The sequence below is a fragment of the Pan troglodytes genome, chromosome 1 (assembly GCF_028858775.2).
Source record: "Pan troglodytes isolate AG18354 chromosome 1, NHGRI_mPanTro3-v2.0_pri, whole genome shotgun sequence".
Classification (NCBI taxonomy): domain Eukaryota; kingdom Metazoa; phylum Chordata; class Mammalia; order Primates; family Hominidae; genus Pan; species Pan troglodytes.
In genome coordinates, this window is record NC_072398.2 from 14453034 (window position 1) to 14513981 (window position 60948).

At 43.6% G+C, this 60948-nt stretch overlaps 1 long non-coding RNA gene across 1 annotated transcript; it reads right to left on the reverse strand.

The window, feature by feature from the left end:
* Positions 1-41850: 41850 nt before the first annotated feature.
* On the reverse strand, positions 41851-48507 carry LOC134807679 (uncharacterized). Its single transcript, XR_010148746.1, has 3 exons — positions 48410-48507; positions 44108-44222; positions 41851-42341 (listed from the first exon to the last, which is right to left on the reverse strand). It is a non-coding gene; the product is annotated as an uncharacterized LOC134807679 (long non-coding RNA).
* Positions 48508-60948: the final 12441 nt, after the last annotated feature.

The window sequence follows — 60948 nt, forward strand, 5'->3', positions numbered from 1 at the left end:
CCAAGGGGGAAAAGGGAACATCCCCGTCCCTCAGGTCCCAGGGCTCCGTGGGACCCAGGACCCCCGAACAGCCTGCAACCCTAGGACGACGGCCTGGCCATGCTCCAGCAGCAGGCAGAGGCTTGGGCCACAGCCACGTACTGGCTCCTGCTCGCTGGGTTCACCTTGGTGACCAGAGGGCACTGTGACCGCCCATTCTCCTCCCTCCCTTCCTCCTCCCCTCAGTGCTTTATGGACCTGAGTTTCTGGAGCTTTCTCAAAACCGTGGACACATTCCCAGTGGAAATCATGACATTTTCCGTTTCACATTACGCACTCCACAATGCCCCAGGAAGGGAGAGAGAGAGGGAAGGAAAATAAGGCCTGGGAGCCAGCCCCTCTCTGTCTGCAGCCAGGGCTGCTCGCTGCTCTGTTTATCCTGGAGTCACCTCCCTCCCGAACTTGACAGCCAGTGCCCCGGTGTTTTCTTCTGCAGTCAAAGGCCCCGATGAATAGGTGAACTGCCTTTTCTATCTGCTCATGTGGCACATCTGGATAAAGGCGTGCCTCTCTACTTTGTTGTGTTTTTTTAAAACTTTACTTTCCACTGCCATGGTAACTGCTGCATGTTTGGCAGAGGGAAAGAGGAAAAAAAAAAAAAAAAGCTCGGAGAGAAGAAAAGGAGCTCTCAGCGCGGGGCTGGCGGCCGTCCAGGGTAATCATGCCGCAGAGCTGAAATGAGGCCTCTGGCGGGCAGCCAAGTTACAAAGAACAAAGCTGTCAGTTCCTAATGTTGGCGGCAATGCTTGTTTGGCACCCTTATATGGTTTCCCAGAACTCCCTGCCTTGGCCGCCTTCCATTCCCTTCAGGGCAGCAAACAGGATTAGCACAGCTCCGAGTTGTTTTTCTCCTCTCTCCTCCAACTGTTCCAATGACATCATCCCTGCTGCATTCATTTGCCAGCAGGGTGGTTTTTTTCTCTCTCTCTCCACCTCCCTCCTCCCTTCCTCCCTCCCTCTCCCTCCATTTCTCTCTCTCTCTCTCTCTCACACATCTCTACTCCCACTCACTTCCTGTAGCCTCCCCCTCGCCTCTGACTTTCTTTAAATGCAATGTTTTAGGTCATTCTTCTTGTCCAGCTTCTCTGTTAAATTAAAAACACCCTAGTGCTTGCACATTTAGCTGAATCAAGCCAGACGCTGTATTTTATTTTTATAACTGAATTCCTGTGAGATAAAAATCTCATTTTCCTTAGTAGGCTGTAATCAGCACTCACAGGGATGTGGTTTCCAACTGCCCCAGCTCGTGCTTCCTTATGAAGCTCCGCTGAGAAATGAACTTGGCTCCTGTTCAGGTTTAAAGGGCCCGAGGCCGGTCACACATTGCTCACTCATCACACACACACACACACACACACACAGGATGTGCACACAAAGACCATTATACATGTATGCACACACACATGGACACACGTTCTTGTCCAGGGAAGCACCTACGGATCCACACACGAAGAGCAAAAAAATATTCCCTGAGACAGACACACAATCAGTACCCAGTGTCATTCTTCCCCTTTCCAGGAGGAAAATAGGTGAATAAGTCAAGCTGAAAGCTGCTTCCGAAAAGACTGTTTTAAACTAGCAGGCAGGCCAGCGTTATGCAACTCATGGCTGGGTTCATTAAAGGAATCGAGGTTTGCCGACTGCACAAATGTTCCCCTGCCTGCCTCCGCCCCAGCCCCCCCACCCCACCCTGCTCTGATTCATGAACTAGTTTTCAGATTCATGAATCACTCGGGAGCCAGCAAGAGAAAAATGAGTAGTATTGATCTCATTTCAATTGAAATGGGCTCATTAAGGCCATGCTGGCTGTGGACGGCTTTGCACGACAAGACACTGGCCAGCGTCCGAGGTCTGCAGGCGGGCGCCCGAGCCTGCGGGTGGGACAGGACTCCTTGGGTGAAGCCTCCGCGGAGGGTGCCCCTTCTTCTTATTATTAAATGGACACAATATGATCTACTGGTACAAGGGACTCTGGCTGCACTCCGCAGCCCTCGTTGGGCAGGCCGGTTTTCTTCTTTTTGTGTTGCCCGTTTATTTTGTTATTTTTTTTCACAGTTAATAGAATCTCAGTGCAGTTTCGCTCCTGGATTTCTGGTGACTCTTAAGGACTACCTGAAGTAGGAATTCACCTTCTGAAACAACTGGCATATCTTGGGGTTTGTTTGTTTTAACGCAAACAAGGAGCTTTTTACTCTTCTCCCTCCAGACCTCTGCCTTGCCACCCACCTTGTACCGTCTTCAGCGAGAAGGACTAGGGGCTAGGAACCATCTAGACTTGGAGTAATCTAATTTATGTGGGGAAAATTTCTCCACCAACTGGATGGCTGCCTTCACGTGGACACCGGTTTTATAAAACCACTCTTTCCCTTCCCAAATGAGAATAATGGTTGAGGAAGCAGCAACAGAGCCTGGGTGCAGAGACATCACAGAGGGAGGCGTTAGGCCCCTGGGGCAGATGTCGCAGAGGCTGCCCACGAAGGAGCTCTCTTCTCTCCCACTGCCTTTCCTCTCCCCACTTGAGTTCCAGCTCCCTCTTGACACGAGCTCCCCTCCCCTTTCCAGCCCTTCGCCTTACACTTGTCCTCATGTCTGGGGAATCTTTTCCTCTTCCTCTCTACAACACCGGTTGGGCACCGTGTGTGAGCAGATCAGGAGAGGCTATTAGCTTTGATTTGCAGCTTCCAAATGGATTTTTGCATGGTTTCTTCCTCCAGCTCCTTCCACCCCCACCCCAGCCCTGGGAGATTAAAAACAATGGACTGGACACATGCTTTTCAGAAAACCCAAAAAGCTGTCAACCAACACCACAGAAGGATTCCATCCTAAGAGGCATACTTTTGGATCCAAGAGTTTAGAAATGAGATTCTTATCCATTGACTTCAGAGACACCGTCATGCATTAGACGCATTTCCCTTGGCAGGGATTCGACGAAGTGACCTTACTCCCCTTTGTTCCTGCGGTGCCCGGAGAAACTGGGAATGACCCAAAGAAGGAAAAGGAAGATGTGTTTGTGTGAATTTCAATCAGCAATTGGTTCAGAGTCAAGAAGAGCTGTTTTGCCTTCCATGAGGTCTGTCTGAAGGTGCCTTTCAGCTCTGAGCTGCCCGAGCATTCTTGGGCTGAATCTGCAGTCAACCGGAGCCCTGGGCCTGCCGCTCCCCCGTGGGTTAAAATCACTCCCACAGATTTGCTGGCTGGCCTTAGAGCAAATGGGGATAGTGGGTTGGCTCAGGTTTTGCATTAACTCGTCTGATTTTTTCCACTGCAGCCTCCCATTCTGTGATAAAGCTAAGTTGCTAGGAAAGCTTTATGTAACACCCACCCAGCCTCAGCTTCTCAGAGAAGCAAGTGTTGTTTCCAGAGTTCCCCATAAACCTGGCAGCACATCAAAACCTCTGTTTCATAACAGACTAGAAATAGGATTTTCTAATAACATTCCAAGGACTGGACTTATCGTGCAGGGATCTGCACTTTTATGAATTGTTAATGGTTAACTAAACAAAGACCCCCAGCATACCCAACCTGCTATCTCTGGGGTCAGGATGGGAAGGGAAGTTGGAAGAATGTGGTTTCTACATCCACAATCTGTTGGTTAGTGACCCAGGGCCCTTTTCAAAGAATTTGCTCAATAATCTCAAACATATTGGAGGATCTTATTCATGTTTTTAAAAAAGAAAAAACTACCTCCTTCCTGCTTCTCCCTTCATTCATGGAGAATGTGGTTTCCTTTTATTTTGTTGCCAGACACACTGACAGTTATGGATTTAACCCCCAGCTTTCCTTTGGGAGAGGGCAGCTTTCTTCCAGACACACCTAGATTTGGGGGATCCAAATATCTTCATGCAATAGACAAACCACACATTTCATACTCCCCTCCCAGAATCGTGGGTTGACAGAGTGATTACAGAGAGAAGGGAGCATGAGGTTGCCACGTCCCTCCTCCCTCACACCCATGTGCTCCTCCCGAGATGCGGTCCACCCCATCTCATCCGATTCTGGTTTAGATTATCACAGGGATGGGAGTTCCCTCGAAAAGGCCATTTGCAGCCTATTTAGATGTCACTTAAGAAACTTCTTCCTAGGATTCCAACGGCATGTCCCTTTGTTCCGTGTCGTCACGTTGTCCCCGCTGGCGTGGCGGTTCCTCCCTTCCTGGCTCTTCCCTGCCCTCCTTGTGCAGTAAGCACGTGGGCATCACTTCAAAGCAAAAGGAGCCCTTGTCCATCACTGTTGAGGTGAGGAGGACCATCATCAAAGCCCCAGGACAGGGTAACTATGGAAGGCAGGGGCTCAGCATTAGCAAGGCTGACCTTAGGGAGAGCCTGATGGCAGGTAGCTGCCTCTGGGCGAGCATGAGCTGCCTTAAGAGGATATTGTTGTGTGGGCTCTCCCTCACTCCTTCCTATGACCCTCCACGCCCTCAACATTCTTCCCTGGGTGCGCTCTCTGGGCTCACCTGGACAATCCATGGGAGCACCTCATTTCCCTGACCAAGACCTAAGCTTTCGTCCAGCTAGAACTGCTCTGCCCCTTCCCTGCACAGCCCTCAGCTCTGCGCACCCTGTAATGTCCCTTTTTTTCAGCTTAATTATCATCTCTCCCTCGCCCCAATCTCCTCAAATAATTCTGCTTGGTAAATCTCTTCTAGCTTCTTGCTTTGGAATATTGGCTCCCAGAGGTTCCAATTGTGGCCTTTCCAGGGCAGGTCTTGCATGGTCATTTCTTCCGTGGCTGTCCACATAATTTCCTCCATCCAACTGGCGTTTGCAACATCTTCCCATTTAGTTTCATTTGAATTTGATTTACCAGTTTCTTACCCTTTCTTCTGGATTATTAGTAAACATGAAAAAGGAAAGGCTCCCCTCTCACCAGGGCTGTCCCTTGTGTCCAGCTGGGCCCTCAGGAAGAAGCCCCATTCCCCATGACCTGCACACCAGCCCTCGATGTGAAACGACTCCAAGGAAACTGCAGTCAGAGTGGGCTTCCCTCACCAGGCTGAGATTTCATATCCTTGAGATCAATTTAGTGCCTGGACACCTGGTTGCTATGGGGATGGTTGTCATGAAAAACACACCAATCTGTAGAGAGATATAAAACGGATCCCGGTGGTACACACTCGGGCATTAGCTCTGAGAAATGGCTTGCTGCTTATCACTTTCTTTTGTGGACACAGTGCCTCTGCTTTTCAAATTCAACCTGGGTGACCTTCTTAGAACCAGGCCAACACAAATCCATTTTCAGTTATTTCCTAAGGGACAATCAAGGGCTTCCCCAAATGCCAGATGCCCCCTGTCTTCCTGTCCCGAGCTGAGTCAGCTGAGAAGAAGACGACATTCTTTTCTGGCACGGTTTGTTCTTTACTGACTGCCATTGATCCATTAGCAAAACAGAGCAGGCAGAACAAAAATACTGACCCTGACAACGCTTCAGATCAGGTGGCTCCGATGAGTGACAGATGTTAGCAGGAGACCTTGGATGCACTGCCCAGTTTGCAGGGGCAGAAGCTGAAAGGGACACCAGAGACCAATTCAGGACACAGCATAAACCTGCATCAGGACTGGGTGATTCAGCAAGGTGTTAGCTCAGGGCTGGGTAATTCAGCAAGAGACACTGAAAAGATGTATAGGGGTGTTCATTAACCTTACCTCCTCTCCCTCCACATTCTCAAAACTTGCATTTGGTTGCTACTTGCTGAAGGTCTGTTTCTCCCTTGGTCTGGCTTATTTGCAGAAACCAGTAAAACATTTCATGCATCTCTCTTGGGCATAGACCTAGACTCCACGGCTCTGGAAGGGTAAAGGGGCAGACACTGGTTCATTTTGCAATTCACAAAGAATAGCTGGAGGCCTTCTGACATTTGCTTGGGGTAAGGGTTGAAAGAGTGGTTTGGTGTTCCGATTTTAAGCTGTGCCATTGGCTAAGTGGAACTTGGAGTAGGCAAATGGGGAAAATTAACTACAGCAATAGTTACGTTAGGAATGCAGGCAAGGTCTACCTCTCAAATGGTTCCTAGCGCTAGTGGGACTCCCTATCCGAAAACCTGCATTAAATACATTCTTTCTTTTTGGGGGAATATGTCTGAATTCTTAAAAATGGGTCAGAACTTAGTCACTGACTTGGTGTTTCATCTTCAGCAATTCCTTTGACTACTCAATGCCTCAATGTCCTTCTTTATTACTGAGAGAAGTGATTTTGCTTCTGTTTCATACCAAAAAGAGTTTTAAACATCTTTCGCTTTGGTCAGTCCTATCACATTGCTGCTGATAGTGGAGGTAAAGACCAGACTCAGATGAATGTAAGAATGTGAGAACAATGAATGCATTTATCATGCACAATGTTAGTATAAGGTGCTGTACAATGTTAGAATGTGTTCTTAGTACTCCCTATAGACTGAGTGGTTATGAAGTCCCGCCGTGGTGTTCCAAATTCTTCAGCTAGTTCCACTAACTACACTGGGCTACTGTTATTTTGACCTCTCATTTGCATATCTTCAATTTCTCTAAATACTCCTTTAACCCTTCCTTATCAATAGTTTATTGACTGTATCCTCCCAATCATTCTTACCTCTTATCTTTATTTTTCTCATTTAAGCTAATTTTTTAAAAGCAGTTTAAAAGCTCAGCTAATTTAGTCATTTCCCTTGCAACACCCTACTCCTTCATTAATGGACCTAGTTTCTCTTTTTCCACACTTTTCCCCCGGCACACACACACACACACACACACACACACAAAAGCAAACATGTTTATAAAAACACACCTTCTTCCCCTTAGTTACTTTGGCTGGCATTAAATCATTCCGCCTTTTCTTTTTCTCTCCTGCCCCCATATTTTTCCTAAACACGTTAACTTGGCCTTGGTGTTCTTTCTCATTCACCTCCCCCTGTGTCTCCATTTCTTGAACAACTTCAGGAGAGTGTTGCTCTTTTGATTTTTTTCCCCACCCTAGCCCAGCTGAAAGCTCAGGGAACACTTCTTGCTTGCTATTTTTTATCCTGTTTTCATGGGACCTGGAGTCTCAGCCCTGCAATTATGGCCTCTTTCATGTTATCTTTCTCCCAAGGCAGCAGCTCACATCCTGGCAAGCGACACAATGGCAGTGTGGGTCTTGACTTAGCTTTCATACCTTTTGTTTCAGAATGCAGGATTTCCTTATGGTTTGTTTGGGCTTTTAAAAAAGCTTATTTACTGATCCTGAGAGGTGCCAGATTTACAACCTGGAAGAATAAAGGCCAAGTTTCTATGTGCCTGGAAATACTCCATCATGTCCAGGCCACTGTGACGTTTTGGGCCAACCTAGAGGCTGATTTGATGGCTGTGGGTTCCACCCTGTTGTCGCCAAAGAGGGGCTGCAAAAACAGTCCAGACCACAGCTCACTGTGCCTCGTGTTGCAAAGAGAGGACAGGGCGAGGAATTCAGACCAGGATAATGTCTGAAAATGGGGAGAACGTTGATTACATTTTAAAACTACAGTCTTGTTTATACTCTGGTAGTCAACACTAATCATTTATTTGTTTAAATTAAGCTCCCTCGCCTTAATTAAAAGTTGCGATGTGATTTTAAAAAATTTATCCAACTGTGTTTAAACCTCACATTCCTAGATTTTGTACCAAGGCCCTATCTTTATACAATAATTTCAATACAATACAGCATTTTCCCAAACAAATACTTAAATGGAGACATGAGGTCTTTTTAGGAGAGAGGATATGTGACCTTCATGGTGGAACCACAGACGGGGCCTTAAGCATGAGGACATTGTAGGTTTACTCAGTAATCTCCAACCAACGGTGTCTGTTTTTTTTCCTTGAGGCCAAGGGTAACGTCGTTGCCTAAGAAGCACTGGAGGAGAGGCAGGAACCCAGATTTGTCGAGAGCACTTACATGTGTGCACACACCGTAACAAAGGGCAGGCTTGTTGTACGGCCACATCACGGAGCCAGGGGACGTGCCTCGGGAAGACGAAATGTCAGTACTGTCTCCATAGCACAGAGCCCAGCTCTATACCAGAGCAGTTACGGAGCTCGGGTCTGGGTGATTTCAGAGGCCCTGATCCAAGTAACTTTCCTAATAAGTCTGACGCTGTGTTCCAGATTTGTACTTTATGTTTACTCCTTGCATCAAGACAGTGTCTCTGGAAGTTTCTTTTTAAAACTTTTTCTTCCCCTCAGAACGCTACATCCTCTGCCTGAAGTGAGGGTCTCAGCCAGCCCATGAGCCTTGACAGCGCATTGTTGGAGTTTGGAATCAACTGCCGCCTTTTCATGGAGAACTTCCTGAATCTGCAGTTAAAATTTCATTTTTTTCTGGGTGTCCCGAGTAAAACACCCTCTGTTAAAGATTTATCACTTCCGCTGTATTTCAGCTGCCTGTGGACATCCCTCAATGGTGAGCTCTGTGACAGCAAGGACTGTGTCTTTGTCCTCCAGATCACGATTCATGCTAAACACTGCTCTGTCCAGAATTTATTGTTTTGTATTTTGACGTCTCTGTCCAGATGTCTCTCTGGGATCACAGACGGAGAGCTCTTTGAGCACGTGGACTTTGTCTTGTTTATCTTTATAGCCCCAGTGCTGAACAGACTGTCACACCCAAGGTGCTCACGGGCCTGCCGGACGATTGAAGTTGTACAACCTGCAGACAGAGGAGCTAAGTGTCCACACGGCCCTCCCTGCTCTTTCCATTCTATGTAGCTATCTTGCTGGCGCCATTTATTCCTTTCTTTCCTTCTTTTTTTTTCTTTTTTTGAGACAGAGTCTCTAGCTGTCGCCAGGCTGGAGTGCAATAATGGCATGATCTCGGCTTACTGCAACCTCTGCCTCCCGGGTTCAAGTGATTCTCCTGCCTCAGCCTCCCGAGTAGCTGGGATTACAGGCATGCGCTACCACGCCCAGCTAGTTTTTCTATTTTTAGTAGAAACAGGGTTTCACTATGTTGACCCGGATGGTCTCGATCTGTTGACCTCGTGACCCGCCTGCCTCAGCCTTCCAAAGTGCTGGGATTACAGACGTGAGCCATGGTGCCCAGCCACTCCTTTCTTACTCCTTTTTAGTCCAGTGAAATCTAGCTAGCTTCTCCCTTACCCGTAATTGTTTCATTGTAACTTATTCTTGCTGAGATTACTAGAGCTATATTTAGACCTCCTAAATAGTATCATCCACTGCCTACAGTCCTTTGGACTATATTCAGTTCGTGTGACCCCTCCCTCGCATGGAAACTCTCTCTTGCCTTAGTTTTTATGGCATGACAGCCTTATGCTTGCCTTCCTGTCGCAGAGCTCGTGTATCCAGCAATTATCGGTGCTCCCAAGATTCCTTGTTCTTCCCCCTTCAGAGGTCTGTGCTCCTCAACAACTCTGACCCAGCCGTGGTTCCAACAACCATGCCAATGTGAAGGACCCTAGATTTCCATCTCCAGCAAGGACCTCTTTCCAGAGTGTTGGATGGGTATTCCCATTAACCTACTAGACAGCTGCATGTGGATCTCTCAGAGCCCCTTTAAACTCAGATCATCTTCCCACCAAAATCTGTCCTCCCCTCAACTCAGGACAAAGACCTCACTGTAGGAGAACAAAGGAAGTGGAAATCTAACAGGTGGCAGGTCACCTACAAAACCTTAGTGTCATGCAAGAGGGCTGTCCTGTGCGGTCATGCTCAGTATTGAGCCAATGTAATGAAGAAGCGTGTAGTGTGTGGTGGGCATTTTCCATTATGTTTTGGTGGCCCCACATGGCTGGACTTCCCAGGAGCTTCCCAGAGCTCCTGCTTTGGTTAATGGTGAGCATTTAGGCCAGACGGCCTTGCAAATATCTTTCCTACATGGGACACACTGTTGCAGCCTTGCTGTAAGGCATAGCCTGCCTTTTTTTTTTTTTTTTTGGTATGATAAAAGAAATATAGAATATTACTATATTCTCCCTGGCTTTCAAAGATTCCCAGTGCATTTTTCTAATACAGCAGCTATTTACATTATATTTTCTTCTTGATTCATCATTTTTGAATGAGGCCTTGTGGGTTTGAGGGCTGGTGAGAAAGAAATAGTGCCGGGGAGAGGGTGAGGAAGATTGCTTTAGATGAGAGGCACGACTGTAAATCTTGAAGTAAAATTATCTTTGTGAACTAAATGGTACCTGAATTTTATTCAAATGAAAAGCTGGGCAATTGAGTGTGATTTAAAATGATCACTGTTCTATACTTCAAATGCACTGAAACAGGTTTATTTTGCAATAACCTGGAGAACATATGCAAATTGAAGTTATATTGTTTAATCTGAAGAAGTGAAGGCTGACTGAATAATCGGACTGCAAGGATATGAAGTATTATGTTGAGGATATATACCACGATTTACCATTAAATAGTACACAAAATTAAAATGGACTTAAAATGCTCAGGAAATATGTAGGTTAGATAATAGAAAAGTTAAAATTTCTAAAAATAGCTAATGCTTCATGGATTTTTAAAGTTTTTTTTTGTTTTGTTTTGTTTTGTTTTTGAGGTAGGGAGAAGATACTAGGGGAAAAAAGCAGATGGAAAACTTCCTTGTGGTTTTTCTGTAGTAGCTTAGAGTCTGTTCTAAGGAGCAGAGATTTCAGAGTATGGTCTTGGAAACCTTTCTGTTCTTTGTTTCTTGTAGACGCCACACGCCTCTGTCCCCTGGCCACAGAGGCTGATTTTGCTGTATCTGACATGGGTTTCTTGACCTGCTGGGAAGGCCCAATGTCTAATTTCCTGGTCTGCACCCTGCAGAAACCAGTGGAAATTAAGCAGCGATCGATTATCCTACCCCATCACACCTTTCCTAGATCAGATGATGCTGGCTGAGGCTTTGAAGTATTGACAACACACTCTTTTTTCTTTTTACACCTTTTCTTCAGAGGACCTGACTCATTCCCTGTAAAGGGAGGAATCACTGCAGAGACACCCCCTGTAGCCACACTGCACCCTTGCAGGGGCTGGGGGACGAGAAGCAGGATGTTGGTAGTGGTGTTGTTACCCCTCATGACACGAATCAGGCCCTTCCGCCATACACTTCATTGAGGGGATTCTGAAATGGGGTCCTAAGGTTGCTCTGCTCTGAGATGGAGCGTGGAGCACCGCCTCGCACTGTTGCTCTGGGGTTTGTCTTTTGCCTGGGTCTAGCTTAGCAAGGGCAATGGCAAGAAGGGGTTTGGGAGTCAGGAGACTATTAATTCCAAGGGCCAAGGATTGGCACATCTTGGAATATTCCAGAAGTGTCTGCTCAGATGGCAAATATGGGGACAACGTTACCGGCCCTCCTTCCAGCAAGGAGGCTAATACAGACCCACTCACTGCTACCAACCACCAACTCTTGACCCTTGGAATGAAACAGTCTGTTAACTCCCAAACCCCTTCTTGCCATTGCCCTTGCTAAGCTAGACCCAGGCAAACGACAGGCCCCAGAGCGACGCTGCAAGGCAGTGCTTCGCGCCACTTTCATCAGGGAGGTGCCTGTGAGATTCTGCCTTGTCCCCATGACCTAGTTCATGCCCTCGATATGCCGGTGAGATGTGCAGGAGCTTCCTGAAGGGCCGCATCATCCAGCCTTTATTTTTGTACCTCCGTATGAGTTTTTCTCAACTCCTGCTGTCCAGTAGCCTCACTTAGGGAACCTGTAAATAATACCTATGCTTGGGCCCCACCCAAGACCCATTAAACTGGATTATCTGGGGAGGAAACCTGGCAGTGGTGCTTTTTAAAAAGCTCCCCAGATGACTTTAGTGTGCAGCCTGGATTGAGAATTGCTGGATCAATTGCTGGGGGAAGAGAGAGTTCTGTGCCAGCATATGAGTGGGTTTTCATAACACTAAGGAGCCTTACTGTGTGTAGGTGATACCTACACTTCAACCAGGAGTTCTGACAGATCAAGGACTATTGCCCTACCAGCTGGGGAGTGACACGAGAGAGGCATGGGCAAGGAACCAGTACAGGGAGCCCACTTACCTGGGAGAGCTGTACAAAGTTCACTGCAAAGGGTGAAACCTGAATTGTTTGCATTACGCGTGGGTCTTTGGCAGATAGAGATGGGGAGACAGGACATTTCCGCAGAAAAGACAATGTGCAGGCGTGATGCAGCATGATTTTTCAGGGGGACTAGAAGGTAAGTGTCAAAAAAGCAGACTCTGGGGCTTCCTTGTCCCTTTCCAGGAGCTGAGACCTGAGCTAGACACCATCGGGATGTGTCTGGAAGGAATGAATTGGTGGACACGGAAGCATTGTCTTCTCAAGGGTGCAGGGTGTGCCTGGAGATGAGGCTGGAGACAGCAGGAGCCCTGTCATGGATGGAATTCTGCACCACATTAATTGGACTTTACCCAGTAAGCTAGAAGTTCTCACCTGGTTCAAGGATGAGGACCTATATTTAATAAGAAAAAACAAAATTATTTCAGACCGTCTTATAGTAGTAGTAGTAGTTGTCATGGTACTTTAAGAACCATTGAATCAGAAAATGCATATAGACTAACAAATGACTCAAAATTTAATGATTTTTTAGTGGAATTTTTTTTTTTTTTTTTTGGGACGGAGTCTCACTCAGCTGCCCAGGCTGGAGTGCAGTGGTGTGATCTCGGCTCACTGTAACCTCTGTCCCTCCGGGTTCAAGCAATTCTCCTGCCTCAGCCTCCCAAGTAGCTGGGAGTACAGGCACGTACCACCACACCCAGCTGATTTTTGTATTTTTAGTAGAGACGGGGTTTCACCATGTTGGCCAGGCTGGTCTCGATCTCTTGACCTCGTGATCCACCTGCCTCAGCCTCCCAAAGTGCTGGGATTACAGGCATGAGCCACCACGCCCAGTCTAGTGGATTTTAATTTTGATCACAACAGCAAGGTATAGGTACTGTATCTGTTTACAACATCAAAGGTTAAGAAATGTTTACCTTTTCTTATCTTTCTAACATAAATCATGACTGTTTTGAGCTCCTAATAGTAGATTAGAGTCTTTCTTAGGCCAGATGTGGTGGCTCACATCTATAATCCCAGCACTTTGGGATCAGGCCTAGGCAGGAGGACCGCTTAAGGCCAAGAGTTTGTGACCAGCCTGGGCAACATAGTGCGATACCACCTCTAAAGAAATAAAAAATTAGCCAGGTGTGGTAGTTCATGTCTATAGTCCTAGCTACTTGGGAGGCTGAGATGGGAGAAGCCCTGTAGCCCAGGAGTTTGAGGCTGTAGTGAGCTATGATTGCACCACTGCACTCCAGCCTGGGAGACAGAGTGAGACTTCATCTCAAAAAAAAAAAAAAAAAAAAGGAATATTCACTAACATTTATTGGTGGTGCTGTTCACTGTGCTTGACACTTTATTGCCTTAGCATTTCACTCTCACCACCACCTTATGAAGTAGGTACTGCCATTTCCTCAGTATTACAGAGAGGAGGAGAGAGATTAGGTAAATACGTGGGAAAATCAGTAGAATTTGATGAACAACTAGATTGGGGGATGAAGGAGGAGGAGGATGGTCCAGGATGACTCACAGATTCCAATTTAATAACTGAGTGGAGGGAGATGCCATTAACTGAAGTGGAGTCCAAGGAAAGATTCTTCAGCCTTATCAGGAAGTTTATTGTCTTTAACCTTCCAGAGCCACTCTTTCCATTTCTATTTCTCTCATACATTTCTTACAAAAACATATAAATTACTCATTAGCAGTTAACCAAATTCTTAACTATTGATTAAACCAGACCCAGCCAAAGGGATAAAACTTTGATATTGACTGCTAAAAATGGATTATCTTGACTTCATTCTTTCCCTAGTCTTTCACCATGACCCTGATTCATTAGAGTCAGTCTTTAAATCAGCTTTGGAAATTGAAAGAGAAAAATCTGTGAAGCTGGGCCTGTGCTTTGTGTGTGCCCAGTGTATTGGCTGTGCTATGGCCTGGCTTCGGGGACCTACTCCAAAGACTGGCTCTGTGTGGACTGGATTTCAAGCTATGCGACGGCATCTCACCCTTTGTCAAACACAGCTCTCTCGCTCACTCTACAGCTGAGCTGAGGCTGCTAGGTGACTATGAACCAAATGCAATGTGCCAAGTTGCTTTTAAAAAACAAACCTTCCATCATTCATCTGAAAGGTATTTCTATGATTCCATTAGTCAATCACTTAGCAGATATGTATTCAATGTCTTTTCTGTGCAAGACATTGTGCTATATAAGTGAGCGAAATTAATAAATAAAATAGAAGGAGGTATCGTAAACAATTTTTAATCCAATGAATGAAAAATGGTGTCTAACAAATGAACATACATATAGGAACACTCATGCCTGTGATATTGGAATTGGAGCTATTCTGGGGCATCTTAGAGGTGACATTGCCGTCGGTACAAGGTGAGGGGTCCCTGAACTCTAGAGGAGCACATTTTACTTAGCTCATCCGAGGTCTCGCAGTGATGGTAATAGCTGTAGCACCCTTGCTCCCGTTGACTACCCAGGACCTATGGCATCCCGCTGAGTCCTCCCCTCCCCCACTGCCCCGCCCATATGATTCTGGGAGCTTCCAGCAGGTGGTTCGTATGTGTTCACACACCTCTCTCCTGCAGCCCCTTGTTGACGCCGCTTGTTCATGAAATCTCCACCACTGTTCCTGTATCTGGTACCCTGCAAATGAATGCTATTGTATGTGAAGAGTGGGGACCCCCACCCAGGGCTCCTCAAAACTGCCTCTTGGAGGGGCCCAATGGCCATCCTTCCTTGAGGCACTGGCCTGGAGCAGTGCTGGGTCTGGCTTAGATATGAGAGGCTGTTCCTCATCCCAGCTTTATGGGTCATACTGAGCTGAGCGCTTACGCCTTCTAGAAAGCAGTTGCTTCTACCTCTGCCCAGACCCTCAGCACAGGCCTGTCCTGGAGCAGAACCTGTGGTGCCCTGCATTTCCCCTGGCCCTGGACAAGACTCCCTGGGACTGACTGTCACCATCACACAAATCATCTGAGGCCAACAGATGGCTGGGGTGGGGCTGGGCAGGGCAGGCTCCACGTCCCAGTGTAGGCCCAGCCTGAGCCCAGTATCTGAGGACAGTGGTGACTAGCAAGATCTGCATGCCGGGTGGCTGGTAATAAGAGCAGAACTGAATTCTCTCTGAGCAACAGTTGCTCAGAGAAGGCCCTGGAGGCCTGAGGCTGGCAAAGAGGCTTTGCAGAGAAGGAAGTACTGGAGCCTGAGGGAGGCCTGAGCCTGGTGCCTCCTGTACCCCCTCCTGAGCCCCTGCTTGCATGGATGTCTCCTAGCAACTGCGCAGGGCACTGGGACACTTCAGGGCTCAAGTGGCGAAAGGCGCTCACTTCAGCCCCGTCTGTTTTGCCTGTTGCCTGAGGTGACCTTCACTCTAAAGTGCTTTTGCATCCCGACCAGCAGCCCCGGGCACAGCGGTCACCGTCACCCCGGTGGAGTCAGCGGCACCATGAGAGGCGCTACCCAGAAACAGCTCTGTGCACCTTGACTGCTCACCGGCCAAGCCCAAGTCCCTGAGCCTGCTCCTGACACCCAGCCGGCTTGCTTCCCTGCCTCATCTTTGACTGCTCTTCCTTTCAGTCACCCCTCATCTTCCTTCTACTTCTATGCAGGTCCAAGCATCCTTACTGTGGCTTATTTTGTTCCCTCTGCCTGAAAGAGGTCTCTTCACCTGTCAAACTCCCGGGTATCCTTCAGACTGAGATGATTGTCCCCTTGAACGTGAATTTCCCTGAGGCAAAACTCACCGGTTCTGCTGCTGCGTCTGTGTTCCTTCAACCCATTCTCCAAACAGGGCCAGAGCCATCTTAGCTCCAGGCACGTCACCAGTTCCCGTCCCAACGAGTTTAGAATGAGTCCACATTCTTTGGTGGCCACATGCCTGCCCTACTGGCCCATCTCTGACCTCACTCTCACCATGCTCCTCTTCCTTCTAGCACCATCGGCCTCCTGGCACTTCCTGGAACTGCCTCAGGTCTTTCCTCTTGCCTCAGGTCCTTTGCACAAATGATTCCCTCCTCTCTTTCCCTGGAATTCTCACTGTGTATCTTCCAGATCTCTGCTTAAATGTCGTCTCCTCAGACAGGCCTTCCACACCTTCCTCTCCAAAAGAGGTTCTCACCATTGTCTCATTATAACAAGCTAGTCTAAGTCCATATATGCTGCTATAACAAAACACATAGAGGGGGCAGCTTGTAAACAACAGAGATGTATTTCTCACTGTTCTGCAGGCTGGGAAGTCCAAGGTAAAGGTACTGGCTAATCTAACGTCTGGTGAAGACCCACTTCCTGGTTCATAGGTGGTGCCTTCTCACTTCATTGTCACATGATAGAAGGGGTGAGGGAGTTCTCTGGGTCCCTTTTATAAGGGTGCTAATCCCATTCAAGAAGGCTCCACATTCATGACCTAATCACCTCCTAAAGCCCCACCTTCTAATACCATGACCATATGGTTTTTGCTGTGTCCCCACCCAAATCTCTTCCTGAATTATAGCCCCCACGATTCCCATGTGTCATGGGAGGGACCAGGTAGGAGGTAATTGAATCATGGGGGTGGGTCTTTCTAGTGCTGTTCTTGTGATAGTGAATAAGTCTCACGAGATCTGATGGTTTTATAAAGGGGAGTTTCCCGCACAAGTTCTCTTCTCTTGTCCACTGCCATGTGAGAAGTGTCTTTCACCTTCCACCATGATTATGAGGCCTCCCCAGCCATGTGGAACTGTGAGTCCATTAAACCTCTTTCTTTTGTAAGTTGCCCAGTCTCAAGTATGTCTTTATCAGCAGTGTGAAAACGGACTAATACACATCACCTCGCAGGTGAGAATTTCAACATATGAATTTTGGGGGGACACAAAAATTCAGACCACAGCATTTAGTCATTGTTCTCTGTCTTTCTTTGTTGACTTCAGTTATGACCACCTCCTAGCTAGAGTGTGAGCTTTGTGAGACAGAGACCACCTGTGTTGCAGCAGAATATTTGTTGAATAAATTAATGAAGTATTAATTATTAGGTATTGCCATTTTAATGAGCATGTTTCCTTCATTGCACTGCAAGTCCATTGAAACTATTAGCCTTTGTGATTTTGATATATATATTTTGGCCTGGCCCCAAATCCAAATATTTGCAGGATTGAAGAGAACTTGACTCATGATTGGAATGAACTGCAAAGAGGAAGCTTTCAATACTTGAGCACTTCAAACTGAACCTCTGAAGTGGGACCGAACCCAATGCAAGCCCTAGGCCAAGATTCAAGGGCAGTTCCTTAATGTTGCAAGTGACTTAAGGAAATGATCACTGGCCATAGGCAGAGCAGGAGAGAGCAGACTGAGCTGAAGGGAAAGTTACTGGTTTACCTCTGGGGTTTCCCTCTGTCCCTGAGTCTTTTCCTTTCCTAGGGCAAGAGCCACCCTGTGGGATTGGAACAGGGTTTTGAGCCTCCTGCAAACCTGCATCCTGGGCCCCGGTAAGGAGCTCATGGCCTCATGGTTTTTGCCCTTCCTTCCTATGCTGTTACTGGGGAATGATTGCCAGCAAGGGGAGATTGCGAGGAATGAAAAGGGCACTTCAAATGGACTATTAAAACACACACACCCCAGGAAGAAATGCTCCCAAGAACCCAGATTGTAGAGCGGGGGTCTGAGGTAGTGGGCTTAGCTCAGGGGCCTGAGGAGGTCTCATGATGCTAACAACTGAGTCCCTGGCACCACTGTTCACACTACCAGTGTTGACAAGTATTGAGGTTTGAGCTCTGCAAAACCTAGAAAGTGGCCTCATGCATTCCTATTTTAAATCTCTCAGGTTTGGGAAAAATGAAACTAGTGCTTCCTGATAATGAAGAGAAAAAGGCCCCAAGAGAAGATCCTCCTGCTAATAAAGAAGTCTCTTGCCCTCTCATAGGCTCTCTTGGGGCTTCCTCTTGGGGTTACCCCAGTTGAATCTCCCTTTTAAAGCTCCAGAAGGGGTTTGGATGTGATTAAACTGACATGGAAGTGAACACTCACTCAGATTCCCAGGGCCGGGAAGCCATGGGGCACATAATCACCCTACCCTAAAATGCTTTCCTTGGGGCTTACTCAAGTCCACTCTTGGGAAGCATATGTAGGAAGGAGGGGATAGAAGCCTTTGACTCTGCTGGTGGAGGGAAATGGACTCCCTTACCCCTTCTATATCCATATGCTCATTTCATTGACCTGTGGCACAGAAAGTGCTTACACATCTTGGTCTGGCACGGTAGCTGACGCCTGTAACCGCAGCACTTTGGGAGGCTGAGGTGGGCAGATCATGAGGTCAGAAGATTGAGACCATCCTGGCTAACACGGTGAAACCCCGTCTCTACTAAAAATACACACACACACAAAAATTAGCTGGGCATGGTGGCAAGTGCCTGTAGTCCCAGCTACTTGGGAGGCTGAGGCAGGAGAATGGTGTGAACCTGGGAGGCGGAGCTTGCAGTGAGCTGAGATCGCGCCACTGCACTCCAGTCTGGGCAACAGAGCGAGATTCTGTCTCAAAAAAAAAAAGTGCTTACACATCTTACATGGACAAGACACTAGCCCGCTTCATTGCTCCACATTGCAAATCAGTACTCCTCATTCTCTTTCCAGCCTTGTCCATGAGGCTTCTCCTTAGCAGAGCCAGGCAGAAGTTTGCCCTCAGTAGTACCCTCTCACTCTCCTTTTCTCCCCCATGCCTGGCCCTTTTTGTGTCCCCACAAGGGCCCAGTATTTTCTTGCAATTCAGGCTATTCACGACCTCCAAGACACCCAACTGCATTCCCCGACTCTCTCCAGGTCAACCCTTTTCCATTCCCCCAACAAAACACAACAGTCCTATTTCTACTCACTGTTGAGGAAGAAATTAGATCTCTGATTCCTCCCTCTTCTTTTCCCTCAATACCAATTAGCTAAATTGTATTAGATACCATTTAAAATGATGTTCTTTCCAGGGTGTTTTGAGTGATAACAGAGGCTTCCTGAAGGTTTACCACCCAAACTTATACATCTGGCATCAGTTTTCTTCTTGTGCTCTCATCTCTAGGGTCTATCACACAATTCAGACTTCAGTATACATAACTTGTCATATTTTGGGCTATTTTCATGTGAGTTATTCCTGTCTCCCCATCTAGATTTTAAATTTTAAATGCGTATATCCTAGCAGAGGGCTAAAGACATTGCTTCACACTTACGAATGAGCCTCTAGTGTACGTGAAGTCAGCACAGGAAGGAGAATCATAAAATACTCGCAAGTTTCAGTGAGGAGGACCTTGTAGAATCTAGTTCAGCTTCCTCATCTGATAGATAAGAAAGCTGTGGTTCAAGGAAGTCTAATAACACATGAAACAGTGAATCATTAATAATTCAAGAACAAATATTTATTCAGTGTCTAATCTGTTCAGTATAATGGGAATATAAAGATGAACCAGTCATGGACCTCACTCTCCACGAACTTAGGGTTTGATTTGAGAAGGAGATAAGATATGTGTGAGCATCAATAACTGTACTATGCCATAGGAAGCACCATGAAAGTGCTAAATGAACTATAATCAAGTGCTTAACATGGTGAGGGTGAACTTAAAATGCTGTGAGTGTCCAGGAAGAGCAGAGCTGAGGACAAGGGGTGACACAGAGGAAATGTCCTACCAGGTCCATGTCAAACATCTAACTGGGATTATAGGCAAAAGCCTACTGAACCTGGTAATGAAGCCCACACCATGCTGCCCTTTGCTTGGTTAGTGATGACTCTCAAGCTTGCTTTATCCCATGTTTATGGGGAGTGTATTGGGTGCCCTGTTGTGTCTGATAAAGAGACCTAGAAGGAAGCTAAAACAGCAAATGTATCAAATTACTATCTTGGGACCTTCCAGCTCAATCTGACTCTAAAGAAGATAGCAACTTAGAGGAAAGAAAACTGTCTTTGCTCTTTTTAAATATCCTCTCTTTCCACCAAGTGACTATTGTTAGGTTTCAACTCTATGTTGGGTTTCTCTCCCCAACTTCTTCCTATTAAATTAATGCTTGCAAGATGTGCCAGGATGATACAAATAACTTTCAAAGGCAGAGCCCAGCTCTCAAAAGATGATGAGTCCTGATACTCCATGCTTCTTAAAGACTTACCTAGGTCATCTGAGAGACAGAAGGCAATCAATGATGATCAGGGTCAGGTGCATCCACGACTCACTCAATTCTTGCACTTTGTGCTATTGGGACGACAAAAGAAGCTGAAGCCACAGTTCTTGTCTTCAATGAGATTGCTGTCTAAGGGAGAGGAAATGGCCATGGTCGAAACACGTAGAGAGACTGACCCCTAAGTGCAAGATAGCATGGTTTGCATTACATACACGCATATGTGCGCGTACACACACACACACACACACACTCCCAAGAGCAGGGTTGTGTTTTGTTGCCTGTAGCTCCACCACTTCACCCAGCTTCTATCCATCTTTCACCTTAGAGACAGAAGGGTGGAAGCTCTTTAGAGGCTACTTTGCCACCTGACTCCTCCCTGCCCCTCCTTTGAGACCTCCAGCCCTCTGTGAGTGCAGCTCTATTTTCAGCCCTCAATCCTGTCTCCTCCTCTGGCGCCCCTTTTCCATGTCCTACAAACATGACGAGACCCTGATTCTCAAAAATGTGTCAGCAACTCTGCCTTCCTCTCAAACTACTGCTCCACTTCACCCCTTCCCTTTGGCACCAATCTTCATTTTATAAAAAGGCTGCATTCACTGTCCCTACTTTCCCATCCTCCACATTGCTACAATTCAGTGTTCCGCCATTGTTCCGGCTCAGCGTCTGCCAGCACCGGGATGGCTCCTGTGCTCATGCCTGCTCTTGGGATGTGATGATCTCTGAGTTTCAGTCTTGGGACCAGCTCTTCACTTTCTCTGAGCAAACATCCTTTGCTTCCCCTGGCTGACAACTCCCAGAGGCAGATTTCCAGTCTTGACTTAAACCTTAGGGGTGCAGAAACTGTATTTCCAACTACCTACCAAGCAGTGAGTCTACCTGGATGTCCCTTGAAAACCTTTAATAAACATGACCCAAATGGACTCATCCCCTTCCCCCTCAAGCTTGCTTCTGTAACAGTTTATGTGATCATCATGATCTCCCGGGCAGCCTTCAGCTAGAACCTCAGGATTATCTTGAGTGCCTCCTTCTCTTTCATGCCTGCTATCCAATTGCTTCGTAAGCATCCCTTAAATCTCTTTCCTCTTGTCACTCTATCCCTGATCCCTTGTCACTCTATCCCTGATCCCTCAAGTCCAGCTGACCCACATACTTTTTCCTGGTGGCCCCCAAAAGCTGTGAACACCAGCTCTTTTAGGCAGGAGCTCCAGCCCCCTCTTCACTGTTCCCAGCTCCAGGTCTCCTATCCTTTGTTCCCCACCCCTTTATTTCCAATTTCTGGCCACTTTAGCTTCATTGGTTTTAGATTTCTATATGATTTTCCACAGTAATGCCTCATCTGTCTTATACTTCCGGCTTTTGGTATAAAATCACACCCATGGTCTCTGGTGAAAAACATCCTAGTCCAGTTCCTACGCCTGTGAACCCCACTGGCCAATCTAGCCCCCAAGGCTCCGTCTCTGCTCTTCCTTAGTGATGCTATTATTTATGCACCCATTTCTTTCACTGGACTATAAACTCCTTTATGACAAGAACTATTATTTACTTCTCTTCAAATTCCATTACAGGCACATAGCAAGAGAGATAATAGGATTATTAAAATAAAAAGAGGCCAGGCACGGTGAGCTTATGCCTGTAATCCCAACACTTTGGGAGGCTAAGGCACATGAATTTCTAGAAGCCAAGAGTCCGAGACCAGCCTGGGCAACATAGGGAGACCCCACCTCTACTAAAAATAAGAAAAAAAATTAACCAGGTGTAGTGATGTGCACCTGTAGTTCTAGCTACTCAAGAGGCTGAGATGGGAGGATCATGAGAGTCCAGGAGTTTGAGGCTGCTGTGAGCTATGATCATGCCACTGCACTAAATCCTGGGTGGCAGAGCAAGACTCTGTCAATAAAATAAAATACAATAAAATGGAAAGAGTGTGGTATGTACAGGAAATATTCAGGAACGATTCAAGGCAATGCATGTACTATAGAAATGCAGCCAGAGGGAAGGGCTATTATGGATTGAGTCAGTACAGGTAGCTGGATCTTTAACTGAATACAGACATTGTAATTACATATCCTAAAAACAGGAAAGCGCTGGTGACTCTGATGAAGCCTATCTTTTAATTCCTCCCAGTGCTCTGAATTCTTCCCTGACTCTGTTACCCTCTCATAACCCAGCTGCGATGACTATTGCCTGTAACACCAAGACGAGCTCTCCAGACTGTCATGAGAAGCTTGGTGCAGCCAACTTGAAGTCATGAGCTGACAACAACCTCCCTGCACATGAGGGCCAGGAGGTTGGGAGGACCCCTGTTCTGCTTACTTAGACCAAAGGGATCTTGGATCTCTGCTTGGCCCCAGAGTAGCTCCAGAATCAGAAATGTTCATCATTCCTATGAGCACATATCCAGGGAGTGTTTGATCATAAGTTCTCCCCAGAGTCAAGTCTTCAGCCAAGTGCGAACGGGCCTTGTATAATCCTGGCTGAGGCTCAAGGGCCTTGTTAGGTTTTTCCAAAGAAGTATCCTAGGCCTTCTCATTGGCTTCTCCATTTACTGTTTCCTGTAATGCTATCATGTGATTGGAATACTGCTGTCCTTAAGGCTGTGTCCCTTTGGTACGATGAGCTCAAGTTTTGTTCCCTCTTCTCCTGGCCTTGCCTCTATCCAACCCCCTTGGCTGAGAAACCACTGGACTGCATCAGCCCAGATTATGTTTTCTTCCGAGATCTTCCAGATCTAACCCGTTTATCACAAGCACAGCTGTGCATGCAGTTCATGCCCCAAATAGATAGGTAGGTTCTGCAAAGGGTACGATTTGGGTTTGGCTCATAATGAAGGAAAACTCAGTTCATAAGAAGAAGCTGGGCCATGCTTATGATCGTCTCAGATTGGTTTTGGCAGCCTGGACACCCTCTGGCCCCTTCTCCCTTCTAGCCACTCACCCTTACCTCATCACTTTTCCAGCTGCTACAGGCCCCAGATGGTGCAGAGTAGCTGCTAGCAGTGACTATTTATCATGAGGCTGTGCAGGTGTAAAGAAACATGGCCAACCACACTACAAGTGGTCTAACAACATGGTGCCCAAGGGAAAGCACGTCCTGAGCCCCACCCCACTTCAGCATGGGTTTGTTCCTCTCAAGATACTTATGCCCATCTCAGAATATCATTGACTTCTGGAGCTTGCCACAGAGATACTTACAGCTCAAGCAACTCCCCAGTGGCTCAGTGACCTTCTCCAGGGTCAGCTTGTAAGCGATAACAAAACCCATCTTCTGGTTCCCTTGGTTCCTGGAGAAGCTTGATGAACTTTGCACAGAAATAATTTGGGCATATGATAGCATATTAGTAGGCAAGTTCAGACTCAGGGAACTAAAAATCCAAGTCATAATGTGATCACTCACCCCTTTGGGTTTCTAAATCCAAAAGAAGGACCTGTGCCTCAAAAGTAAGCAGAAAGAGGCCAGACGTGGTAGGTCACACCTGTAATCCCAGCACGTTGGGAGGCCGAGGTAGGTGGATCACCTGAGGTCAGGAGTTCGAGACCAGCCTGACCAACATGGCAAACCCCCGTCTCTACTAAAAAATATTAAAATTAGCTGGGCATGGTGGCAGGCGCCTGTAATTTCAGCTATTCAGGAGGCTGAGGCAGGAGAATCCCTTGAACCTGGAAGGCGGAGGTTGCAGTCAGCCAAGATCGCACCACTGCACTCCAGCCTGGGCGACAGAGGGAGATTCTGTCTCACACACACACACACACACACAAAAGCAGAAAGAAAGAAACAACAGAACATGCAAATACATGAATAAAGGGAAAGATTCTGAGGTTCTAGAAAGCTTCTGTTATTATCTATTGATGCACATCCAGGCAAATGCCTTTTCTTCTTGCCGAATCCAACCCTGTCTCCAGCAATAGATAGATGATAAATAAATAGATAGGTAGGTAAATAGATAGATCCAAAGAAAAAACTGCTGCAGTATCACTCTCGTTAGAGCGTTCATTTTAGTAAGAGAAAGATCCTAGTTCTACCACACATGTTAAACTTTCTGTGCAAAGGCCTGGAATTTCTACCATCTTTGCTGATATAGATCACCCTGAATAAATCATGGGATTGATCAGTCCTTTGGCAAATGTTTCCAAGTGTAATTTATATGTACTGCCATTAATAGGGCACCTGACTTGCTGATATTTTTAAACAAATCCAGGTTTGGTCACCTTGAAGAATGCTTGCTCCTTTGCGGCAGATGGGTACAGGACCCATCCTGACCCATCCTCTCCAGTCCCTTGGGCTTTAGGCTGCCTGATTGCTGTGGTGGGGGCCAGAGTATCATTTGCCATTTTGATTTGGTGCTGCTCAGTCAACGCTTTGTGCTTCCCTGCTGCCTGCTAGCTCACAGCCCTGAGTCAGAGAGGGGCTCCCCTGAGAATCTGCCTTATGTCATTTGTACATGGCTGGGTCTGGAAATCTTGACAAAGCGCTTTCTATAAACCACTGTGAGGGAGGGCAAAAATAACAGTAATAAATAATGCCTCTGAGTCATCCATTAACCTCTGTTGATGCCACCTCCGTGTCAGCTGTCACATGTTGATAGTGTCACCTAGAATCCCTGACGGGGACATGCAAGCCTGTGCATGTTCCCTCCCCCATAGCAGTGCTGATGAACATCCCTCCTGTACAGCCCATCTGTTCTGGTTCCATGTGGCTGGGCCTGTTTCTCTCCGAACTGCTCTGAGCAGAGCAGATTTTATTTTCATTACTCTTGCCATGAAGGTCTCCAAATCCTAAGCTTCCCTTTGGTCTTTGCTGTAAACCACAAGGTCTGCTGTTTGGCGATGCACTGCTTTGCCAGCTTGCCTTCAGGTCAGGCCTCTGGATTTCCAAAGTCCCTTCGTGGAATTTGTCTTGGGAAACCTCCACCCACTAGGGCCACAGGGCTCAGCCCACCAGGGGAATGTCTGCAAAGCTGAATGGGCTATTTCTCTGTCCTATGCCTCCCTCTTCCAACCTGTCCTAGTTCTTGCTTAGCTAGACTCTCAAGGCTTATTTTGACATGCTTATCTCCGTATCGCCCTGCCCTAAACAGACATGGCAATAAGTGCACACTTGTGGCTCACCTCTATGTGGGGCAAAGTCTTCCTCTCCATGAAGCCTGTCAATTCAGTGAGCTGAGAAGCACTAGCTGAACCAAACTTAGACCTTCTTTGCAGCCTCTGGACTTTCTCTAGCCCTCATGTCTATACTGAAGTATCAGTGTGGGGATAGGCATGGGGCCTCCTCTGGGTTCAGTGGTTCTCAAAGCATTTCTTCCCTCTTTTTTTTTTGAGATGGAGTCTCGCTCTGTCACTCAGGCTGGAGTGCAGTGCACTGGCACAATCTTGGCTCACTGCAACCTCCGCTTCTCTGGTTCAAGCAATTCTCCTGCCTCAGCCTCCCAAGTAGCTGGGAATACAGGTGCATGCCACCATGCCTGGCTAATCTTTTTTTTTTTTTTTTTTTTTGCATTTTAGTAGAGACGGGGTTTCACTGTGTTGACCAGGCTGGCCTCAAACTCCTGAGCCCAGGCAATTTGCCCGCCTTGTCCTCCCAAAGTGCTAGGATTACAGGAGTGAGCCACCATGCCTGGCCCATTTCTTTCTTTCTTTCTTTTTTTTTTTTTGAGACAGAGTCTCACTCACTCTGTCACGTAGGCTGGAGTGTAGAGGAGCGATCCCGGCTCACTGCAACCTCTGCCTCCTGGGTTCAAGCGATTTTTCTGTCTCAGCCTCCCGAGTAGCTGGGATCACAAGCGTGCACCACCACACCTGGCTAATTTTTAAAATATTTTTAGTAAAGACAGGGTTTCACCATTTTGGACAGGCTGGTCTTGAACTCCTGGCCTCAAGTGATTCACCCACCTCAGCCTCCAAAAGTGCTAGGATTACAGGCTTGAGCCACTGCGTCCGGCCTCTTCCTTCATTTTATTAATTGCACAGCATGTGGTATTTGGTCACCTGTTATGAGCCTGACTCCATGCCAAGTGCTGAGGCCGTCACCCTGGTTAAGATCCCCACCATCTGCAGCCTACTGCAGTGGGGGAGGCTACATTCCCGAAGGTAAGTCACAGTGTCAGCAAAGTGCTGTGGGCCCCTGAGCAGGTGGTTGGGAAAGCCTTTGCCAAGGCAACGATACTTGATTTGGGTCTTATGGGAGGACAGGGAGTGTAATCCAAAGTGAAAGGGCAAGGGAGGTCTAGCTAGAGGGAGGGTGGCAGGGGAGCGGGGCCTGGTGTGGAAGTCATGCGTTGCACTCATGTGTGCATGGACCCCAGCAGGGTAAGTGTGAGGCCACAGGCGGGACCCCATGTGCCATGCTTAGGGGTTCAGACATTGTCCTGGAGATGATGAAGAACCCCTGAGAGTTTTAAGCAGAGTTGGGTGGGAAGATGGATCTGAGAGGCCAAGACCGAGCAGGGAGACAAGTCATGATGGTCCTGATCCGAGACGGTGTGGGAGGCGGGAACTGACTTTAAGATGGTGGAAATGCAAAGCCAGGTGACGTTTCTGGGACAGGATTGACCAAATCTAGTGACCTACTAGATATAGGGAGAGAAAATAAGGAAAGCATAGGGGACCACACTGAGGGTTTGCATTTGAGAGACTAGAGTCAGGAGGCAAGGCAGGATGGGGGTGGAGAAGGGGAATGATGGGGCTGAAATTAGACCACAGTGGTGGTGGGAATGTGGACACTGAGGAAGAGGAGGCAGTGAGCACACGAGTCTTTCATGATGTTTGGTGATGAAGAGAAGGAGGGATGTTCTCTAGCTTTAAAGGATTTTTCAAAAGTAGGAGAAAGAACCTGTTTGTAAGTAGAGGGAAGATACGGTAGAGAGGGAGAGATCATAGGGTGTAGAGAACTGCCATTTGCTGAGTGGGTGCCGCTTGCAGGCCCGGAGCCATGCCCTTAACATGCATATCTCATTTCAGCAGCATGCCAACCCCATGAGGTAGCTCTACTTATACCCATTTTCTGAATGAAGAAACTGAGGCCGACCGATGGATTCACCCAGGGATGGGACTTGCTGAGCAGTTGAAGCAAAAGAATAGAGTGACTGGGAAGGGAAGAAAATGAAGTCAAACGAAAGCTAATAGAATGGGGTGGCAGAGTGCGGGGCTTAACGGGCTGAGGGGTGTCTATATTTCAGCCGTGGGATTTGGAGTTGTTCTGGCTAATGTCAAAGACCACACACAAGGACATGGACGTCAATGGTTCATTCACATGAGATGACAGTTACCCAAGATGAACCAACTGCAAAAAGCTGTCTGTGGATGGTAACTGCAGGTGACCTGAATGCATGTGCCTCCTCCTTCTTTTTCCGCTTTTTGTCTTTTCCTTAAGCCTCTCTGAACAGTATCTTCAGAAGTGTCTGTTTCCCACAGAGCATGGTGTGTCCAAGAAATACCCCACATTCCCATTGCCTTTGCTATTTAATGGTGTAGTTGGGAGAGGCAGTCTTGCTTTCTGCTTGCCTGTCTTTTTGGAGCACATATGAACTACAAATAGATACAGCCCACATTTTGCCTCAAAGATATATTCTTTGTTTTCTCCAAGTTGCCAAGTTGAACTCTAAGCTGATGTTTAATTTATCTGTGGTAATGAGGAACGGGGATAGCCTTGCATAATTGGAATCTGAAGATAAGCCAAAAGCTTCTTTTAGCCAAAATTCCTACATCCTTTCCCACCAACTCTTTATGCCTGTGTTGCTAACAAATGGCAAATTGACTAATCTGAGTTTCACCAGTTCTTTGTGTGGTGTATCTGACCTTTCATAATGAGTTCATACCAGAGTCCACTTCCATGGTCCTTCAAGATGTGGGTGTCTGGTTCTCAGGTAACCAACCAAAACCTTTGTACCTACCACTCATGTATATTTCAGTTGAAGTTAGAAAAGCACCCCCTCAGTCTATAGCTAACCTCTGGTGAAATTGAGGAATGAATGAATTGCTAAGCCATCTATAAATAGAATTCCGGGAGAAGTGAGAGACAACCCTTTGATAGGTTTCTGAGAAGATGTGTGAAGCCACTACTCTCAATTGTTCTTTCATTTACTTTTTGCTAATCAAAGCCCCAAACATATTCCAAAATGTGAGATGTTTTGGAAGATTAACCAAAACACAAGCTGAAATTTACCAGGGGCTCTGTATAAAGTTATACCCTTAGGCTTTTATTCTCAAAGCCCTCCCAAGTACAGAAGTGTAGCATGGGATGATGTGACACAGAATCGCAGAGTGGGAGGAGCCCACCGTACTTCAATTCAATGTATCCAGAAGGAAAACTAAGGTTCACAGACTTGCTTAGGGGCTTAGTCAAGGGACTATTTGTTCAGAACCAACATTCATACAAAGAGTCTTAAATTTAAAAGGGGATTTATTTCAGAGAAACCTCATGGAAACCAGTTGAAAGAGGGTTAGTGGGGACTTTTGGGAAGTGAAAAGTCACTGGTTAATTTCTCTGTTTCTATCTCTGTGGGGCCTTGCAGATTCTTTTCTTTGCTTCCGGGAGCCTTCTTCATATCTGCAGTGGATATGAGGTGATATGGTTTGGCTCTGTTTCCCCACCCAAATCTCATCTGGAATTGTAATCCTACGATCGCCACATGTCAAGGGCGGAAACTGGTAGGAGGTGATTGGATCGTGGGGGCAGTGTGCTGTTCTCGTGATAGTGAGTGAGTTCTCACGAGATCTGATGATTTTATAAAGGGCTCTTCCCCTTTCGCCATTCACTCTGTCCTGCTGCCTTGTGAAGAAGGTGTCTGCTTCCTCTTCACCTTCTGCCATGATTGTCAGTTTCCTGAGGCCTTCCCAGCCATGCTGAACTGTGAGTCAATGAAACCTCTTTCCTTTATAAATTACCCAGTCTCGGGTATTTCTTTAGAGCAGTGTGAGAACGGACTAACACGAGGCTTCGCTGGTCTCTCATGACCATCCCAAAAGGCAAGGTCAGCTTCCATGTCTCAATGGCCTTCCAGTGAGGCCCCTCACAGCTAACTGACCAGGGCAGGGGTCTCCTTGGTCCAGCTGAGATCAGGGCCCGGCTCTGGCCCATGCCTGTGGTAAGAGTGGGACTATCCCTTGTGGAGCTGACAAGGGCTGACTCTCTCTAAGGGTGGCTAAGGCACTACTGGCCACTCTGGTGCCCCAGGATGGCACAGGCAGGTCAGAACCTGGCTGTCACTCCAGGCCAGCCTTCTGCCACTGACTGGAAAGGTGGGCTCAAACACAACTGCAGTTAAAAGAGAGGAATTGCCCCGGAGGTGAATGCAGTCATAGGGGAAAAGGAGGTGAGAGGCCTGCTCTACTCCCCCTGATCAGATGCCATCTGAGGGCACATGGCTGACATGTTTGAAGAAAAACCCAGAGTCAACTCAGAGCCCAGCCTGATAAAAAGTGACTATGATGATGAAGAGATTCAAAATTATGCTGCAGAAGGAATGGCTGGAGGGTCTAGGCGTATTTCACCTGGAAAGAGGAAGCTTTAAAGGAGATGTGAGTCTTTTGTCCAAATGTGTAGACTGACTAAATTCTTTAAAGAGTTTTATGTTTGTGTATATCTGAAGGGTCCAGAACTAGCATCAAAGGGTAGAATTTAGAGGGAGGAATACTTTGGATTAAAATTAGGGGCCACATACTTTCTGTGAGGGTATCTTGATATTGGCTGCCCTGTCGCATTTAAGAAAGGATGGGATGATCATTTGTAAGAGAAGCTGTAGAGCTGATCCACAAACTAAGGGAGTTCTGAAGTCTATTCTAGTTTGGAATCCTATGGCCCTGCTGCAGGTGCATCTGGTTGGCTGGACTGATTGCTATCACAGGGGCAGAGGCCACTGTGTGTGATCACTTAGGTCAGTGAAATCAGTAGAGGCCAAGCGGCTGCACCACTGGAGGACAGCAGGTTGCCCTGATCCTGAATCCCTTCAACGCTGAATCCCTTCTCACGTCTGTTTGAGACAAGCCACTTTCAGCTGAGATGCACTAGATCCTTCAAGCCTCTCTACCACCCACAGGGTCACCATCTGCTGGAGTGGCCAGTGGGGCTGCAGGTTACCCATCAAAGCCCAAGCTATGAAATTGTCATTGAGAGGAGTGCCTTAGACATAGAGCTCATTTGGTGGCAAAGATCAGAAGCTTGTTCAAAGCAGCCTGGAATTTTTAAAAGAATAAGGGAAACATGTAAAGGTATGCATTTTTAAGGTTTAAAGTGGTTTTGCAGAAACTCAAGAAAAGCTGAACATCAGGAGTGAGGGGGGACAGGAGTTAAAGCCACAAGAGTTCACCAGTCTTTCTACTAGCGTGCTACTATCCATGTGACTCAGCTCTTATCCTCAGGGCTGCTTATTCCCTCTCCTTGTGTCTCTTCACTCGAAACCCAGGAGAGGACTGTGATTGCTAGCTAGTTGATAGATTGGCTGGTTGGATCTCTTTTTTTTTGAGACAGAGTCTCACTCTGTCACCAGGTTGGAGTGCAGTGGCGCGATCTCGGCTCACTGCAACCTCTGCCTCCCAGGTTCAAGTGATTCTCCTGTCTCAGCCTCCCAAGTAGCCGGGATTACAGGCACACGCCACCACGCCCAGCTAACTTTTGTATTTTTAGTAGAGATGGGGTTTCACCATGTGGCCAGGATGGTCTCGATCTCTTGACCTCATGATCTGCCTGCCTCGGCCTCCCAAACTGCTGGGATTACAGGCGTGAGCCACCGTGCCTGGCCAGCTGGTTGGATCTCTTACCCATCCCCAGACTAATAAACCCTAGCCTTCAGGGCCTGATTATCGAGGGCTGTACCTAGAGCAAGTGAAGCTAGAAAGAGAAATTGGGCTTGGCAGAAACATTGACCAAATCCTTCAATACTGAGGACAACCAAGAGTCCTGAGTAACCCAGCAGGATGTGCACCCAACCAGTCCATACTAATTTGGGGTCATTCATACCTTTGCAGTTTTAACTCCTTTTCTCTTCCTCCACTTGCTTTTCTCTTTATATCAACAAAATCTTATTGCTCCTTATTGGTTCAATCATCCCAAAATACATCAGTATAATATATATAATTACTAATATACAGTTGTTAGTGAGTGAATTAATTAGAATGAATAATCAAGGCTTGATGTTCAATGAGTTTGTAATACCTAAACCAGAGTTTAGGTAGGTATTATATACATTATTTACCTAAACTCTGGTATTATATACAGGCGCTTGGGCTAGCAGGCATACTGATGTATTCTGGGATCATTGAACATCAAGCCTTGATTATTCATTCTAATTAATGCACTCATTAGTAATTGTAACAAATAATTATTAAGTGCTGAATTATGAGCATAGCTCTCTTCTAGAAAAACGGAGGAATAATCTGTGGTTTTTGTCCTCAGGCAGCTTGCAGTCTATCTGAGAAAACAAGACATACCCTCAAGCAGATAAATGCCATTTACAGTCATTCCTATGATCTCAGCACTATGCGGGTTTAATCAGCCTTCTGCTAAAAGGAACCAGGTCCAAGACATTCAGCATGGCATGGCAGCTAAGCAAGATCCAGTGTCTTCATTCAGCACTGACAGAGTCACTGTCTCTGAGCAGTACTTAGCTACAGAAACTTTGAAGCCTTCTGCAATTTATTATGCTGAGTGCATCTAATCAACATGTAGAATAAAGATGGAGCTCCAGAGAAGTTAGCACGCAATCTGGGTGACAGGTGCTGAGCAAGGACAGCCTCTTCCCAATACTCTCCAAGCGGCCTGCTGTTTCCAGGGAATGATATTATCATTCTTGGCATCTAGAACAGGACTCAATGTAAGATTGTCTACGGCAGTCACTGGCTACAGTTCATGGAAGCTTCAGGACTGCACTTGGCATGAGCTCTCAGAGCTATGGAAAAAAGAAGCTCTTAGGTGGAATATTTCTAGCTAAAAAATGTATAGTTTTTTTTGTTGTTGTTTCTGTTCCTTTCATTTTTATTTTTAGAAATAGGATTTCAAAGGGCCTTTGTCCTGGTCCCTCAGGAAAGAACATTGTCTAAAGTGTTCCCATCAACAATGCCTCAGGTGTTACAGGTCCCTACTCTTGGCCATCCAGCTCTGCCACCGTGCCTGGATTCTGCATTTTCAAAGGGACCAGCTTACCAGCAGCATCCTCTTCCTGCCGCCTCTTGACTCACACAGATCCCATCAATAAGCATTCACTGAGGCCTGCTCTAAGTGAGGCTCTGGGGAGAGTGCTGTGGGAGCTTCAAGAGCAATAGCAGCCCTGAGCTCCAGGAGCTTCCCCTCTGAGGTGGGGAATTGCAACGCATGGAACGTCTCCAACACACAAAGCAGACTCTTGCTGGGCTTCGAACTGGAATTGCATTGATCGTATTAACTTGGGGGAGACCTGATATATTTAAAAGAAAAAAATAAGCTGGGCATGGCGGCTCACGTCTGTAATCCCAGCACTTGGGGAGACTGAGGTAGGTGGATCATTTGAGGTCAGGAGTTTGAGACCAGCCTGGCCAACATGGTGAGACCCCGTCTCTACTAAAAATACAAAAATTAGCCGGGCGTGGTGGGTGCCTGTAAGCCCAGCTACGTGGGAGGCTGAGGCAGGAGAATCGCTTGAACTTGAGAGATGGAGGCTGCAGTGAGCTGAGATCACGCCACTGCACTTCAGCCTGGGTGACAGAGTGAGACTCTGTCTCAAAAAATAAAAAAAGAAAAAAGAAAAAAATATAGGCGATGGAACAGAAAAGTGGGCAGTGGCTATGAAGATGCAATCCAAATATAAGGTAATACTTATCACCAAAGAAATAGCAATTAAGACGACCGTGAGACAGCATCTTGTGTCTGTCAGATTGGAGGAAAAATACTAAATTGAATAATGTGAATTGTTGTTGAGGATTGTGGAAATAGCCTTCCATGAAACGTTTCTAGAAGTCTAAATGAGTGTAGACACTCCAGAGAGCAATCTGGCAGTATTTAGCAATCCCACACCTGGGCATATAACTTGGACAAACTCTGATTATAACAGACTAGGCCCAAGGATATGTTTATTACAGTATTATTGGTGGTAGTGAAGAGTTGGAGGCAATATAAGTTTCTACCACAAGGAGGGTTGATATGAGCGTTTGATGAATAGTATGCAGTAGTCAGAATAATAAAACAGATGTACACTCAGCATGGAGAAATCTGAATGAGATACTGTTGGCTGATGACAGTAAGACATGGATTGAGATATATAGTAGAGTGTCATTTATATAAATTCAAAACACATGCACAAGATGATCATGTCTCTAGTAGCTACAAAAGTGCTTGATACAGAGTAGGCCTTCAGTAAATTGTTTTACTCGTTGTCAATAAAAATATATATACTAAATAAATATCTAACATTTATGTAAGTTAAGAATACATAGACATATACATATTTTAAGGGTATATACAAATGCGAAACATAATTTAAGGGTACGGCTCTTCTGGATAGTCCAACGTTCAAATGGAGTTCTCTGGAGTGAAGTAAAATTAATTCAAAAACCTCTGTTGCATCCAAGGTCAAATGCTCTCACAAACACCCACTCTCTGTTCCCTGGTTTAATACTCACTGAGTAACATTCTGAAGCCTGAGACTTTTATACATACCCAGTTGCCAGAAAAGGCACAAAGAAGCTTTCCCCAAAAGAAAATACATGAATATTCCATTTATTTAAAAACATCCGAGCAGGTCTAAGCAATATAAATTAATATGGCAGCATCAGTGTCTTGTGAGTTAAGATGAGTGTCCTAAGATTTAGTTGCTTAACTGATTCCTCTATGTCCCTAAATCAAATGATGAAATACAGATTTAGGTTCCATTTTTTTGAAAGAATACTTCATAGGTCATTCTGTCTACTTCCTACTGCACCACATTTAGGAGGGAGGCACATCATGTGTGGTTGTCTCTTTAGTAATTCTGAGATTGGTCAAGGGGTCCAGGTGGTGTCTGACCTTATTCCATCATTACAAAAGAAGTCACCATCTACTTTTTACCTAGTGGTTTCAGTATCTTTGGATAATCACTGCCTGGATTTATCAAGGTTTCCAAAATGATTTTCTAATTCTGTGGTTCCTTCTATATACATTAGCTGGGATTCTTCAAAATGTAACTTACAAAACAAACAAAATCACTATCAAGACTTGACATTCCTTCTTCCTTATCAATTTTCAGAATAGTGATAAAAGTTACCAATAATTATTTCTAGTGGAGACCAATATGTTTTTCTCATCATTATATACTTTTTTTTTTTTGAGACAGAGTCTTGCTCTGTCACCAGGCTAGAGTGCAGTGGTGTGATCTCTGCTCACTGCAACCTCCGCCTCCTGGGTTCAAGCAATTCTCCTGCCTCAGCCTCCCAAGTAGCTGGGACTACAGGTGCACACCACCATGCCCAGCTAATTTTTGTAGTTTCAGTAGAGACAGGGTTTCACCATATTGGCCAGGATGGTCTCGATCTCTTGACCTCGTGACCTGCCCACCTCAGCCTCCCAAAGTGCTGGGATTACAGGCATGAGCCACTGCACCCAGCCCATAAATTTTTATATATTTGATGAGGTTGAATTAATTGCCATCATTATTCTCTTTTCTCTCTCTCTTTAGGATCTCTTAAACAGCTTATATTCAATAAACTGCATATGTTTAAATGGCACACTTTGTAAAGTTTGGTCATACTATACAGTCACAAAAGCATAATCGATGTAGCAAACATATCTATTGTAATCTAAAATGTCCTTGTGCCTTTTTTAACCTCCTGCTCCTCCTCCATACTATATCCCCAGGCGACCTCTGATTTACTTTATGTTGGAATTTTTGAGAAATTCATACAAATGGCATTATTTAGTATGTACTCTTTGTGTCTGACTGCTTTTACTCAGCATAATTATTTTGAGATTCAACATGTTGTCTGTATCAATACTTTTAATTGTCAAGTGGTATGCTATTGTATGACTATGTCACAATTGTTTAGCCATTGATGAACATTTGGGTCGTTTCCAGTTTGGGGTTACTACAAATAAAGCTGCTAAGAACATTTTTATATAAATCTTTGTGCTGACATAGATTTTATTTCTATGGGATAAATACCTACTAGTGGAAAGGCTACATCAGATAGTAGGGTATATACTTAACTTTTCAAAAAAAACGGCAAATGTGCTTTCCATAGAAGTGCTATTGCACATTTCTCCTGAGCATGAGAATTTCAATTCTTCCCCATTCTCTCCAATATTTAGTATGGTCAGACCTTATAATTTTATCCATTTTAATAGGAGTATATTATGGTTTGAATGTGTCCCCTCCAAAATTCAGGTGTTGACATTTAATGGCCAATGTGATAGTATCAAGAGATAGGACCTTTAAGAGGTGGTTAGGTCCTGAGGACTCCTCACTCATGAATGGGATTAAGAGATTTCGTGCAGCTTTTGACTCCCTTGCTCTTTCACCTTTCACCATGTGAGGACACAGTGTTCCTCCCCTCCAGAGGACGCCACAACTGGGCACAATCTGGGAAGCAGAGGGCAGTCCTCAATAGACAAAGGAACCTGCCAGCATCTTGATCTTGGACCTTGCAGCCTCCAGAAACTATGAGAAATACATTTTTGTTCTTTGATAAATGACCCAGTCTTCTGTATTTTGTTATGGCAGCACAAAAAGAACTGTGACACTGTGTACATGTACTTAATCGTGGTTTTACAGTAGTCTCCCTTTCTCTGCTGTTTCACTTTTTTGTTGTTTGTTTGTTTGTTTGTTTGTTTTGAGACGGAGTCTCGTTCTTGTCGCCCAGTCTGGAGTGCAATGACGTGATCCCAGCTCACCGCAACCTGTCCTCCTGGGTTCAAGCAATTCTTCTGCCTCAGCCTCCGAAGTAGCTAGGCTTACAGACACGTGCCACCACACCCTGCCAATTTTTGTATTTTTAGTAGACAGGCTGTTAGGCAGGCTGGTCTTGAACTCCTAACCTCAGGTGATCCGCCCACCTTGGCCTCCCAAAGTGCTGGGATTACAGGCATGAGCCACCGCGCCCAGCATGCTGATTCACTTTCTGCAGTTTCAGTTACCCACAGTCAACCATGGGCCAAAACATAGGTAAGTACGGTACAAAAAGATATTTTGAGAAAGACCACATGCACATAACTTTTATTATAGTATATTGTTATAATTATTTTTATTATAATAATATTTTATTATATAATATTTTATTATTAGTTGTTGGTAATCTCTTACTGTGCCTAATTTATAAATTAAACTTTATCATAGGTGTGTATGTATAGGGAAATCACAGTATACATAGGGTTTGGTAGTATCTGCTGTTTCAGGCATCCATTGGAGGTCTCAGAGCATATTCCCCGCTAGATAAAGGAGGGCCATTGTAATTTGCATTTCCCTAATAACCAATGTTACTAGACATTTTTTCATGTGCATATTTCCCATCTGTATGTCTTCTTTGGAAAAGTGTCCCAATCTTTTGTCTATTTTTACATTGTGTGGGTTTTTAAAAATTATTGAGTTTTGAGAGTTCTTTATCCAGTATATGCTTTGCAAATATTTTCTTCCAATCTGAGGCTTACCTTTTTACTTCCTTAACAGTCTCTTATGAAGAGCAGAGAATTTCTAATTTTGATGAAGTTCAGTTTATCAATTTGTTTTTCTTTTATAAATTGTGTTTTTGGTGCTGTATCTAAGAAATCTTTGCCTAAACCAAAGTTACAGAGATTTCTTTTCCTATATTTTCTTCTAGAATATTTATAGTTTTAGGTTTTACATTTAGGTATTTGATCCACTTTAATTTTTTATATAGCATAAAATAGGAATCAAAGCTCCTTTTATTTGCATATGTATATCCAATTGTTCTAGCACCGTTTGTTGAAAACACTATCCTTTCACTATCAAATTGCCTTGCAAAAAATATTTGCAATTTTTTAAAATATATGAAAAATTAACTTAAAGTGGATCAACCTTTGTTGACAATCAGTAGTCTAAGTATGTGTGTATCTATTTCAGGGCTGTTAATCTATCTTTATGTCACAAATACACTGTGTTGATTATTGTAGCTTTATAGTAAGTCTTGAAATTAGGTAGCATTAGTCTTACCATTTTGTTCTTCTCACTCAAAGTTGTTTTGGCTATTCTAGGTTCTTTGCATTTCCATATAGAGCCTAGAATCAACTTGTCAATTTCCACAAAAGAACCCCCTCAGGTTTTGGTTGGAAGGATATTGAATCTATAGATCAATCTGAGGAAAAACGACATCACAATATTGAATTTTCTGACCCATGAGCATAGTACATCTATCCATTATTCAGGTCTTTAAAAAATTCTCTCACAATGTTTTATAGTTTTCAGTGTTTACAGCTTGCACATCTTTTGTCAGACAAGGACTTCATATTGTTGATGCAACTGTAAGAGGTATTTTTTGAAATTTAAATTTCTGTTTGTTGATAGTGTATGGAAGTACAATTGATTATTGTATATTGATCTTATATCATTGCAGTAGCCTTTTTGTAGAATCCATCCTATTTTCCACATGGATAATCATGTCATGAAGAATAAAGACAGTTTTACTTCTTTCCTTAAAATCTGGATTCCTTTTATTTCTTTTTCTCCCCTGGTTGCACTGGCAAGGATTTCTAGCAAAATCTTTAATAGAAGTGGTAAGAACCAACATTCCTGACTTGTTCCTGTTAAGTATGATGTTAGTTGTAGATTTTTCTTAGATGATTTTTGTTGGATTGGGAACATTTTCCTCTATTTATAGTTTGTTGAGATGTTGGAATAATCAGGAATAGACGTTTGATTTTATCGTTTTTTTCCTGTTTATATCAAGATGATAATATGGTTTTCATTTTTAATTAATATGACAAATGACATCAATTTTCCAACATGAAACCAACCCTCCTTTCCTGGAATAAACTCCATATGAAACTCATATATTATCTTTTTTACATATTGTTAGATTTGATTTGCTAAAATTTGGTTAGAAATTTTGCACCTTTGCTCCTGAGGGATATTAATATGTAGATTTTTTTTTTCATCTTTTCCGGGTTTTGGTATCAGTAATGCTTGTCTCATAAGAAGTTGAAAAACAAGACGACTGGGCACATTGGCTCACACTTGTAATTCCAGCACTTTGGGAGGTTGACGCGGGCAGATCGCTTGAGGTCAGGAGTTTGAGACCAGCCTGGCCAACATGGTGAAACCCTGTCTCTAATAAAAATACAAAAATTAGCCGGGTGTGGTGGCACATGCCTGTAATCCCAGCTACTGGGGAGTCTGAGGCAGGAGAATCATGTAAACCTGGGAGGCAGAGGTTGCAGTGAGCCGAGATCATGCCGCTGGACTCCAGCCTGGATGACAGAGTGACACTGTCTCAAAAAAAAAAAAAAAAAGAAAAGATAAGAAAAGTTGAAAAACATTTCTTCCTCTTCAATTTTCTAAGAGTTTTGTAAAATTGATATTTCTTCCTTAAATGTTTAATTGTGTATGTCTGCTGGTGATTAATTCTTTCAGCTTTCATATGTTTGAAAGTAGTTTTTATTTTTACCTTATTTTTGAAAGATATTTTACTAGGTATAGAGTACTAGGTTTACAGAGTTTTTCTTTCACTTAGTGCTCAGTGCTTTTTTTAGATGTTGCACCATTGTCTTTTCACTTGCATTGTTTCCTATGAGAAGTCTGCTATCACCCTTGCATGTGTTCCTCTGTAGATAAATGTACTGCTTTGAAAAATTTCTCTTATCACTGGCTTTGAGTATTTTTATTATGATGTATCTTGGTGTAGTTTTCTTCATAATTTTTGTGCTTGAGATTCATTGAACTTTTTGGATTGTAGTTTTACAGTTTTCATCAAATCAGGGGGAAAATTTTGATCATTATTCATCAGATATTTTTCTATTTCCCCCCTTCTTTAGGATCCCCTATTATATTAAAAACTTGAAGTTGTGCCACAGCTCACTGATGCTTTTTTCATGCTTTAAACTTATTTTTTCTATATTTTTTATTTTGAATGTTTTTTATTGCTTATGTCCTCCAGTTCATTAATCTTTTTAAAAAATGTCAAATCTACTGTTAATCCCCTCATCCCATTCAGTGTGTTTTTCATCTCACACATTGTAGTTTTCATCTCTAGAAGTCTAATTTTAAAAATTTATGTTCCATGTCTTTCTTAACTTTTTGAACATATTGAATACAGTTATGGTAATTGCTTCAAGGTCCTTGTTTGCTTATTCTAGGATCTGTGTCAGTCCTGGATTGGTCATTAAGTGTCATTTCTTACTAAGAAGACCAGGCTTCCTCGGAAAAACGAATAATTACAGATTTGGGACAAGAAATGTCCAAGAAGATCCTGGGGCATCTTTCAGTGTCAGAAAAAAGGAAGTCATCAAAGACCTCTTGCTACTGAGTTTTCATTTTTGCCAGGCCTTTTCTCTTAAGAGATAAAACTCTCTCTTAAGAGAGAGTTCATGCTAATATTTCCAATTCAAGTTTAACATTATAAGGCCTCTGTTTGAATTCTTTGATTTTATACTCATACCTCTTTTCCTGTGCTGTTTAAATAGATATGCATATAAGAATATGTAGAGTGAAATGGCATGATGTCTAGGATTCAATGTAAAAACTTCAGCAAAGATAAAAATACAAACAAAAAAGATAAAATGTTGCAAGATTTTGGTAATGAATCTAGGTGACAGGTATTTGGAGATGTCATATAGTATTCTATGTGAGTGCTTGAAATTTTTTAATTTAATTTTTTAAAAAGAGAGATAGAGATTGAGAGAGGCAGATCCTCTTGCCTAATAAGATTGGCAACTTCATACTTTCTCACTCCCCTTTCCCCACCCAGGCTGTTGCAACATTGGCTTGTGCTTACATTTTGGTGTTCAGATCCATCTTCATTTTTTTCCCTAGGGATATTTCTTACTTTCTTGGAATTCAAATAATGAATTTAAAAGAATATTACAGGTTTTTAACATTTCTAGATGTTTTGTAGTAGGAAAGATTTTAGGTAATCTAATCCACACTATTTCGGGAAATGGAGGTTTTTAGCTGTACTTTTAAAATAGATTTAATTGTTTCTTAATATACAAGATGCAATCTATAAAGTGGCCATCTCATCTTACAAATACATATTATTGGTGCCCAAAAAGTATAAATGAATGAAAGTAATCCTTATCCTCACTCTTAGAAACAATATAATTCAAAGTGTGTTTCCTACCTTCCAGGTGTTGTTATAATAATTTATGTATATAGAGGCTAACATAGTAATGTTTTCAATGGGTGGGAGCATTACAAAGCTTTTTGTTTGAATTTTGCCTACAGAGCAGTGGGTGTACAGCACTTAGCCAAGTAATGAAAAACATCATTTTAAACTGCACAGAGGCCAACAGGTTACAAAGCATTATCTCATTTAATCTTCACAGTGACCTTACAGCACAGCAGGTATTGTCATTCTACATTCACAGATGGAGGGACTGAAGCCCAGGAGGTGAAGCAATACAGCATGACTCACACACTAAATGCCAGTGCCAGGACTTGAGCCTCAAGGTTACGCCACCCCACAGCATTTGTCCTCCAAAAGGCCAGGCTATCTTCTCACAATGGCTGTCAGTGTGTTCATTTTCAAAACCTAAACTAGCTAAGTCTTAAAAGATGAAAACAAAAAAAAAATTAACTGAGAAGAAAGGCACCCACAGCTTCAAAATCCAAAGAAGAAAGTAGACCCTTTTGTTTTAGATCAAGGGAAACCAAAAAACAAAAGCGGTGAGACAGAATAATCCCTGAAGGAAAACAGTGACCTTCTCCAGGTTTAGGAAGATGGTCAAACCCGCATGCCCCTCCATGCTTCTAGGAAAACGTACTACACATATTCTTCAGGCAGATGCGAACGCTCCGAAGGGGCGCCCCTCTGCAGCTGGCTGACTAGCCCTCCTCTGCTCTGTCGTTTTCATCCAAACATTTAGATCTGTGGCCGGGTAGATATTAGTGGCTGGGTCAAAAAGACAGTTCTGGTATGAAATATTTATACTTAATTGGCCTCTGTGTCTGTCTGTGTAGTTTTGCCAAGCATTTTAATAGTTTTCCTTGAGTATTCTTTATTCTTTTTTGGAAAGAATGCTATTCGGGGTAAGAATCGGGGGGGAGTAGGGGACACAGCACAAAAGGTTGTCTCCTCTGAAGGCTTTGGGCACTCTTCCCAAAACAGATGCAGAAGGCAACACTGGCCTCTGCCTTGAAAATAATGTGGGATATTTATCTTGAAGTTCACCATTGTTATTCTTTGCTTCTTAGCCTTTCTGATTTGAATTCCAGTTTAGTCTTGATTTTGTAGAATAATCAAAGTAATGAATTGGAGGAAAATTATAATTTCTAGTATACAATAGGATGAGATAGAGTGTAACTTTTCATTTGCAATTTAATTTTTATTGTATCTTATTTATTTACTTATTTATTTGTAGAGACGGTCTTGCTCTGTTGCCCAGGCTGGGGTGCAAGTGGCACAATCATAGCTCACTGCACCCTTGACCTCTTGGGCTCAATCAATCCCCCTGCCTCAACCTCCTGAGTAGCCAGGACTGGAGGCTCATACTACCATGCCCAGCTAAGACAGGGTCTTGCTCTGTTGCCCAAGGTGGTCTCAAACTCCTGGCCTCAAACAGTCCTCCTACCTTGGCCTCTCAGAGTGTTGGGATTACAGGCGTGAGCCACTGCACTTGGTCTGCAATTTAACTTTTAAATAAGGCATTTATTTGAATAATTCTTATCCAGTATTTTAAAAATATATTTTTATCATTAAATGGTAGTATATACATTTGTCATTAAAAAGTACAAAGTATTAAAAAATATAAAGGGAACAAAAATCACCCACAATTCTACCATGCTGAAAAAAAATTATTAAGTGTATCCTGTTCCAATGTTTTCTATACATTTTAATTTCTCTTAAAAATTTGAATTTTATTATATATATATATATAGTATTTCTACACCTTGTTATTGTGAAAATTATATAGCAAGTGTTTCTCTGTTATTGCCATTCTTGTAAACATAGTTTTTAACAATCTTCATGTTATTCCAAACTATAGATGGTCACAGTTTATTGGGCGAGTCCATTATTTAATTTTTTTCATTTTGGTGTATTAACAAAACCGTCATGTGCATTCTGTAGTTATATCTTTGTCTGAATCTTTGATTATGTCTCTACCACACTTTCCTAGAAGAGAAATTATAAAAACAAAGGATCAGCACAATTTTAAGGTTCTCATTAAATATTTTAATTTTTTTTTCCAAAAACAAACTCCCAAGTTACACTCCCACAAGTTGTGGATGGGAGGGCTGGATTTCCTGAACCCTTCCCAGCATTGCTCGAGTTTCTTGGTTCCTCCGCTAGAGAAGAGGAGCCCCAGAGCTCTGTAGGCTCCAGGTAAGGTTGACCCTCCCCGTCGTCCACCCCTCTCCCACAGGGTTGATGCAGGGCAGTGCTCCGTGTGTTTCCCCATGTGTTTCTTCCACACATCCATGAGCAGGAGCAAGGAGGAATGGCAGAGATCTGAGTGCTTCTGGAAAGGCCCTCATAACTCCCCCTTCCCAGCACCCCAAACCTCTGGCCAACAATCCATCACTGCAATCTGCCTTATTGACCCACAGAACCACTCCCATCTCACCCTTCACCACAAACTCCCAGATTATCTCACCTCACCCAGACACATTCCCACACAACTCATCCAACCTGGATGCACCGTCTACTCCTCCCCACTTTTGAAGACTTCTAGTCAGTCATCAGCTGAATCCCCTATATCCTCAACCTCCTACTTGGTCACTCCTCTCAACTTCTTGCTCTAATTAGAACTTGGCTCTCCCCTGATGACACCATGTTCCCTGCAGCGTTTTAACATCATAGCTCATTTTTCTCCACATATCTTGAATTACTTGATCTGGAGTGGTGGATGTATGCTTCCTCTTCCCCATCAATGCTTCCAAACCATTCTCCCTTCACCCTCTCTAAATACCCCTAACTTTGAAACTCCTGTTGCAGAACATGGGCTACCCCTCCTGGCTTCAATCACCTACTTCTCCCTGTGACACCTCTCTTCATTTATTAAGGATTTCAGTGTATGGCTCACGTTCCCTGTCTCTAACACAACTCATGTCATAATTCTTGGTGACATCAATACCCACATTGAGTCTTCACTTGTTCCCTCTCTGGACTCCCAGTTCCTTGCCCTCTTCTCCAATGCCGTTGCTCTCCACCCCACCACTGACTCCACCCCACACAGCTACCTACTCGCAGGGTTCCACCCTTGGTGTTATCATTCCCAGTAGTTGCATCTCCTCCATAATCTCAACGTCAAGCCTCCCGTTCTCCAGCCACTGCCTCTTCTCTTTTTAACTCACTCCCCAGTACTCCAACCATTCTTTGTCTCCAGTAGGATGATCCCCAACAATCCATTGGTTCTACCCTATGCCCCTGCCCCAAACCTTGGAGTCACTCTTGATTCTTCCCTGCTATGCTCTGTAAATCTATTTGGCTCTCCTTTGTATATACAGATGAAGTGACCACTTCTTAGCACCTCCACGATTGACACCTCGTCTGTCACCACCTCTCTGCCTGGGTGACTACAGTGGTGGCCCCCTCCCTGCCCTCCAAGTGCCCACGCTTGCCCCTACAGTCTGTTCCCAACACAGCTGCCAGAGAGACCATCTTGCAATGTAAGTTAGATCATGTCTCACCTCTGCTCAAAACCCCTAAGTGGATTCTCATTCAGAGTAAAAGCCAAAGTTGTTTCTGTTCATTTGTTTTTAATTAACGGACTTAATTTCTTAGAGCAGAAGACTAAAGTTTTTGCAGTGCGTACAAGGCCCTGTGGGATGATTCCTCCCCGTCCATCCACTCCTCCAACCTCACCTTCTACCTGTCTACACCTTGCTCACTCCCCTGCAGCCTCATCCCATCCTGGATATTACTTGAAGACATCAAACCTGATCCTGCTCGGGGTCTTTGCTTGTTCCTCTACCTGGAAGCTTCAGCCCTCCATCTTTCACTTCCTCAGGTCTCTGCTCAAATGCCATCTTATGAGAGACGCCTTCAAAAACCCTCCATAAAAAGTAGCAACCATCACCGCCAGCCCCGCATCCCTGTCTCCCAACCGCCAGCCCCACGTCCCTATCTCTTACTCTGCTTGCCTGTTTCCTTTCTTTTTTTTCTGTCTTTCCTTTCTTTCTTTCCTTCTTTCTGTCTTTCCTTTTTCTTCTCTTCCTTCCCTCCCTCTTTCACTTTTTCTCTCTTTTGTCTTTCTCTTTCCTTCTTTTTTTCTCCTTCCTTCCCTCTCTTCTTCCTTCCTTTCCTTTTTCCTTTCTTCTCTTTCTTTCTCCTTCCGTCCTTCCTTCCTTCCTCTCTCTTTCTTTTTCTTTTCTCTCTCTCTCGCTCACTTCCTATTTCTTTCTTGCTTCTTTCCTTAATAGACTGTTTTTAGAACAGTTTTAGGTTTATGGTAAAACTGAGGGGAAAGTATAGAATTCCCATATGCCCCCCCACCACACACAGCCTCCCCCACTGTCAACATCCCACACTCCAGAGTGGTATATTTGTTACAATCCATGAACTTACACTCCCCCTTCCAACCCCATAGTAATTATCACCACTTGACACACTAAATATGTGCCCAATAATTTGTTTATTGTCTATTATGTTCCTCTCCAGAATGTAAGCTCCCTGAGGGGTGGGGGCCTAGCGGATTTCTTTTTCTATGGAATCCCCAGGCATGCCTGATGTAATAGCCACTCAAAAATATATTTGTTGAGTAAGTGAAGGAAAAATGTGATAGGCAAACCAAAAACTTTGGTATTTTGCTGTTTTAATTTGCATTTCTTTGGTTATTAATCATCTCAAACATCTTTTCATGTGTTTTTTGGCCATTTGTATTTTTTTGCAAATTGTCCATTTGCTTTTACCCATTTTCCCTAGGAATGTTAGTGTTTTCCTTATTAACCGTTAAGTGCTTAACCTGTTAAAAATATTAATTTTCAGTGTCTTATTTATTAAAAATATTTTGCCAGTTTGTTTTTCTACCTTAATTTTGTTTATGCTCTTTATGTATTTTACTTACAGAAGTTTTAAATGTTTGGCAGCTAAGTATGCCAGTATTTTAATATATGTTTTATTTCCCATTATGTTTATATTTAGAATGCCCTTTCTCAACCCAATGCCAGTTAACTTTTCACTGGCATTTTCTTCTAATTCATCCACTCAATAAATATTAAGCACTGTTGGAACCAGGTTTTATTCCACGGGCTGGGAATAAAACAGTGAGCAAACTGTTTTAAAAAAGAGCTTGCTCTCTCAGAGCACATACTCTCATATTTTATTACTTAATGTTTATGTTTAACACTTACCTTTCGCTAGAAGTTTTATAATTATACAGTATGGCATAAGAACCTAAGTTCATGCTTTTTCCTTTTTTTAAAGTAACCTTTTATTGAAATGTAACATTTATACAGAAAAGTGCCCAAATCATAAGCAGACATCTCATTGGATTTACTGAGCACACCCAGGTATCCATCACCCAAGGGAAGCAACGAAGGTGACCCCACCCAGCATCTACCCTGTGTCCCTATCTTGGACATTGATTCTGCTCCAGAGGTCACAATCTCATGGCGCCAATTGCCATAGATTCGTTTTGCTTGGTCTTAAACTTTATATAAACGGCAACTTGCAAAAAGCGGAAACTTTAGTTACTGGATTCTTTTGCTGGCCTTATGCTTGTAAGATGCGTCCACAATGTTAAGATACATTTCTTGCAATAATTTGTAGAATTTACATCTTTACAATGTTCAACATTCCCATTCAGAATCATGATATAGATCTTCATTTAATCAAATCTGTGCATGTGTTAGAAAATTCAAAGAATGTATTTTTATAGTATTGTAACTTGGTAATTTATGGCTTTAGTTGCTATTGAGAGTAAATTTTCCAGCATATTTTTAAACTGGTTCTTGCTGATAAAATACCCGGTGATTAAAATACATGTATATAGTTGTCATTTTACATATAAAATATTTTAATCAGCTTGTCTTTGATTACTGGTAAAGTAAGCACTTTTCCTTGTGTTTATTGACCACATTAATTTTTACCTTTTAATTGCTGCTACTGCTGCTTCTGCTTCTTCTTCTTGTTCTTCCTAGTTATTCTTGTTAATTTTAACAATTCTTTATATTTTAAGGATATCTTTGGAATATGTTGTGAAAGTATTTTCCCAGTTTATCTTTTTTTCTTAACTTGTTGCTATTTTTTGACGTATTTTAAAATATGTGCAGAGGCAAATCAATCATTTGTTTATTTTGTGATACCTTCTTTGCATTTATTTTTAGAACACTTTTTATTAAATGACTTATCTTCCCTTCCTTTTTTTGAGGTAATGTCTCTATTGTATACTATCTATATTTGTATCTATTTCTGGACTTTATATTTTATTCCATTGATATGGCTAGGTATAGAATTGTACAATTTAAATTATTATAGCTCTATAAAGCATTTCGATTTTTTTCAACGTGAGTCATTTTTCCTTATTCTGCTTTTCCAAACAATTTTGGTTGTTCTCATTTTTTCTTGCAAATAAAATATATGTATCATTTCACTGAATTCCAAACAAATAAAATCTCTTCAGATTTTGAATTGGAATTGCATTAAATGTGTAAATTATCTCCAAAAAGTTTACACCTTCCCATTATTTGTCCTCCTATCCAGGAAATTATACATCTTTTTATTTGTTCAAATATTCTTTTCTGCCCCTCATTAAATTTTTAACTTTTCTTTGAGTGCACTTTTCTTGTTAGGTTTATTTGTATGAATTTTATATTGTTTTGTTATTTTAAATTTAAATACTCTTTTAAATGTGTTGTTAGTTGGTTATTAGTGGTGTGTAGGAAAAGTATTTCTTATATTGCTATAATAATGATAGCTAAACTTTATGGAGTGAAACAAGGAAAGACAGTGTAACACAGGTGGTTAGGAGAAAGGGTTTTGGAGTCAGATTACCTGGATTCAAACGCCAGTCCTATTACTAGGTGTGTGACATTGGGCCTTGGTGTCCTCATTTGTACAATGGGGGTGATACGATACTTGCTTCATAGGATGCATATAAAGTGATTAGGTTACTCAAGTTTCTTTGGACAGACTAATCATATAACTTACAAGTAATAATTTTATCCTTTTTGATGTTTTTACTGTTTTTCTGTATGTCTTATAATGGGAATTTCTAGGAAAATGTTTACCAACATTTGTGGTAATTAACATCCTCAACTGTTTCCTGATTTTAATGAGAACATCTTTATTATTTCATTGTTAACTATGATGGTGGGTATTTGTTAATTAATAGGTCTTATTGGGAATGAATGTTGAATTTTACCACATGCCTTTTTAGTATTTATTGCGATAATCATTTTTCCTTTCTCAAACCTTTCTGTGTGATACTTTGTATTATTAGTTTTCTCACATTGATCCATCCTTGCATTTTAGTAATCAAATATCCTTGGTATGATATAGTCTTCTTCTAATATATTGCTGGATTTGATTTGCTAAAACATTTTAAAGCTTTTTCTCCATACTTGTAAGCTATATTGGTGTCAGTTGCCTCCTTTGTCCTAGGTTCATCAGACTTGTTAACAAGATTACAAGTTTATAAGTTAATTTGGAATTTATAAGTAGATTTGGAAAGATTTACATATATTGCTGTGTTCTGCAATAATTTGTTTAGAATGGGAATTAACTTTTTGTTGAAGGTTTGAAAAAACTCACCCATAAACAAACTACACACCCATCTGAGCCGCCTGACTTTATTGAATGCAGCCTTTGACAACTTATTTAGTATCTGCTATACTTACTGATTTATCAGGGAATCTACTTATTGAGTTAATTTATGTTTTCCTAGAAAATTCAACTTTATGCTGTCTTCAAGAGGCATACTAACTCATAAAAATTAAAAGACTGACCCAGAAAACACAGCAAAAAGAAAAATATCACGAAATGATTGTCAGTCCAATTAAAATTCAAGACTGGAAGAATTCGTGGGTCAGAGAAGGTAATATTTTGTTGACAAAGGATATGATCTTCCATCATACATATTAAGCCCTGAATAATGTAGCCAGGTCATATATAAAGGAAAACTTGTTCAAAGTGTAAGGGATTGACAGGGAAAAAAAAGCAATGGGAAACTTTAAAACATTTAACTCATTTCTTAACAGATCAAGTAGCAAAATATAAACGTGGATAAGGAGACTGAATACCTTTCTTATGTCTTCAGCAGGCAGGCTCGGCTGGCCCAGCAAGCATTCATCTCACAGAGCTCGGGTTTTACTGAGCTGGTTCCTCTGCCTGCTTCTCTGACTTGCTGACCCGTGGAGTACACGAGAACTACAACCCCCAGCATGCACTGCGGTCAGTGGCTTCCTCTGGGGCTTCCCATCCAGAATCCTTTATTCCCACCAGTCACCACTCTACCCTCTCCCTGAAGCAATTTCCAGCCATCTATCTGGGAACTGTAATCTTTCCACGTCAGGGAAAAAGACGATATAGAAGGTTGGATGGGTAGTATTCAGACTCCCTCGGAAAACAAAGCGCACTCATACAGGACCAGAAACCCCGTTTGCTGACTGGGACCGCCTGTGGGTCTCAGAGTCAGAGGGCCAAGAGGGAGCAGGAGACAAAACCAATGTCTTCCTACCTTTTCAGGAGGTCACCTGGCTCAGTGAGTTTCAGCAGATGAGAGAGAGTATGCTCTTCTCTCTTTCTCTCTTTTTAAAACTCCAACTCCACCTCCTTTATTTTGAATGGAAATCCCTCCTGATTGTGCTGTGTGCCCAGAGGAAGACAGCGACTGAACCCTACAAGACAAGTTTTCCCTCTAGTGAAGCTAATGAGGGCTTGCAAAGAGCAGTAGAAAGACATGAAGGTTTTAAATGCCTTCCTTCTTGGTTCCATCAAACAGGCTTATCCATGCCCTTCCAGAGCAATCAGCCACTGCTGCAGCTGCCACAGCTGCTGCTACTGGTCAGATCTAGCAGCCTGCTAAAGCGGATTATGCTGAGAAACACACACGCACACGCACACATTCACACATACATGCATGCACGCAGGCACACACACACATGCACACACACAACAACTATATTGCCTTCCACGATAGGGAGTTGAAGGTTGAGTTAGAAGGGAGAGAAGAAAAAGGGAGAGAACATGTAAGGACAATAATACATGTGGGGTAGTCTCATCTTTACAGCCTTGAAGTTGTCCAAACTGCAGACAACAGGGGGAACACCTTCAATCCAGTTGGAAACCTTTCTCTGGTGCTCTTGTTTATAGCAAGTAGGTGTGTTATATAAGGGCCTGGCTCAACACCAGCCTCCTTTAGGAGTCGGCTTTCTGGGATCCTTTAATTAAAAGTACCGAGACACAATATGAAGATGAAAGACTCAGCAGATTTGTGGACTGCACCCAGCACTGCTGGTGGCCTCCCAAAACTAGTGAAGGCACCGGGAGGGTCCTGTCCCTGCTTGCATGGGGGTCTGGCTCAAACACCTGCTTGGGAATTGGGGGATAGTGTCAGGTAAGTTGGAAATCCTGGAGACTGAGCCCCACCTGCCCTCGAAATGTGTCTGTATGTGGTTGCCTGTGAACATGACTGGATACCTAGGCACCCCACACCTCCGGAAACTCCCTGGGCTTAGTCCATGCTGTGCACCTGCCAATGTGAATGTGCCCTTTGCTGTGCCCACTGTTGACAGCCTCTGGACAGATGGGCTTTTCCAGGTTCTTCCACTGCTTCCAGATCTTCCTGTTTATGTGTTTTTGTTTCTAAGTCCAAGAGTCTCAGAATTCCATACTCTGAGATCTTGCAACTTGGATCATATTTGTGACCCTGAAACTCAAGGCCCTACCTGAGAGATCTTTTCAAGAGAACTATTTATCTATTCACTTATCACCTGCCTATACCCCAAGCACAAATATGACCCTACCTCCTTTTCACAGGCTGCCTGGTAGTACAGAACCCATCACACCTGTATTCATGGACCACCCCACTCCCCACTCTTATGGGTGTTGCTCTTATAAACCATATATCCCCACAGCTGGGAGTCTGTGGATACTAATGAGTCACACTAATAGCAACGATCCAGATTTCACAGGCTCTGATCTCTGCAGCGCTCCCAGTACAGGAGGGCACCCCTCTCCAAGACTTTCTGTGGACCCTGAGGGGTGTCTCACAGGTACTCACAAACAGTCCTTCCTTTGTTCTGCTCAGCTGCCCGGTCCCCACCCAGCTGATGGCTACAGTTGGCCCCTACTCCTCAGTGAGAACATCTAGGTCCTCCCTGATTTGGGGTAATAGACCTCTCTTCCACCCTGTGCAACTCCTCCAAAGCAGAACTGCTCCTGGCCCCTTCTCCCAGAGCCCCTCATAAATCAGCACCTACAGTCTTGCCTGCAGATCCTCTGGCCTGGGGACCACGCTGGGCTACAGACCAGTTTCTAACAGACACCACACTGGCCTCCCCATGTTAGTGTCCCCCTCAGCTACCTGCATCTTCATCCACCTTCAGACAAAACCCCATGCAAAATGATGCTGCCCGAAGCCACACATGAGTTTGCCCATTAAGTTTAGATCCTAGCTCATGTCCAGATTAGGACGGAGGTGACATTCTTACTTTCTGGCTAGTTACAAAATTCTTCGAAAGGGAAAATGCAAAAACAATCAGATCCTAAGTGAAATTGTGGAGTGGAAAGACCCGTGTAGCATCTTCTTGCCTTGTATTTTGGGGAAGCTCCTTCCTTAGGGCAAACATTCAGGGACTATCACTGTGCTCTCTCTTTAGTTCTGAAGTATATGCATGTCGATGAATCCACAATATTGGTTTGATATTCCACATAAAAATGGTCAGCAAGGAGGAGTCCATTCTCTTCTTCCAGTGATCCATAGAGTGAGATCAGAAATTTATCAGCCAGATGACATAGGATACAAGATTCTTTTGGATAATATGTGTAATGAAAATGCAAACAAATTTATGAAAGAGTTCTGTGAGCTACTTCATAGTCTGATTGACTCATACACTTGACAAGGTGAGGGGGCCCTCTCCAGACAAGGTGGGCCACAAAGAGCTTGGCCTCTGGACTCAAGTCTTGGTCCGCCATCTGCCTTACTATCTGGGTAATCTTGGCCAATTCACTTCGCTTCTCTGAATCTCTGTTTTCTCACCTCAAAACTGAACATTCTTGCTGAATTATTGTAAGAATTCGAGAAGATTTAATAGGCGCTCAGTAAATGTCAGCTTTTGGAGCCATTATTTAGTCTGGAAATAGTCTTTGGAGGGGACTCATATGAACCATATGCTTAGCACCACCTCCATGTCTGTCTTTGAAACATACCCCACTGTCTCTTTCTCTCACACACGTGTGCACACACACACAGTTAAGGCTATGGGTCCTGACTGCCAGGGTTTGAGTCCTGGTCCTACATCCTTCTCCCTGTGTGACCCTGGCCACCTTACTGAACTTGTGGGTGTCCTTTTCCCTCATCTGTTAAATGGGGACTTTTATGGGTGGTATGAAGATCAAATAAGTGAATACATTTAAACCACTAGAACAGTGTCTAGTATATAAAAGAGTGTGCATGGGTCAAGTATTATTATTACTATCCATTATTCATGATTCTTCTGGGAATTAAAAACAAACAAACCTCTAACTATCAGTGAGAATCCTGAATTCTCATCTTTCCCGCTGACCTTCATTCTGTAACCTCGGATGCATCTCTTTCTTCCATTCACACATCTGCTTTCTCTTCCAGAACAGCTGGTACAAGCGGATCTGCTCGGCACCTATAACCTAATTACCTCTCAGGCTCACACAAGGCTCTGGCCGTTAAGCGAATGATCTCCCGAAGGGATTATTCTCAAGCAGGACAGAAACTGTCCCTACGCCTCAGGTGGCCCCAGAACTCTTTCATACTAGAGACTTATCTGTTAATAAAGTTAACAAAGGAAAGTGGCCTTCCAAGAATGTTTGTTTGGGCCACTGCCTGGAAGAAATAACACTCGACCATGAGAGACTTGGCTGAGCAGTGCTGGGTCAGCTTAACCAAAGAAGACCAGCCATCACCCACGGCAAGAGCAGCTCTGACTCGGACCCACTGTTCCCCCAGCCTGTTAGCAGCCTGTGAACAATCTTTAAGTGACCCCTGGCCGTGTCACATCTCCACTCAACAGGGTTCTTGGGGAGGATGTGTGGACCGAGAACAGTGCCCACCCACACCACCTGTAAGTGTGGCCACGGCAGCCAGCTGGCATGGATGCTAAGTAACAAGTGGTATTGGGGCACAGATGTGGCGGGAGCGCTTTGAGGCAAAGAAAGAGGTGCTGTGAGTGAGGACAGAAAGGAAGGGGAAAAAAAAGCCTCATGGGTTAGAGCGCCTCTCACCTTTGGCTCTTCTTCAGAAGACTGGTAAAAGAAAGCAAGAAGAGAAATTGGTTTCCCTGACTTCTCTAAAGCAAGCGTTCTTCAGAAAAGAGAATCGATCAGCCTGGTTAAAGTGGATAAACTATGTGATGTCCATCCAGAGAGGTGTCTATTAATGGCTGTAAAATGGAAAGATGAATCAATGGGACCGATTAATATTTATGAAGAGTTGAACTAGGCAGAGTGAAAAAGCCTTGTATATTGGATAAGAAAGGAAAAGCATTGCACACCATAGGATGCGTTTGTTTGGCTAAGGTTTCTGTTTTGATCACTGGGTAATTGTATAGAACAGGGGCATACGGTAGAGAAAGAAAATCTATATCTAGGAGTTATTGACTTTATGTACAAAAGCACTGGTTGGTGCCTATTTTTGAGGACCACTCCATCTTAAAAATAACTTTGCTTTTGTACGGCCTAGTTGTGGTGGAAAAGGAGCTCCAAAGAGTAAGCAAGTTTCCTACAAAAAGAATCCAAGCTGTTGAAACTACAATTAAGAAATGCAAAGAGTTACTAATTTTACTACTTAGAGGAAAGGAAATTCACAAGCAGGAAAGAAACTGTGGATCAGGGCAAGTTGTAACTCTAGAGGTTCAGAGATAGGAGCTCTAATTACACCAGGGCAAGGGAGTACTGTTTGGGAAAATTTCTGAAACATGAAATAGGAAAGCTGAGGGTCAAAATGATATTGTGATGTGAATAAATAGAGAAGACATGTTTGCATGGAGCTCAGCTGGGTAATCATGGAAAGGAGGAGGGGCGAAGGAGGAAACTGAAAATCGAAATAAAGAACAGAAGCACAGACCATGAAATATGCCAAATATAGTGTGCAAATACTCAGAAGGCATGGAAAGATAAGTTAGAAGCCAAAACTCAGTTATCACTATCGTGTGAAGGAACAATAGAACTCTTAGCAAAAACAAATGACTTAGCATGAGACCAATACTGCTTTCCTTAGGTAGCTTGGTCCAGAGGGAAAAGGCTGATATCACTCCCTATCAAGGGTTTTTAGACGGTTTAAGTGAGCTCTGCAAGTGGGAGACACGGTGATGATTATTGACAGTTGCTATCTTTCAAGGGGGAGAAGCAAACTGATGTTACACATTAGAATTAGTTAGCACCACCGAACACAGGTTACAAAAATACTGGGAGGAATTCTCTCTCCTGAGCACATTACGCAATATTTGCAAATGTGTGCAGGTAAGTGTTGACTCTCTCATCATGCTGGACCTGGAAATGGTTCTCAGCAAATCATGGCATGATTTCTTTTTCAAAGTTGGGTACACGAATATTATCGTAACCAGCTAAGAGCAGGGAGACGTGGCATGGGAGACTAACAGATAGTGCAGCTTTTAAGAGAAGACGTAGAAATCAATCTAGTAACAAATATTTATTAAGCATTGGAGTGTGCTAGGCACCAAGAGAAAAGAAACCTCCACAGCTGATAAAGCCTTTCAAACTAATGTCCTCAGTTAATTTGCACATTTCCGTGAGGTAGGTTTTGTTAGCCATTTCCGCTAATGAGAAAAAAAAAATGAGATTCAGAAAGGTTAATTAAATTGAAGATCTCCTGATTTTTAGTTTTATATCCTTCCCGTGTCCTTTCCAGGCTTATATTCTGGTCCTATCACTTTTCAGCTGAGTTACTTCAACAAGTTATTTATTCTCTGTGTTCCCAGCTGTCAAAATGAAAATGCCAGTACCTACCTGGTAAGGAGTGAGAGAACATTTATAAAAATGCTCGGCTGGGTACCTGACACATAGGAGGTCCTCAGTAAATTTGTTTTCTCTCCCTTTCTTCCTGAAGTACAGTGGCAGAGGGATTCAGCCAGCCAGCCTGGGTAGCACAAGCCATGATGCCCTGCTGAATCTGTGTTCTAGGGTCGGGCAGGGGGAGTCCTTTTGCCTAGAGGGATGGTGTGCGAGGCCTAAGAGGACTTGGGCAGAGTCTTGAAGGACGAGCAGGATTTGCTGTGGTGGAGAGGTGGTCAGGGGTTAAGCAGATAGGAGAACCAAGGAATCAAGGCAGGGAAAGAGAGGGGATGCATGTGAAGGGCCAGGAGCTGTTAACTAGTTTGCTAAGCAGCAGGCGAGGATTTAGAAGGAGTTGGAGAAGTGTGGAGGGAGCTGAGGCTCTTGTGAGGGGAACTTTTATGCTAAGGGTTCCAACTTGGCCCTGTGAATGAAGGTGAGCTGGGGAAGGTTTGTGAACTTGGAGTCTCACCTGTAAAAGATTAATCTGGTGCCAGTGTATAGAATGGACCGTCAAGGAAGAGGTGGAAAAACAAGGAAAATTTGTATTTTATAGACACACACACACATAGACACAGAGCCCTTTTTATTATAAAACATATAATCAACTTAACCCCATTTTAAATGGCTTGGACATTAATTTTACTCTTGTAATTGATTATAGAGGTTTAAAACTGTTGTGTTTTTGCCTTTGTGACATATTATGGCTGTATCTAAAATTTATTTGATGTTAAATCAAGAACAAAACTCTTCAATTCTATTGTTGTTCCTAAGGTAAAATATAATCTACTTTGAGTCAATTCACTGTGTCATAAACTTTCCAGGAATGGGAAACTTGATAAAAAGCAGAGACTCACTGCATATGACAATAATTAAATCTATATTCAACAAGTATAAAAGAATGGTTGTAGGGGTGAGCAATTTGGAAGAAAAAAAGCCACTTGACTTAAATATGACAGAAAATCATACTGAGGTCTGACACCCCATGACCTTTTTTGAGATTTGAGGTTATGCCATGTATTTGAGAATAAATAAAATCCATTTAAGTGTCTATATTATTAAATGAATTGTATTTTCAGAAAGCATTAGATAAAGTCTGTTTTAGACCTTGGAATCCATTTTTCTCATGAACACAATATCGTACATAGATGAGAATTGAGTTCCCAGTCTATAAAACCCTTATTAAATCATCATGTAGCTGAACTATTCTATATTGGCAATCAATAGAGTTGAGTAATCTTTTCATAGTCACAGTAATAAAAAAAAATATTGAAGAAGTAATTTTTCAAAAAATAGAGGTATAGCACGTTTAATTATGGATTAAGAGGTTGATAAATAATTTTGTGGTGATTCTGAAGAGACTATCTGGGCACTTTCAAAAGCTTTAGAGTTCATAAACTGTTCTTATTATGTCTAATTTAATATTCAAAATTTATGACCATTCATTCATTCATCAAACATAACTTAGATATCTACAATAGGTATTGTGCTAGTCGCTGGAGATTTCAATGTAATGAAACAGTTCCTAACTTAAAGAAAAGCAGCACTTGAAATTTTACTAATGCATTCAGTCATTTACTTAACAGATACTGAATGTTTGCTACCGTGAGTCTATTATTCCTATGCGTATCAACTCCCATGAAGCATGTGTAGCTTGCTGATGGAATACAGAGAAATATTCCTGAGATAATACCAAAAATAGTCCGTTTGTGCTACTAAAACAAAATGGCTGAGACCGAGTAGCTAGCTTATAAAGAACAGAAAGCTATTTTCTCACAGTTCTGGCGGCTGGGAAGTCCAAGATAAAAGCACCAACGGGTTTGGTTGTCTGGCAAAGGCTTCTCTCTGTTTCCAAGATGGTGCCTTGTTGCTGTGTCCTCCAGAGGGAAGGAATGCTGTGTCTTCACATGGCAGAAGGCTGAAGGGCAAGTGAGCTAACACTGTGTGAAGCTTATTTTATAAGGACCTTAATCCCATTCAAGAGGGAGGAGCCTGCATGTCCTAATCACCTCTTAGAGCCCTCATCTCTCAATACTGTCACACTGGCAACACCTGAATTTTGGAAGGGATACATTTAAACCATAGGAATACCTGTATATTACCCCAAGCCCAATACTGGGTGACAAGTTTGCAGTCATTCACAGACATGAGCAAAGCAAAAAATGTGAGTCACCTAACCTGCGGGTTGCTAGCTGAGGTCAAAGTGACATGCTCTCTTCTTGTTTCAGCTCTCATACTATAAACAAGTGACCTTTTTGTGGTCTATTTAGTGCCATCTTATTTTACATTTTTTCTTGGCTCTTTGTTGGTGATTCTGTTGCTTAAAATGTCCACTTTTCCTGCCCCCACTGCAGACTAGTGCTGAAGTGCTGTCTAGTGTTCATAAGCACAGGAAGGTCAGAAAGTGCCTTAAGTAGAAAATATGTATGTCAGATAAGTTTTGCTCAGGCACGAGTTATTGTGCTGTTAGCCATGAATTCAATGTTAATGAGTCAACAATACATATTAAATGAGGTGTCTTTACACAGAAATACACATAAAACAAAGTTATGTACTGATGGGTGATCAGAGGCTCATAGGAACCTAACCTTGTGTTTCCCCTAGGAGCAATGCTTCAGTATTCCAGAATTCAGGGTTTGAATCAACTTTATAGAACACAGCTATTGTGAATAATGAAAACCAACTTTGTTTTTTACGTATTTCCCTAGCTGCTATGTGGAAAATGAACTGCAGTGGTGCAAAGGAGGTGGCAGAGAGGTCAATTAGAATGCTTTTGCAGGAGCCCAGCCCAGGAGCTTGCACTCAAGGGGTAGTTATGGTGATGGAAAGAAGAGAAGAGGGAGTAGAATGGTTTTTAGTTGGAAAGGACAGAGTTCCTGTCTGCCTAACCAAAGCAGGCTCTCAGTCATTCTTGCATTGCTGTATTTAAAATTCCTGAATAACTTTTCACTATCTGACATAGTCCTTATTTATTTATTTATTTATTTTTATTTCTGTTTTCCTCTGCTAGGATGGAAGCCACATGAGAGCACGTGCCTTATCTGTTTTCTTCATTCCCGTACCTCCAGTGCCTAAAGCCTAAGCTGGCCTAGAGAAGCACTCAATAAACATCTACTAAATGCATGGGCTTGCCAAAGGGATGGAGCAGAGGTTGAGGAAGGAGAGTAATTAACAGTACTAGGAATGTGAGGAATAGGAGATAGAGTGTAAATTAAGATCCTTTTGGTTAACTTCTGGAAAATTCCAATCTCACAGAGAATTTTTCTATAAGAAAGTACAGGCTAGAGGGGTTCATATATGGAGAATTTAAATCTCCCCATGAGAACTCAAGAATGTTTTTAAATTTCTGCATAGAAATGGCCATTGATTCATTCATGTCTCATGTTAAAACCTTGCCATACAAGAAGAAATTACATGGATGGTATCTTAGTTGGCTTGGGCTGCCATAACAAAATGCCACAAATTGGGTGGAATAAACAGCAGAAATTTATTTTCTCACAGTTCTTGAGGCTGGAAGTCCAAGATCAAGGTGTCAGCAGGTTTGGTTTCTCCCAAGGCCTCTCTTCTTGGCTTGCGGATGGCATCTTCTCACAGTGTGCTCACATGGCCATTGTGTGCGTGGAAAGAGAGTGAGCTCTGGTGTCTCTTCCTCTTCTTAGAATGATACCAGTCACATTTGAACTAGAGCCAATCCATATGACCTTACTTAACGGTCATGATTGCTTTACATGCCCTATTTCTATATACAGTCACATTCTGAGGTGTACTGGGGTCAGGACTTTAACAAGTAAATCTGAGGGGGACACAGTTCAGTCCATAACAGACAGCCTTAAGAAGAGCCAGGGCTGTCGCTAGGTTGTTTACCCAGATGGAGATGCAACTGTGAAGCAAGAGCCATTTGCAAATGGTACTCCCAGACCAGCCTCGGCCAAGCCCAAGGGCAGGTTTGAGGCCATCTAGGAGCCAGAGTCCCAACACCAGGCTCCTACAAAGTGTAAATAAGCATCCTCTGAATGCTGGTTGCTTACTTGGAGATATTTTTAAGTGTCCCCAGTCTTTGAAAAAGGAACTAAATGTTCCCCCTGCCTCAGCTCCCTGCTGCCTAAGAAGCATGTGATGGAAAAACCAGGCTGGGCTAGGGACAGAGTGGGAGCAAGCGAGCTCTCAGGTCCTCACGTTGATTTATGTTGTGGTTAGTGGTTGTAGTGATTGGGCTTCTCAGTGGTGATTGGTATGATCTGGAGGTTGGCGTTGTTAAGGAGAGGTTTCGGTGATGAGCACAGAAAATAGAAAATTACTGTAAATAAGGTGGTATTTAGCTGTTTTTAATTTTATACAGCTCATTATACCATGGTCAAATGAAAACCTTGACATTTGGGGCAGGAAGCATGTGGCTAGTGGGGGTGAGTGGACTCCAGTCCTGGCTGCTGCAGAGTGAAAGTCTTTCAAGATCCTCACAGAAGCAAGCTGCACAAAAGGGAGCTTTAGAAATCAACACTGGCGATTTCGTCTTCCAGATAGAGTTCTGTACTCTATAGATTCCTTACTCTGCTAGTCAGTACAGAGACAGGAATGGGGGCACTGGGGGATGAGGGGGTGGACTGCCCCAACACACCAGGCACAGGCAATGATATTCTCATTAGATCAAGCCAGTGGAACACATTGTCCTCACTCTGAGGCCCTTGGTCATGGAGGTCAGATGAACAGAAAGCCTCAACATCGCTAAGGCCAGGCTACACTGTTAAAGCAAAGGCCTAGCTGTTCTCCAGACAGCTTAGGAAAAGGCAAAACGTTTTCCTGGGTTACTCCTTGCCTGGCTGGATAAAGCAGTCACCCAATGACTGAACTGCAAGAAATTGTGAGTCTTTGGTACATCATCTACATTCAGGTCAAAAGAACTTTGAACATAATGTTTGTCTCTGCAATAAAATCCCACTGTGATTCTATCTTCTCTTTGGAAACTATGAAGTTGAAAGAATATAATATAGCGAGATCATAGTATGGCACAGTGGTTAAAAGAATGGACTTTGGAGGCGGGTGATCTGAGTTCTAATCCAGCCTCTGACACTGACTGGTTGTGTGACTGTGGACAAGCGAGGTATCCTTTCTGTGCATAATGATGGTATCTTCCTCCTGGAAGTGTTGTGAGAAATACACATACAAGGGCTGGGGACAGTGGCAGGCATATGGGACAAAGGAAACCTGTTATCATGTGTACTGAACAAAGGCTCCTTTGGAAATTTCACTGGGTTAAAGGAGAGAGAAAGAGAGCCAAGGAGAGAGAGAAACAGAGAGAGAGACACACACACAGAGATAAAGAAAAAGAAAGTGTGTGTGTGTGAGAGAGAGACATAGAGAGAGATGCAGGGTTGCGGTGGGGAGAGAGAGACGCAGGGTTGCGGGGGAGAGAGATAGATAGGCTGTGTGTACCTATTAGGTAGGAAGCAAAGGAAGAACAAACTGGTTCTTATGAAGCCTCACTGGAAACACTCCATACCAGTGGTCCCCACCTTTTTGGCACCAGGGACTGGTTTCGTGGAAAATAATTTTTCCACAGCTGGGGGGGGTGGAATGGTTTCGGGATGATTCAAGTGCATTACATTTATTGTGCACTTTATTTCTATTATTATTACATTGTAATATATAAGGAAATAATTATACAACTCACCATAGTATAGAATCAGTGGGAATCCTCACTCAGCTGGTTTTCCTGCAACTAGATGGTCCCATCTGTGGGTGATGGGAGACAGTGACAGATCGTCAGGCATTAGATTCTCATAAGGAGCAACCTGGATCCCTCGCATGTGCAGTTCACAATAGGGTTCAAGCTCCTATGAGAATCTAATGCTGCAGCAGTTCTGACAGGAGGCAGAGCTCAGGCAGTAATGGGAGTGATGGGGAGCGGCTGTAAATACAGATGAAGCTTTGCTTGCTTGCCTGCCGTTCACCTCCTGCTATGTGGCTTTGTTCCTAACAGGCCATAGACCTACAGGTATTTTAGAGCAGGGTTGGGAACTCCTGCTTTTTAATATTATTTTATTTTATTTTATTTTTTTGAGACAGGGTCTTGCTATGTTACCAGGCTGGAGTGCAGTGGCACAGTCTCAGCTCACTGCAACCTCCACCTCCCAGGTTCAAGCGATTCTCCCGCCTCAGCCTCCCAAGTAGCTGTGATTAGCACCTGCCACCATGCCCGGCTAATTTTTGTATTTTTAGTAGAGACAGGGTTTCACCATGTTGGCCAAGATGGTCTCGATCTCCTGACCTCGTGATCCGCCCTCCTCGGCCTCCCAAAGTGCTGGGATTACAGGCGTGAGCCTCCCAAAGTGCTACAGGCATGAGCCACCGCGCCTGGCCCTGCTCTTTAATATTAAAACTCCTCCCAAATGTGGGCCAGTGGCATAGTTGATACACCATACATTTTTTTCCCCCTCTAAATGGAATGTGTTATAGTCCCCTCTTTCTGAGCCTCTATGGCCTTGAAAAATCCAGGAAACACCTTTATCTGCCTGGGCCCAGTCTCACCTTCCCCTCCTCTTCATCTTGACAAGTGTCCCTGCCTTGGAGTCATCAG